The 72,089-nt window shown below is 39.9% G+C and overlaps 1 protein-coding gene across 1 annotated transcript; it reads left to right on the plus strand.

Moving 5' to 3' along the window:
* The first annotated feature begins 25,148 nt into the window (after positions 1-25,148).
* LOC131248994 (uncharacterized) lies at positions 25,149-56,169 on the plus strand. Its single transcript, XM_058249537.1, has 6 exons — positions 25,149-25,680; positions 32,546-32,711; positions 44,472-44,648; positions 44,758-44,841; positions 55,281-55,362; positions 55,464-56,169. Exons 1-6 carry the CDS (start codon positions 25,307-25,309, stop codon positions 55,892-55,894), a joined length of 1,314 nt encoding a protein of 437 aa, XP_058105520.1. The 5' UTR covers positions 25,149-25,306; the 3' UTR covers positions 55,895-56,169.
* The last annotated feature ends 15,920 nt before the right edge of the window (positions 56,170-72,089 follow it).

Here is a 72,089-nt window from a genome sequence, read left to right on the forward strand (position 1 = left end):
GCTTTCAATCAATTTATTAGAGGTTTCACACACATTATGCTTTTTCATTGCACAACGTCAGAACTTCCGGGAGATTCCTGTAACCCTGGTAGACAATTCATGTCCAATGAAAAATGGTGTTGAGAGATGATGATAGCCTGCAACTACCCCTCTAAAGCTATCAGGTGCCCATCAAACACAAAATTTTGAATAGGTCCAACCCAACCACAACCACAATCTTAAATGGTTCAAATTCCAAGCTTGACATAGACCCATTGACAACCCTATATATAAAAATAAATAAACAAATTAGGGGTTATTGGTGGTAGGGCTGAAAGTCAGGCGGGTTGGGTCGGGTTGGTGCTCAACCCTAGCCCAACCCAAGGTTCTTGTACCCTAACCCTAACCCAACCTCGGGTTGGGAATTTTCAACCCAAGCCCAACCCAAGCGGGTTCGGTCGGGTTGGCCGGGTTGGTCGAGCGAATATATGCTAATATTTTAATGATTGCATTAGTTTATTATATTTTAATACATGTCTTATTTTTTATATTTATAATTTTATTAATTATATATGTAGTTATTTATTATAAAGAACTTCATTTATTCTAAACAAACAAGCTAAAATATAGGATAACTACTCATTTAAAAGTTGTGTTGTGTAGCACGCAATCTACTTAGGAGAGAGAAATCCAACATTTCTTATTAGCTTGAGTCTTTAGAAATGATGTGGACCAATGAGACCCGACAACATCGGAATTTCCTATGTCTTTAACATATACTATCCACACTCAATTATAATATATAAGTAACTTATATATTGATCGGGTTTGGATTGGGTCGGGCAACCCAAGACCTCAACCCAAGCCCAACCCAAGATTTATCGGACTCGATACATCTTGCCCAAGCCATCACGGGTCGATTGGGTTCAATCCGCCCAGCTTTCAGTCCTAATTGGTGGTGACCATGGGTTAGGTCAATGTCAGCCCGAACCCCACACATTAATAAAAGGAAAAGGGCATCTTTGGTAGGGTAGATGCTGAAAATTGACATCATCACATTTTAGTTAATCAGAATTATATATTTGGTTGCAATTAACTAAAATAAGATGAAATCATGTTCAATGTCTACTAAAATGGCCCTAAACATTTTGGATCACAGCTAAGCCAATAAGGGTGTGTTGGGTGCCATTGGGAATGAATGAATTTGTCGGTGGTGGATTGCATGGTTTGCCACGAGCCATTGACCTCGGTGGTGTGTTGATGCCACCAAGTTTTGTGGGCCCCACCATGGTTTATGTGTTATATCCATACCGTTCATCCATTTTGTGAGTTTATTTTAGGACATGCGCCCAAAATCAAGGTAGATACAAAGCTCAAGTGGACCACACCACAGAAAGTAATCAAGATTGAACACCTACCATCGAAAAATCGAAACCTCTCGAGAGTTCACCATTATGTTTATTTGACATCTAACCTGTCCATAAGGCCACACAACCTGAATGAAGGGAAAACACAAATATTAGCTTGATCTAAAACTTTTATAGCCCCCATGAATTTTTTTAACAGTAGGTGTTCAATTTCCACTACTTTTTGTGGTGTGATACAATTGAGCTTTGGATTTGCCTCATTTTTTGGCCCATGCCCTAAAATGATCTCACAAAATGTACAGACAATGTGGATATAATACATACACCATGGTGGGGCCCATGGAACTTGGTGACATCAACACAATTGAAGTAGTGCGTGGCACACCATGCAATGGCCTCCATTTTCTAGGAAGCGGATTGCATGGTGTGGACACTATCAACCTCCATGGTGCATTGACATCACCAAGTTTTGTGAGTCCCATCATGATGTATCTATTATATCCACAACGTCCATCCATTTTGTAAGATCATTTGAGGGCGTGAGTCTAAAAATGAGGCATATCCATAACTCAAGTGGACCACGCATACCTTTAAAAGTTTTTTGGGGTGGAAGTTTTGGATCAATATGACATTTGTGTTTTCACTTCATAGAGGTCAGTGTGAACTTATGAACATGGTTGGATGGCAAATAAATATCATGGTGAGCCCTAAGAAGGTTTCTAGGGTGGGTGTCATTGTCCCCACTACTTTATGTGGTGTGGTCCACTTGAGTTGTAGATATGCCTCATTTTTTAGCCCATTCCCTAAAATGATCTCGCAAAATGGATGATACATAGATTTTGATGGAGCCCACCCAACTTGATAACATCAACACACAATCGAGGTAGGTGGTGTGCTGCACACCATGCAACCGCTTCCATTTTTCTCATGAATAAAGCTAAAACCTTAGTAGAATAGATTTTGTATGAAGTCAAGTTCGATAAACGGTTTGGATTAATCATATAGGCCTATTTGTAGGCCCAAGCCTAACCCATTTAAGAAGTTAGCATCAGTCGCCACGGGTCACACTGGTTGGCCCTTGGGCCAATCTGGTCCATTGCTAGTCCATGGTCAGAAATTCAGTGGTTTGACCGAAGTTGTTCAATCATGAGTCGAGTTATGACTCACCCAACTCAAGGGCGACTTGTGGTATCAAACCGTATTGGATCCAAGTCTCGGTGGACTCGGACGAGTCACATCAGACTCGATTGAGTCTTAAAGCCATGATTGTCATTCTTGACTGGGTGTGCAATTGGCACGTGCATAGGCTAGTGGACTTGCTTCCACACGTGTCAATGTGAGAAACCCATATCCCTCTGATTGGGTGGACATATCCTTGCCGATTGGCCTAGCTAATAATATCAGGCCGTTCTACTTGGTGGCCACGAAAGTATGTTGGACGGCTGTTATCCTTACATTCTAGCTGGGTTGGGCTCATCTGTAATGTGGAATCTAAACCATACATCTGGTGTGCCTCTTCATGATCATTGTGCATGGCAAGAATTATCATGATCTGAAACTCAGGTGGGACACGCCAAAGATCAATTTTCACTCACTGTTAAAAACTATATATATATATATATTCACATCGTGTGGCTCACATGAGCTTTTAAATTGTCTGAGTTTTGGTATGTCCCTCTATCCTAATGAGGCACACGTGATAGATGGGTTGGATGGCACATATACAATACTCTGGACCCCATATTCCATTTAGAAGTTTTTAAGGTAGGCATCATTTTCCTCACTGTCCCCTTTGGTGGGCCCACCAGAGTTATTGATCAGGCAGGATTTTGGGATCTACGCATAACATGAGGGGATGCATCTAATGTATGAGTCGGATGACACTCACATGGTAGAGCTATTGTATGTTCGTAAGTGATTATTCAACTATTTCTTCTTTTCTGCATGTGGGCCAACACATGATTTGACCGATATGATATTCGACTCAAATTTTCTTGATAGTGTGGCCACCTGATTGAGCCGTTGAGATGTCATCATTCACACAGGTGGTGCCTGGTCCTCAGGGGAGATGTACTGTGGAGCCTGTACTACTAGTAGAGCAAACTCTTCATGTCAAGGTAATGAATTAATTAGGTCCGTCCATCTAATTACCCTTACTTTGGATGGATAGTTTTTCCAAAATAACAAACATCATATGATTGTATCTATTTGAAAAGGTGGCATTCAACATCACGCTGTGAGATGAAATTTATTAATGGCCAAGAATTAATGGACAAGATCGACTAATTAATGCGATTCTACGAAACATGACTCATCCATGATGAGCTCACTAGATGGTTGGACCCGATGGATACATCTCCATGCCACATCTACATTGGAAAGATGGTTCTACCATATATTTTCTTGATGTGGCAAAATCATCTGCTTTTCTTTTTTGAATAATTGTAGAGTCTTACATTTGGTTGATGACAATTGAAAACACATCATCTATGGTTTGGATAATGTCAACTAGCTCCCCTCTCATGGATAAATGATTTAAGCAATATAATATTTTAGAAATAGACTCTTTTACCCCTAGTTCAAAGAAATCAGTAAAAGATGTGTGAGCCTATACAATGGTTGTATGTCAGTATGATTATTCAACCGTAAAAATGGAAAAACTTAATTATCATGCTAATCTAATCATCAAGTGGACCTACAACATAGATTTGTTTTTGGGTGGCTGTGACTCACTTCATGATGGTATTAGCTTATTTATTCTGTTGTCCGATGTTTATAGTGGTGGGATCCTAAAGGGTTGTTTGATAGCATGTATTTGATATGTGTTGGCACCATGAAATCCACGTGAATTGAAATTATTAGTTACGTTTGGCCACCTATAATTGGAATTCATTAGAATCAATGTGTGTTTGGCAACTTATATTTGGAATGCATTGGTGTGGAGAGAGAGACAGAGAGAGACAGAGAGAAAGAGAGAGAAGACGAACTTGTGAATTAGTAATAGATAATAACATGAATCCATGTGAAATTGAACTAATTTTTTTTTATAAATAAAGCTTCTTTTGTTTTTTTGTATTTGATGTTATTCCAATTCACATCAAATATACTCTCCTAAAAGTATCAATTATTACATATTTATACCAATTGCTATCGATTATAGGTTCCTGAACAACTTTGATAGATAATTGAGTAATCATTTATATATAGTGGCCCCATAATAAGCGAACAAAACTCTTCTAAAAATGATATATTTTTATCATTTCGTATAAAAATTTTAAATTTCGAAGTTCGTTTGGATCTTAAGTTACATTACATAAGTTACTTATACCTTAAGTAGCTTATCTTGATTTCTATTATTTAGCAAATAAGTATACTTAGTTAACAACATACTTATCATCCAAAAAGTAAAAAAATATGTTTGGTTTTCAACATCACATAAGAGGTTGTTTAGTAGTGTGGATTTGAGTGTATTCAAAGCCCAAAAGTCATTTGGCAATGTAAATTTGAGTACATTCAAAATTTAAAATATTGGAGATATTATAAGTATTTGAAATACATAATTTTATTATGTTTTGAAATCGTTCACATTTGCTATGATTTTGAATCAAATGTTGCTTTTAGATCTTTTAAAAATAGAATAATTATGAGTGTTACAAAAGTGTTGTCAATCTACTAATCTATTACGCACATGGCACGCTGATAATACCACAAAACAATTAAATTATAAATAGATCACTAAAATTACATTAATAAAATGATACGAAAATCTAAACATTGGCCATATAAACCAATGGTTAAAAAATATTGGTGAATCATTTGTTTGTAATCCTATGCTTGTGGCACACCCAATACTCGAAATTTCATCTATTTTAGACAAAATATATATCACAAACATTTTATGAAATATTATATTTGTACACTAAATATGGATATTAAAGTTGATTTAGTTATCAAGTTTAAATTTCTATAAATATACTAAAGAATTTCAATGCATTCTTATTTTTGGATATTAGGGGCATTCCAATTATATGTCGTCAAATATAATTTATAGTGTAGAATCACATTGATTTGTGATTTGGAATGTATTGTTTTCTAAATATAAGCTCACAAGTAGACCCTAGGTACTTGTTCCTCAATTTTGTTTGGCTTATCTTGGTCATATCTTTAAGGGTCCTTATCTAACTAATTTAATTTTAAAAAGTAATTTTTTTTATATCAAAAGTAAAATTAAAGTTACTTATATTCAAATAGAGAGAAAATATTTCATAATAAGAGTGTATTTGTTTTATAAAATTTCAGTGTGAACATAAGTAAATTGGTAATAATCATTTCATATAATCAATTGAGAATGCATATGTTTGAAATGTCATTCGAGTCGGCTTATAGAGAAAAACTTGTCAATAAAATTCCTCCATTTCTCAAACATTTTACTTGAGAGGATTTATGTCATTAAGAAGTCTGCTCCTACTTGTAGTATTCCACCAATGCATATGCTGCTTAATCTCATAATCATATATTATTCTATATCTCAGCATAGTTATTGCATATATCGATCATTGATAACTATTTTTCTTCTATATCCATCATAAATGATCATTTTTTCTATTAGAAACTTGAGCTCCTACCTCCTCTCAAGCAACCATTACCTTTCTTATCGGCTACTACGTACATCGTTAGAATCTTAACGATAAGTCCTTTTAAGTGTGATGTTACAAAATTATCGTCAACGAAATTGGTAAAAACTGTTAAAGGAACCTCACCACAATGAATGCAGTAAACTAAACGAGAACACTAAAAAAAATTATACCACAATGTGGGATATATTAAACGTGAGTTGTTTTGGTTGGCACGATGGCTTGCAGATTGTGACTACCACAAATGAAGTGTGAGAAGCATACATTCAAGTATATAATGTTAAATATATTTTCATGAATTATATATTTCTTATATATAAAAAAAAGTATATATGGACAACACTGAGTATATCTTCAGTGCCTAACACATTCATGAAGTCATATCCCTGTGGTGAGCATATTTATGAGAAGCAAAATAATTGATATAATGTCATGGTTTTATATTTAGCAACGAGTAGGCTATTGAACGCTATACTCAGATGAAAAATATGCATCATATAATTGGGGCCAGACAATGTAGGTATTTATATAACTCTCAGTTAGATTCGTTAAAACATATAGAGGAGACTGTCCAACTTTTATTAGAAAACTATCTGGACAACAGACCATAGTTTTACTAGTCATTTTATAGTCGTAATGGCTAAAATGAGTTGTGCAGGAGTGTAACACATGACATTAACAATTCTAAAAATACCTACAACACTATCAGCTTTTAAAATAAATCTAAAATAAGATGCCCATATAGTGTCATAAGTGATTCAATTAATAATATGACTAAAATAATAAAGAACTTGGGTTTTAATTTGATCAAAGAAAAAGAATACTTTAAAATGTCTAAAGTTATATTTATATTGGAGCGAGCCAATGGACTGAGTATATGGTTACAAATAGAATACAGCAATTCGAACATTAATAGTGTTTATTTTTCAAAAGAGACAATGTTTACAGTCCATCATCACTGTGCTCACTATATGTCATATTTTGTGTTTGTGGATGTTTTGCAATTAATTATAATAGATCGACATTGTTTAGTATTTTCGATATTGTAAGCTTGAATATTGAATTCAATTATAATGTGTGGCATATAATGATTTATATGTCATGGACTAATATATGATCGAAGATGGTGTCATATCTGTGCGCTTCACTTTTCAACAATGTTTATACCTTTGAACATTTTAAATTTGTGTTATATAAGTATACAGAAGATTATTTTTGTTGTAAATTTTACTATATATTTTATCTCTTGTTCCTTTTGAAATATATTATGTCTTTTGTATTTTTTCTATATATACGGTCAGTAGCATACCTATAGTTATCATATGCCTTTATGTATAACGAATCAAACATGTATGCTTTAAAGCATACATATTGAGGGCTTTTAGAGTATGTTGTAACATTAGATGTTACGCTGCACAATCTATGTTATATATAAATAACGTAATAATTTGTTTGTTTCATATCTTGTCTTCGATCATTTTCTCTGGAATAATATACTGTGAATCATCATTTTCAAGATGCTTTCTCATATATGAATGGATACATGGGTTAAGTGTATGTTATATTCATTAGTATAAATCTTGATACTTATGAAAATTAGGAGTTATGCCTTGCATAAGTTGAAAGATTTAGTAGTTGTTGCTTTCATTTGTACAGTGAGGCCATACTACTGTGGTCAGTTTTTAATGACTAGCATTTTATTACATAGGGAAATCTTGATCTATTAGACAAAGATGATAACATGATCGAAGAGATGAGAACGGGTAGTGTGATAAAAAATGCAGGTAGGCACTGAGGTCTACATGAGTGATATGCACACATTACTTTCATATTACTTGGGATAGTTGATCTTACATTCTCATGCTTTATTATTATATATGGGATGAAATAAATACTTTAAAATCTATCACCTCAACCAGGAAATTTTATGAATCACATGGATTTAGATTGACACATTTTGTAGCCATTCCAACTCAATAGGGTGTGTTTTTAAGTTTAATTTTTTATGTGGTTATGTCTATTTTATTTTGAAAAAAAATATATTAGTTTAAATACATCATTTTACAAGTACTTGGTATTCGATCAGACCAAAGATCGCTTTATTGTGTGATTGACGATTTATAATCCACATCTATAACAATGTTTATGTTTAGTTGGTATTGAATGTTGGATACATATAATATATATAAATATTTTTAATTACAATTGGGTCTAACATTATAAAGTTAGACATTAACAATTTCTAAAAGTAATTTAATTTATAAATATATAAATTACACTTATTAATTGTAATTTTGAGGTTTGGTGATGGTTATGATAACTTTCATGTAATTATAGGTAGTGTTCGAAATATCGGTATTGTGCTACGTATCGTATCCTTGGGATATAGATGTATAGCGGTTATTGCATATGATATATCATTTGTATCAGGTAATTTATCACACTTTTTGAGAAATATGAGGAAACATTGAAAAAGATGTTGAATTTTTCAATGAAACTTTAAGAATTGTTAAAAAAGCCATTAATATAAACTCTTAATTCCTAACATCTTAAAAAAGAAGTGTATATAATAGGTTTCCTTTGCATAGGATCTTAAGTTATTCACTATCTAATTGAATTAATGCAACTATATTTAAAATTGAATGCATAACATTTACAATGTATATAATGATTATTTCATCAAACACTCATGAATACTTCGAAATTAGTTTCAATTGACAGCTAGTTGAAGGTAAATTTCAAAAAATATATTTTTTAACATTTTTTAATTAAAAATAATATTTATTTATTTTTAAAATTGACAAGGACTTAATAAATCAGTAGATCAGCTCTCATACATGCTTGATTTTACGTTTAGAGTGTAACATTGCAAGTAATTTGGGAAAACTTGAGAAATTTTTGATTTTTTTTCAATTTTCTCCAAATCGGATCACCTACACTCAAATTTTGAAATTAGACTATTTGTGATGATCATTTCATTAAATACTCCTAAATACTTTGAAATTAGTTTCAATTGACATTTGGTTAAACAAAATTTTCTAAAAAACTGGACAACATGAAGAACGAATAGATATCGAAATCAAAGCTCTAACTTCATGATTTTTCATGCAAAATATTAAGAACCAATGGATTTATAACCATTTGGCACTGATTTACATATTTTCAACAAAAAAAGGGAATTAAAAATTGAAAATGTTCACCGGATTGAACATGTGAGAAATATAAACACTACTTGTGTGTTTCGTATCGTACTGGTGGTATACAAGATATATCGTGGGATATATTGGCCAACATCGTTGATATTTAAAATATTGGTTATAAGAGCACTGATAATACTCATTTGATATTTACAATCGAAGTTTGCTCCTATAGGTGACCATCAGGCACCTCTATCCAACTGCCATTAGACTTGATGTTATAATAAAACATGACGATAGAGAACTCTCATAATGACTCAAATATTTTGCTCCATTATGATGCATGGGGCACGCCACTTATAGATCACCATTATAGGTCCATAATATTGTAATTAAAATGAGGCCTTTCTTTGTATTGGCTCAGGTGGGCCACATTGTTCATCGGGCATGCAATATAGTTAATATGCCTTTCGAGGATGTTTATGCGTTTATGTTATGCACCATTGAAAAAGTACATCACTAAAGTTTTGGCATTATTTGGATGTCTAAATGGTGGTAGTATTTTATTGTAAGTAGGTTCATATACAAGTGTAATTAGAATTGATTTTTTTTTTTTTATAAGTAGATTGATATAAAAGTATTATTTGAATGTTAGATTTGTTTAGTTAACGCTGAAAAGCTACATTTTTCTTTATTAGTCAAATATTAAATTTGGAAGTTAATATATTTTGACAATAAAAGACAAAAATTATAAAATGCAACCATTATCTACTTATATTACGTTATGACTGGAATGATAAAACAAACGGCCTTCAGAAAATAACTTTGATACTTTAACAGAGTGTAATAGATAATACATAAACACTAAGAAATTAGTTAAAAATTGCATAATAGCATATGAGTAGTTAAATTAAATTGTCCAAATTATGGTATTAATTGCAAGTGTATTGAAAATTAAGCTTATTTGGTTATCTTACCATCAAATTGGTGTAAATTATTGAACAATTAAAAATAAAAAATAAATAATCCAACGAGCATATTTCCACAAACAAGTATGCAAGATTTAGAAATTAAAATTCTTCAACTAATCAGATATTGTAACTTGGAGATAATGTATTGCACAATCTAGACAATTTTATTTAACTGTATGTATCCATTATGTGTATAAATTTTAGGTGCCTGTGTATGAAGAATCATATGCAACTAGAGTATCATATTGTAATAATCCAAACCAGACGGAGCGTATTTACAAGAGAAATTTATGACTGTACGACCCCTTTATGGCCCATTTAGGAGGCTAAGCCCACTTCATTTTCCCTTGCAAGAATACAACCCAGCTGTACGGATGGCTTGCCAAAGGTCGCAAATGCCCCTGCTTGTTCCGTCAAGCAGATCGGTGGTGCTCGAAGACGAGCGCTGACACTCCTCGAACTCCGAGTTGTACGAATGGTTCAAAAGATATCAAAGTTACATGGGCCCCACAGTTATGTATTTATTATATCCACAACGTTCATCCATATTTCGAGATCATTTGGGAGCATTATCAAAAAAAAAATCATATCCAAAGATCAACTAGACCACACCACAACGAGCAACGGGAAAATTGATTTTCACCGTTAAAAATTTTGTAGGGCCCAACATAACATTTATTTTCCATCCAATCTATTCATCAAGTCACAAAAGCTGGATGAAGAGGGAAAAAAATTTCATAATGATCCAAAACTTCTGTGACCCCTAAAAGGTTTTCAATGGTAGACGTTCAATCCTCCATAGCCTTTTACAGTGTGGTCCACTTGATAGCTAGATCTATCTCATTTTTCGCCTCAAGCCTTAATACGAGTTCGTCCAATATATGGACGGTTTGGATATAACACATACCTCATCATAGGACCCACAAAAAGCGGTGGAGATTACAAAAGTAAAAAATAAAATAATAATAAATAAATAGGCCAGGAACTTATGGCTACGGTATTTTTTATAGCTACGGATTATAACCGTAGCCACAGCCGTAGCCCTTGCCGCTTCGATATGTCCTTTTATATGTATCGAAGGTCTTTCAATTAATTGAAAAAGGTCCGGAACTGTCCAGCGAGTTTGCCTTAAAAATCCTGCAATTTTCGATACATATCGAAGAGTATTCGATATGTATCGAAGATTATATGACCAATAGCTACGGATTATAACCGTAGCCATAACTGTAGTCTGTGCCGGTTTATGAATTTTTTTTATTTTTTTTATTTTTTATTTTTTATTTTTTATTTTTTATTTTTTTACATAGATAAATTTATTCAACTTACAATTTTCTCTAATACATATTTATATAAATATGTATATATAAGCATATATAAAAAAATTCTCTCTTTTTTTCATTTATTTCTTTATTCATTTAACAAGAATATCTCCTAAACCAAAATTAGTTACTTGACGTACCCTATATGATTTTGGGGTAGGAGAAGCTACTTTAGCCAACCAACCTGGTTATTTTTTAAGATCCCATTAGATCTATGGTCGAAAATCCATTTCATTCACTTCGCGGTCAATTTCAATCAGTTCGCGGTCAATTTCATTCATTTCATTTACTTCGCGATCAATTTCATGCATTTCACGGTCAATCCCAGCGATTCCGTTTTGATTCACGGTCATTTCCATGCATTTCACAGTCAATTCCCTTCACGGTCATTTGCATGCATTTCGCGGTCAAATCGCTTCAAAGCATGATCATTCCCATGCATTTCACTGTCATCCCAAACTATTCCGTGTTGATTCACGGTCGTTTCGAGGCATTTCGCGGTCAATTCCCTTCACTTCACGGTCAGTTACATGCATTTCGCGGTCAATTCGCTTCAAACCATGATCATTGCCATGCATTTCACGGTTATACCAAACAATTCCGTGTTGATTCACGGTCGTTTCGAGGCATTTCGCGGTCAATTCCCTTCACATCACGGTCATTTGCATGCATTTCGCGATCAAATCGCTTCAAACCATGATCATTCCTATGCATTTCGCGGTCATCCCAAACAATTCCGTGTTGATTCACGGTCGTTTCGAGGCATTTCGCGGTCAATTCCCTTCACTTCACGGTCATTTGCATGCATTTCGCGCTCAAATCGCTTTAAACCATGATCATTCCCATGCATTTTGCGGTCATCCAAAACAATTCCGTGTTGATTCACGGTCGTTTCGAGGCATTTTGCGGTCAACTTCCTTCACTTCACGGTCATTTGCATGCATTTCGCAGTCAAATCGCTTCAAACCATGATCATTCCCATGCATTTCATGGTCATCCCAAACAATTCCGTGTTGATTCACGGTCGTTTTGAGGCATTTCGCGGTCAATTCCCCTCACTTCACGGTCATTTGCATGCATTTCGCGGTCAAATCGCTTCAAACCATGATCATTCCCATACATTTTACGGTCATCCCAAACAATTCCATGTTTATGCACAGTCGTTTCGAGGCATTTTGCGGTCAATTCCCTTCACTTCACGATCATTTGCATGCATTTCGCGGTCAAATCGCTTCAAACCATGATCATTCCCATGCATTTTGCAGTCATCCCAAACAATTCCGTGTTGATTCATGGTCGTTTCGAGGTATTTCGCGGTCAATTCCCTTCACTTTACGGTCATTTGCATGCATTTCGCGCTCAAATCGCTTCAAACCATGATCATTCCCATGCATTTCACGGTCATCCCAAACAATTCCGTGTTGATTCACGGTCGTTTTGAGGCATTTCGTGGTCAATTCCCCTCACTTCACGGTCATTTGCATGCATTTCGCGGTCAAATCGCTTCAAACCATGATCATTCCCATGCATTTCGCGGTCATCCCAAACAATTTCGTGTTGATTCACGGTCGTTCAAGGCATTTCGCGGTCAATTCCCCTCACTTCACGGTCAGTTGCATGCATTTTGCGGTCAAATCGCTTCAAACCATGATCATTCCCATGCATTTCACGGTCGTCCCAAACAATTCCGTGTTGATTCATAGTCGTTTCGAGGCATTTCGCGGTCAATTCCCTTCACTTCACGGTCATTTGCATGCATTTCGCGGTCAAATCGCTTCAAACCATGATCATTCCCATGCATTTCACGGTCATCCCAAACAATTCCGTGTTGATTCACGGTCGTTTCGAGGCATTTCGCGGTCAATTCCCTTCACTTCACGGTCATTTGCATGCATTTCGCGGTTAAATCGCTTCAAACCATGATCATTCCCATGCATTTCACGGTCATCCCAAACAATTCCATGTTGATTCACGGTCGTTTCGAGGCATTTCGCGGTCAATTCCCTTCACTTCACGGTCATTTGCATGCATTTCGCGCTCAAATCGCTTCAAACCATGATCATTCCCATGCATTTCACGGTCATCCCAAACAATTCCGTGTTGATTCATGGTCGTTTTGAGGCATTTCGCGGTCAATTCCCCTCACTTCACGGTCATTTGCATGCATTTCGCGATCAATTCCCTTTAATTTTGGAGGACTGATTACTAGAGGTGGGCATCGGACCGAGTCGGATCGGATTAGGACTAACCCGATCCTATCCGAAATCTTACTAGGCTGACCCGAATCCGTTCCGATCTGGGACCGAGTCCAGAACATATGACTCAATCCGACCCAACACACGGTTGGTGTGACCCGAATCGCATCCAACTCGTTCTGAGAAACGGAGTCGAATCGGGTTGGGTGTGATTCTCGGTGTGGTCATTTTAGCTTTAGATATGTTTTATTTTTTTCATCAAATGATTTAAAATGACCATGCAATATGGATAAACGGTATAGATATAATTAATACATCATTGTGGGGCCCATATGAGATTGATATCATTTGACCCGTTCGTACATCTCGGAGCACGAGGCTCTGCAGTGGCGAACATACTTTGCACGACAGTTGCGGCAACTTGTTGCCCACGAAAACATTTCTTTAGTTATGTAGGTCTAGTCATGGAATATGTGTTATATCCAAACCGTCCATCCATTTGGCGAGCTAGTGTTAAGGCTTGAGACAAAAAATAAGATTGATCCGACTATCAAGTGGACCACACTGGAAAAAGTAGTGTGACCACACTGAAAATCATTATCTGTTTCTATTTGTGGTGTGGTCCAGATGATCTTTGGATATGATCCATTTTTTGTATAATGTTCTAAAATAATCTCTAAATATGTATCAACGGTATAGATATAATAAATACATCACTGTAGGGCCATATAACTTTGATCACCTTTGAACCGTTCGTACAACTCGCAGCTCGAGGAGCGCCAGCGCACTGAAGTGAAGACGGGACGGATTGGCTACTCCCCCTGACACCGGCCCCGTGGCCAGTGGTTGGTGATCTGTGGGCCCTATAATGATGTATGTATCTCATCCCTTCCGTTCATCCATTTTTAAAGATGATTTTAGGGCTTTAACTTAATTATCATAGGGAGATAAATCTCAGGTGGACCACACCACAGGAAAACAATAGTGATTGGATATCCATCATTTAAATCATACTAAGGCCCACTGTACTGTTTATTTGACATCCAATCTGTTGATTAGGTCATAAAGACCCAGTTGAAGGGAAAAACCAAAGATCAGCTTGATCCAATACTTTTATGGGCACCAAATTTTTTTTAATGGTTGACGTACAATCAACACTGTTTCCTATAATGTGGTCCACTTGAGATTGGGATATACCTCATTTTTTGTGTAATACCATATAATGATCTAGAAAAATAATTGAACGGCATTGATGAAACAAATACATCATAGTGGGGCCCACAGGGCATCGACCGCCAGCCATTGGCTGGTGGCAGGGGAGTAGCGAATTCGTTTCACTTTCCAACGAGTCGTCGCGTCAATAGCTAGCTGTACACGTGTGCGGTACACTAGCAAACACTTTCTTACTGTACACGGTAAGTATTGTTGGGGCCCACCTTGAATACATGTGGTTTATCCACGCCGTCCATTCGTTTTTGGAAATCATTTTAGTCGTTGAACCCAAAATCGATGCATATTCAAAGCTTAAGCGGACCATACCACAGGAAAAAGTAAAAGTATTAATAAGAGCTACTCCGGATCGGGTAGGTTCGGATCTGTCCGGATCCATTCGGATCGGGTTTTCGGGTCGGGTCGGGTCGGATCAGGGGCAATTCGAAGTCGACCCGAAAGATTTCGGATCTGAATGGAGCTACCCGATCAGCACCGATCCAGACCGTCGGTTCGGTTCTGATCGGGTCGAATCGGGTCTGATCGGGTCGGATCCACCGGATCGGGTCTCTTTTGCCCAGCTCTACTGATTACCTGCAACCGAGATACATATGCACATACAAATTTCTGAAGGCAGAAACTAGGCTGTGGCGTACCACTGGTTGTAGGTGGTGATCGTTCCCCCTATTCTCTTAAGATTATAGAATAATTGTACAGATATCGATATTGGTTTCAACGGCATCACTCTAGCAAACGCTTAGTCTGACCTGAGAGAATATACACTAGGCCCTTATCTTTCAAGTATTTCAATCAATTACTATATCATTTCACGCTCATTTCCATGTAATGTATGGTCAATTCTGACAATTCCACTTCACTTCACGGTCATTTCCATGCATTTCAAGGTCAATTCCCTTCACTTCACGGTCATTTCCATGCATTTCACCATCAATTCCCTTCACTTCACGGTCATTTCCATGCATTTCACCGTCAATTCCCTCCACTTCACGGACAATTCCATGCATTTCATGGTCAATTCCCTTCACTTCACGGACAATTCCACTGGACTAACGGTCCAGACCAAATTTCAAGAACGTCCAAAACTCACGTAGGCCCCACCAAGTGATTTTATATGTTTTGGCATGTTTTCTCATGATTTTAAATGGTATGGCCCACCTGAGTTCCGTATAAGATTGATTTTCGGGGTGGACGTGTGGACTGAGGGGACCCATCAAATGAACCACGGTGGGGCCACAATTGGGGCCGTGAGCCCAGCCCGACCGTCCGTCCGTCAGCGGCTGCTGCTGCTGGCTTTTTTTTTTTTTTTTTTTTTTATTTTTATAAAGTTTTTGATAGACGGGGCTCACGTCCGCAAGATCCACACCAGCCATGGGTCCCTGTAGCTTGATACAAGCCCATAGAGTCCAATATTGGGCTATTTCAAATATACAGGAGCATCAGGGAGTAAGTCAAAGGTAGGAAACTTGTTTCCTATGGTATGGCCCGCTAAGGAAGGGGATCAACTTCATTTTTCGGCTCAACGCCTAAAATGAGATGGGGAACAAAATGGACGGCTTGGATTTTACATATACATCAAGGTGGGGCTTGCATGAGTGGCCCACCACTCCCTCCTCTAGGCTAGCCCATACCAGCCAACGTCCAGCGTCCAGGGACGCTAGACGGCATTTATAAACATGATATTGTGGTGGGTCCCACGTAAATGTGGCCCACCAACATATATACATATAATATGTACATAATATATTATATTTATATATATATATATATATATATATATATATATATACACATAATACATATTATATTATATATTTTATATATATATATATATATTATAAAATATAACATGTATATAAACAAAAAAATGCATTGGGCCCATCCAAACAGTGGATGGTGTGGATCATCACCTGTAATAAGTGGGCCACACCGTCTGATGTAGATGGACGGGGTGGATGTAACACATATTAGTGGGATCCACACCATTACAAAGAAGGAGAGATAGAGAGAGATAGAGAGAGATATACGGTGAGATAGAGGAACCCCGCCACTATGGGCCCTCTTGATTAAATCACATACATCCAAATGGGTCCCACCAACAAGTGGGCCCTAAAGTTTAAAATAATAAAAAATCACCCACCTTATCTTCCTTTTCCTTGCTCCCTTGGACTCCTTAGCTCCTTACCTTCACTTTTAATGGAGGTTGATGAAAGATGAATGGTTGAGATTGGAGATGAGAGGGTGGGCCACACTTGAAGTTGAGAGAGTGTGTTGGATGTGTGAAATTTCTCATGGAATTTGGAAAAATTGCTAGAGAATGAGAGGGAGAGATAGAAATAATGGATGGAGGGATGGGTGGAGTGATGGTTGTAAGAAAGGAGTGATGAGGGGTATGGTTTAGTTTGAAATTGGTGGAGAAAAGAGATGGTTGTGGTTGAAAATGAGAAAAAGAGGAATGGTGAGGTGGAAAGATGGTGGACTTTTGGAAAAAGAGGGAATGGGTGAAGTACTTTGAGGTATGGTTGCATTTATGGTTAATTAGTGGGACTAATTGTGTAGAGATTCCCTCAAAATTCGCAACGCGCGGTGTTTCTTCGGAATAAACGCTGATCGGCATCTTCTTACCTGGGTATCGGTTCGGTGCGCAAGTCACGGCGTTGGAACCGCGGCGATGACGCGATCGCCAAGACATAAGTTTCGGATCGAGCCGACGTCGGTGTGCGGGACTTGGCTTAGGATCATGCGCAAACACCGGATATGGTGCGAAGGTTGCCGGGATTTGACCGGAAGGACCGCGGAAGCTAACGGAACAGTACGGACTAGGACACGGGTCTTACAATCCAAAACAATTCCGTGTTGATTCACGGTCGTTTCGAGGCATTTCGCGGTCAATTCCCTTCACTTCATGGTCATTTGCATGCATTTCGCGGTCAAATCGCTTCAAACCATGATCATTCCCATGCATTTCACGGTCATCCCAAACATTTCCGTGTTGATTCACGGTCGTTTCGAGGCATTTTGCGGTAAATTCCCCTCACTTCATGGTCAGTTGCATGCATTTCGCGGTCAAATCGCTTCAAACCATGATCATTCCCATGCATTTCACGGTCATCCCAAACAATTCCATGTTGATTCACAGTCGTTTCAAGGCATTTCGCGGTCAATTCCCTTCACTTCACGGTCATTTGCATGCATTTCACGGTCAAATCGCTTCAAACCATGATCATTCCCATGCATTTCGCGGTCATCCTAAACAATTCCGTGTTGATTCACGGTCGTTTCGAGGCATTTGCGGTCAATTCCCTTCACTTTACGGTCATTTGCATGCATTTCGCGCTCAAATCGCTTCAAACCATGATCATTCCCATGCATTTCACGGTCATCCCAAACAATTCCGTGTTGATTCACAGTCGTTTCGAGGCATTTCGCGGTCAATTCCCCTCACTTCACGGTCATTTGCATGCATTTCGCGGTCAAATCGCTTCAAACCATGATCATTCCCATGCATTTCATGGTCATCCCAAACAATTCCGTGTTGATTCACGGTCGTTTCGAGGCATTTCGCGGTCAATTCCCTTCACTTCACGGTCATTTGCATGCATTTCGCGGTCAAATCGCTTCAAACCATGATCATTCCCATGCATTTCACGGTCATCCGATACCAGTCGGGGTTTATTCACTGCCGTTTCGAGGCATTTCGCGGTCAATTCCCTTCACTTCACGGTCATTTGCATGCATTTCGCGGTCAAATCGCTTCAAACCATGATCATTCCCATGCATTTCACGGTCATCCCAAACAATTCCGTGTTGATTCACGGTCGTTTCGAGGCATTTCGCGGTCAATTCCCTTCACTTCACGGCCATTTGCATGCATTTCGCGGCCAAATTGCTTCAAACCATGATCATTCTCATGCATTTCACGGTCATCCCAAACAATTCCGTGTTGATTCATGGTCGTTTTGAGGCATTTCGCGGTCAATTCCCCTCACTTCACGGTCATTTGCATGCATTTCGCGATCAATTCCCCTTATTTTTGGAGGACTGATCACCTGCAACCGAGATGCATATGCACATACAAATTTCTGAAGGCAGAAAAAGGCTGTGGCGTACCACTGGTTGTAGGTGGTGATCGTTCCCCCTATTCTCTTAAGATTATAGAATAATTGTACAGATATCGATATTGGCTTTAACGGCATCACTCTAGCAAACGCTTAGTCTGACCTGAGAGAATATACACTGGGCACTTCTCTTTCAAGTATTTCAATCAATTACTATATCATTTCACGCTCATTTCCATGTAATGTATGGTCAATTCTGACGATTCCAATTCACTTCATGGTCATTTCCATGCATTTCATGGTCAATTCCCTTCACTTCACGGTCATTTTCATGCATTTCACCATCAATTCCCTTCACTTCACGGTCATTTCCATGCATTTCACCGTCAATTCCCTCCACTTCACAGACAATTCCATGCATTTCACGGTTAATTCCGACAATTCCGTGCATTCGAGTGTCCAACCTTCCCACACTTGAAAGAAATCGAAATTGTCTATGATCGACTACCTCCTGTCATTCAATGCCTTTGTTGGTCAGATTGGGAACATTTCATTAGCTGTGCTACCACACCGTTTGTGGTTGCTAAATGTGACTCAAGTTCTTCGATCTGCTGATGATGGCCCACCTTGTCAACTTTACTTCCTGTACTAGGCAACGGTTGGGATCCTTTCTCATTTGATGTATTGAATGATGCACTCTCTCGCCCATTGACATCTCTTGTACCCCCATCTGTATGTAAACCAGGTTCCTTGCTAGGCAGATGGTAGGGAATCTCCGCCACTTGGAATCCTTCACCAGAAGATGATGACGGCCCTTTATCTATGAATCCATGGAGTAACATACACTCCAGTGCATTACCATTTCCTTCTGCCCCTTCATGTAAATCAAGACCCTTGATTGGTGGATGGTGGCTTCCTTCCGCTTCAAATACTTTTTGAGATGATGATAGTGGTTCGTTCTCTATCGACCTATGGAATAACACACCCTCTAAATCACTACAATCTCCTTCTCCCCCTTCATGCAAATAGATATCCTCAATTTTAATATGGTAGCCCACCTCCTTCACTTCAGATCCTCCACCAGATGATGAAACTGGCCCTCTCTCTATTGACTCATTAAATGATATATCCTCGCGTTTGTCATCATCTCATACCCTTTATTCATGCAAATTAATCCTTTCGATCGGTGGATGGTGGTCCACTTCCACTTCAAATTCTTCACCTGATGATTTCTCTATTAACTGATACAATATCACATCCTCCAGTCCATTATCATATCCTTCTTTGAGCACTTCGATCAATAGAGATTCTTTACCAGATGATGATGGACAATCATTCTCAATTGACCCATACAACAACATACCCTCGATTCCATCACCATCTCCTCCCCCTTCTTCATTTAAATCGAGCTTCTCGATCAGCGAATGGTGGCCCACCTCCTCCACTTGAAACCCTTCCCCAGTCAATAAGATTCCGGTTGCTGGACCATTGAGGTACATTTTCGATATATCGATATTTACTTGATATATACTCGATATATACTTACTTCGATATATCGAAATATCGGAGATATAATCGATAATTGCACTAAAAAAGCAGTTTGACGCTGGACATTTTTTGACAATTTTCAATATATCGAAATCTAGTCGATATATCGATACCCCGATATATCGACATCTACTCGATTATATCGATAATACAATTTAAAAAGCATTTTGTCGCTGGACAGTGTGTGACCATTTTCGATCAATCGAATAATAGTCGATATATCGGTCGGTTGTAAGGATAACTTACTACTATTATATCGACTAGATTTCGATATAATCGACAACTTACTCTACCATTAATCGATTAGGTTTCGATTATATCGAAGAGTTTCGATATATCGTGTTCTATTCGATATATCGAAGTGTAATTTTTTCATTTTTTTTTCTAATGTGTTTTTATATATATATATATATATATATATATATATATATATATATATATATATATATATATATTTTTCTTTTTTAGGTTAGCTTGTTAGTACACACCCATGTCGGTACACACTCCATGTTATCCAAGTTGTGTTCATAGTGTGCTTCTTCTAGTTTCTTAAGTTGCATGGACATTTGTATGCATTTCGCGGTCAAATCGCTTCAAACCATGATCATTCCCATGCATTTCACGGTCATCCCAAACAATTTCGTGTTGATTCACGGTCGTTTTGAGGCATTTCGCGGTCAATTTCCTTCACTTCACGGTCATTTGCATGCATTTCGCGATCAAATCGCTTCAAACCATGATCATTCTCATGCATTTTGCGGTCATCCCAAACAATTCTGTGTTGATTCACGGTCGTTTCGAGGGATTTCGCGGTCAATTCCCTTCACTTCACGGTCATTTGCATGCATTTCGCGGTCAAATCGCTTCAAACCATGATCATTCCTATGCATTTTGCGGTCATCCCAAACAATTTCAGGTTGATTCATTGTCATTTCGAGGCATTTCGCGGTCAATTCCCTTCACTCACGGTCATTTGCATGCATTTCGCGGCCAAATCGCTTCAAACCATGATCATTCCCATGCATTTCGCGGTCATCTCAAACAATTCCTTGTTGATTCACGGTTGTTTCGAGGCATTTCGCGGTCAATTCCCTTCACTTCACGGTCATTTGCATGCATTTCGCGGTCAAATCGCTTCAAACCATGATCATTCCCATGCATTTCACGGTCATCCCAAATAATTCCGTGTTGATTCACGGTCGTTTCGAGGCATTTCGCGGTCAATTCCCTTCACTTCACGGTCAGTTGCATGCATTTCGCGGTCAAATTGCTTCAAATCATGATCATTCCCATGCATTTCACGGTCGTCCCAAACAATTCCGTGTTGATTCATGGTCGTTTCGAGGCATTTCGCGGTCAATTCCCTTCACTTCACGGTCAGTTGCATGCATTTCGCGGTCAATTCGTTTCAAACCATGATCATTCCCATGCACTTCACGGTCGTCCCAAACAATTCCGTGTTGATTCATGGTCGTTTCGAGGCATTTCGCGGTCAATTCCCTTCACTTCACGGTCATTTGCATGCATTTCGCGGTCAATTCGCTTCAAACCATGATCATTCCCATGCATTTCCCGGTCGTCCCAAACAATTTCGTGTTGATTCATAGTCGTTTCGAGGCATTTCGCGGTCAATTCCCTTCCCTTCACGGTCAGTTGCATGCATTTTGCGGTCAAATCGCTTCAAACCATGATCATTCCCATGCATTTCACGGTCGTCCCAAACAATTCCGTGTTGATTCATGGTCGTTTTCGAGGCATTTCGCAGTCAATTCCCTTCACTCCATGGTCATTTGCATGCATTTCATGGTCAAATTGCTTCAAACCATGATCATTCCCATGCATTTCACAGTCGTCCTAAACAATTCCGTGTTGATTCACGGTCGTTTCGAGGCATTTCGCGGTCAATTCCCTTCACTCCACGGTCATTTACATGCATTTTGCGGTCAAATTGCTTCAAACCATGATCATTTTCATGCATTTCACGATCGTTCCAAACAATTCCGTGTTGATTCACGGTCGTTTTGAGGCATTTCGCGGTCAATTCCCTTCACTCCACGATCATTTACATGCATTTCGCAGTCAAATTGCTTCAAACCATGATCATTCCCATGCATTTCACGGTCGTCCCAAACAATTCCGTGTTGATTCACGGTCGTTTCGAGGCATTTTGCGGTCAATTCCCTTCACTCCACAGTCATTTGCATGCATTTCGCGGTCAAATTGTTTCAAACCATGATCATTCCCATGCATTTCACGGTCGTCCCAAACAATTTCGTGTTGATTCACAGTCGTTTCGAGGCATTTCGCGGTCAATTCCCTTCACTTCACGGTCATTTGCATGCATTTCGCGGTCAATTCGCTTCAAACCATGATCATTCCCATGCATTTCCGCGTCCCAAACAATTTCGTGTTGATTCATGGTCTTTTCGAGGCATTTTTCGCTTCACTTCACGTTGCATGCATTTCGGTCAAATCGCGTCAACAATTTCATGCATTGGTCGAATTCCTGTCACTCGTTTCGAGGCATTTGCATGCAATTCCCTTCACTCAGGTCATTTTTCAAACCATGATCATTCCCATGCATTTCACGTCGTCCCCAAACAATTCCGTGTTGATTCACGGTCGTTTTGAGGCATTTCGCGGTCAATTCCCTTCACTTCACGGTCATTTGCATGCATTTCGCGGTCAATTCGCTTCAAACCATGATCATTCCCATGCACTTCACGGTCGTCCCAAACAATTCCGTGTTGATTCACGGTCATTTCGAGGCATTTCGCGGTCAATTCCCTTCACTTCACGGTCATTTGCATGCATTTCGCGGTCAAATCGCTTCAAACCATGATCATTCCCATGCATTTCACGGTCATCCCAAACAATTTCGTGTTGATTCACGGTCGTTTCGAGGCATTTCGCGGTCAATTCCCTTCACTTCACGGTCATTTGCATGCATTTCACGGTCAAATCGCTTCAAACCATGATCATTCCCATGCATTTCACGGTCGTCCCAAACAATTACGTGTTGATTCACGGTCGTTTCGAGGCATTTCGCGGTCAATTTCCCTCACTTCACGGTCATTTGCATGCATTTCGCGGTCAATTCGCTTCAAACCATGATCATTCCCATGCATTTCACGGTTGTCCCAAACAATTCCGTGTTGATTCACGGTCGTTTCGAGGCATTTCGCGGTCAATTCCCTTCACTTCACGGTCATTTGCATGCATTTCGCGGTCAATTCGCTTCAAACCATGATCATTCCCATGAATTGAAGCGAATTGACCGTGAAATGCATGCAAATGACCGTGAATCAACACGGAATAGTTTGGGATGACTGTGAAATGCATGAAATTGTCCATGAAGTGGAGGGAATTGACGGTGAAATGCATGGAAATGACCATGAACTGATTGAAATTGACCGCAAAGTGAATGAAATGGATTTTCGACCATCGACCTGATGGAATCTTGGAAAATAACTAGGTTAGTTGGCTGAAGTAGCTTCTCCTACCCCAAAATCATATAGGGTACATCAAGTAACTAATTTTGGTTTAGAAGATATTCTCGTTAAATGAATAGAGAAATAAATGAAAAAAAGAGAGAATTTTTTTTATATGCTTATACATACATATTTATATAAATATGTATTAGAGAAAATTGTAGGTATAATAAATTTCTCTATGTAAAAAATAAAAAATAAAAAATAAAAAAAATTTCATAGAGTGGCACAGATACAGTTATGTTTACGGTTATAATCCGTAGTTATTGGTCAAATCACCTTTGAAAATTGCAGGATTTTTTATGCAAAGTTGCTGGACAGTTTTGGACCTTTTTCGATTAATCGAAAGACATTCGATACATCGAAGTACATATCGGAAGACCTTCGGTGCATAGTAGAGGACGTATTGAAAAAGCATTGGCTGCGGTTATCGCTACGGTTATAATCCATAGCCATAGATACCAGGCTTTTCTTTTTTTCCCCTGTTGTAATCCCCATTGCCTTTGTGGGTTCTTTTATGAGGTATGTGTTATATCCAAACCGGCCATCTATTTGGTGAACTTGTAATAACGCTTGGGAAGAAAAATAAGGTAGATTTAACTATCAAGTGGACCACACTGTAAAAGGCAGTGGAAGATTGAACGTCTACCATTGAAACCCTTTTAGGGGTTCCAGAAGTTTCGGATCATTACGAAATTTGTTTTTCCTCCTCATCCAGGTCTTTGTGACACTATGAATAGATTGGATGGAAAATAAATGTTACGGTGGGCCCTACAAAAGTTTCTACGGTGAAAATCAATTTTCTGCTTCTCTTTGTGGTGTGGTCCAGTTGCTCTTTGGATATGATTTTTTTCGTTTGGATAATGCTCCGAAATGATCTCGAAATATGGATGAACGTTGTGGATATAATAAATACATAACTGTGGGGCCCATGTCACGTTGATATCTTTTGAACCGTTCGTGTAACCCGGAGTTGGAGCGTCAGCGCTCGTTTTCGGGCAGCGGCCGATCCGCTTGAAGGAACAAGCAGGGGCATTTTCGACCTTTGGCAAGCCATCCGTACAGCTGGGGCGTATTCTCGCTAGGGAAAATAAGGTGGGCTTCGTCTCCTAATTGGGCCATAAATGGGTCGTACAGTCGTCAGTTTCCCTATTTACAATTGTTAAAAGGCAGGAGCCATTTACAAATATCCCTCTCTTTTTCTGGAAAAGTCTACTCTTCCTCGCCGAGTCTCTGATTCAGGCGCCGAACCTCGTCGATCTCTCTCTCTCTCTCTCTCTCGCTCTCTCTCTCTCTCTCTCTTCTCGAGAGATCCATGTGGTTCGATTGCCAATTCCATTCATAGGATTTATATATATATATTGAAAAAGAGGAAAAAAAATGGAAGAAATTTATGGCGATCTCATGCAATTCATGAGAAAGCCGGCGATCTTTGAAGCATTTGTCGACATCTTGCTTTGTGCAGTTCCGATCTGGGTCGCCGTCATGATCGGTCTCGTCATCGGGTGGTCTTGGCGCCCTCGCTGGACCGGTCTCATCTTTTTGGGCCTCCGGAGCCGGTTCCGGTTCATCTGGACCGCCCCGCCTGGCCTCGGAGCCCGTCGTCTCTGGCTTGCATTCACTGCCCTTTCCGCATTCTCTGTCTGCCGGAAGCTCTGGTCGAATTTTAAAGAGAAGGGCGAGGAGGCATCGCCGGCTGCTGAGTCGGCAGCAACGGGGATTGTGCAGTCGGGAGAATTGTGTGCCGGTGTCAGGTATTGCCTTGTGAATTATAATTCTTTGTTTAGGTTTTGCTGGTTAGATTCTGCAGATTGTTATTTACGGTTTTAATTTATATGTTTGGTGATTGGAAGTTGGGATTTGTGAGGAGAAATGCGAAGGAGATTCGCTTGGACGGTGAATTGGGGGGAACATGCTGATGTTACACAAGGGTGCAAGATCCTGGCCAGTCATCAGGTGGGATGAACATGCCTTGGATTATAAACCTGTGGCTGTGGTCCACTCATTAGGTTGCATGCTGGTTTCTGAGTAAAATGGATGGTGGAAAGAAAGGGCAATGAATGGTCCATAGTTAATGTACACATATGGTCCGCCTGATGAGTAGACCAGTTTGGTTTTTTGCCCAGGGGATGTTCATGTTGGGCTCCGTCTGATGAATGGTCTGGACCTTTCAAACAGCCTTAGAGGAACGGATGGATGAGCAATTATTAGCAGTGTTGTCAAAATCCTACTATCTACAATTTATGATTTGAGTTGAATTTTAAGTAAAACGATTTGAATCTCACCTTGTATCCCATTTTATATAAATCCTACGATTCTCTGATTTGAATCCTATGATTTATGATTCAAATCCTGATTTACAATTCAAATTATGCTTGGTCTCTTCTATAAGCTTCCCTCGGCTTTCATATTATGTTTTTAAATTGGTGGGGGCTTTAAGAATCGTTTAGAAAAGGTAAATTATTTTATTGTGCTCTTTATGAGAGATTAAATGATATATATTTTCTTCAACATTAAATCATGGAGCTGTCTGTGTGTGTGTGTCTCTCTCTCTCTCTCTCTCTCTCTCACTCACTCACTCTTTTTAAGATCTCTTACTTCTTAACTAGTTGAAACACCAAATTAATGTATGACTTATCTGGAATGTTTTCATGGGTGCTTACGATCATGTGGACTTATCTGTATTGTGGAATAGTGGTTAGAAATCAAAATATCTTTTTTGGTTGGTCTACATAATCAAATGCCACTTTTCCAACGTGATTCTAATTCATGAAATGTCACAAGAACATAAATTATAAAAGGATCCTTGTATGTTTTTTAAATGAAATTTCTTGAAAGATAAATAATAATAAAAAAGGAAGATAAGAATCCTTTATCACTATCATAACATGGTATTACTTGGCGCATATTGATGGCAAAAGGATGATTGATAAGTTTTTAATTTTTTTTGCTTATTTATATTTTTCATTTTTGTAGAAAATCACAAAAATCTTACAATTTACAATATGATTTTCGATTCGATATGATTCAACCCCTATTATGATTTGCAATACAATAATGATTTTGAGAACATTGATTATTTGTTCCAAACTTCCAACGCAACATGGAATTAGCTCCCCCAATTTCCATCAGAAAGGCCTCCTTGAGATGCACCTCTTTTGGTGAACCCACAAGATTTCGAAAGTTCTCTACTTGAGTTTAGGCCATATCGACTAAAACCCTGCTAGCTAAGTTAGCCTTCAACAGACCATTCTTTCTAGGCCTTGGCACGTCCGTGCCATACTTGAAAGAAGGACCCAATCATCTGAGGCATCACCAAAATTTGCTTGAAAAATTGGAGAATCTCCACTATAGGGCCCTCACAAAGTCGTAGTGCATCAATACATGATCTACCTAGTGGAGATTATGAAGGCAAAGGATTCAAATCTTTGTCTTTCTTCTCTTTAGGTGATCTTGCTTGAACACCTTACTTCTCCCAACCAGCCATCGGAAAGCTTGACACACTCATATAAGATCATATCTTCTTTATTGGAGCTTCGTCCCTATGCTAGAAAGGCCAGAACTATAGTAGAAAGAATTCACAAAGAAGAGCCCCAATCTTTCCGGCTTTTAAATCCACTTGTCCCTCTCACCAATCAATGCTTTCCATTAATAGTGGCTCTAAGAACCCCACAAATTCTTCAATTTTCCCTATGTTGAATCCCTTCAAATTAGTGGAGACCATGCAATTTGATTTCCTTGAGGAATAAACACTTGGATACTGTGACTCCTTTTTCATGTGCACCAAATACAGACTTGGGAAGACAAGGCTGAGTGGTCTAGCAATGCACCAGACATCCTCCCAAAACTGTGCCTGCATTGCATCCCAATTACTGTGAACAATCTCCTTTCTAAAAAGGTTTTTCACTTTAAGTACCACTTTCCAAACGCCCCAATGCTTGTACTGGGATGAAGCTTCAGTAAACCATCCACTGGCACTTTCAATACATTTACATTTATTAGCTTACTTCCAGAGACATTCTTCCTCCACCCTGAACCTCTGTAACCATTTTCCCAAGAGCTCTTTGTTAAAAAATCTAGCAGTTAGGTCTCTTGGGGAGCTCCTGTTTCAAGTTGTGTATAGTTCTCGGTTTTGTTTCTTGAGTTGTTTAGTTGCTCTTCTTAGTTTTGTTTTTCGAGTTGTATGGCTGGTTCCTTGCTTTTGTTTTCTGTTTTGTTTGGCTTTTCTGTATTTGTTTTGTGCTTGTTCTTTTGGGTTACTTTAGAAAAGGGTGCATGCATTTGTTGGTGTAATGTTCTTTTTACCTGCTTGTTGCTTCATGTTATGTTGGGTTAGCTTGGAAAGTTACATGGTCAAGTTGTATATTTTAACAATTGTGGCCTGTTGGATGTCAGAAGTGATGTCTTGCATCATTTTGCATTGGATTGGATGCTTTGTATCCTAGAAATGAAGTGTCAAAGGGGTTGCGTGGGTGATGCCCGCTTCAATTGATGGTCTGCTATGTTCTTGGCATGAGGATCTTGGAGGAGTGATTGGGAGAAAGAAGTGGAGAATCCTTCTCCTGGCTGTTCTTTAGACTATGTAGGCAGAAATGAAAAATCATTTTCCAGAATCCGAGTGTCTCTTTAGCTGGGGTGTTTAACAGGGTTTTATTATTCTTTAGAGATTCAGTGCCTTTAGCTCTTAGGACCTTTTGGGTTTGGGTTTCCTCCGTCTTGGGACTGGTATTGTTGTATTTTATTTTATGTTTTTTTTTTTTTTTTTCCTTTTTGCTATTTCCTGCTTGCTGGTTTGCAGCTATGCCTATTGCTTCATCTTTCAAAAAAGAAAAAAGAAAAAAAAAATGAAGTGTCAAAGGTATGCAAACTTCACAATTTTTTCATTAAGCATTTTGTAAGAAAATCCTTTTGTTAACTAAGCAGTTGGTTGGAAGGAGGAAGAAAGGACATGGTCCAAAGAGGTACAAAACAGAAGATTTTTTCTCAAGGAGTAACATGATATTGTGAGACTAGAAGACATGTGTTGGAGGTGAAATTCCTGTGCTATGCAGCTCAAGGAGGGGTGACGAGGACACTAGCTTCCTGTCACCATGTTGTAAATGCTATTGAGGGTGAATTTAATAAAGAAGATAAAGAATGGGGGATGCGCTAAAGGAGTGCTTTCTTAGTGAGTGCTTTGAGTTCTTAGGGGTGTGTTGGTGTGGAATTAATTGTTTGGTAGTTCAAGGCATAACAAACAAAGATATGTGAAGTATTGTTGATGGTGTTGATTGATGTGTTTTTCTTTACGAGTATAGATGAGAAGAGGATCTGGAAGTGCATAATTCTCAGCTAGATCATTCTTCCATGCTTTGAAATCTAGGGCCTGTTTGGGTTGTGGGAAAAGAAAAGAAAACTCGAGGGTTTTCCATTATTTGGACCTTTTTTGTTGTTTGGATAGCAAATGAAATGGTGAGATTGGAAGCGATTGCTAGCCTTTCCATAGTCAAATTTTCATGCACAATATAGAAGGTGAAAATTGTGAGAGGAATGTGAGATTTCCACTTTCTATCCAAACAAGATCCTCAAAAAATAGAATCCATGGGAATCCATGTTTAAATAATGCTCATAGAGTCTATGATTGGATAATCACTGTACTTTTCTCATCTTTTCCCAGTCCAAACAGGCTCCTAGTGATGAATTTTCCGATTCGTATAAGGGAATTGAGTGTGCCTAGGTTGGAGGCACTTGCCCGGAAAGAAACAACCAATAAAATTCTCACCCTAAATCTCCTGTAACGTGGCATCATTTACTTGAAACTTGCATCATGTTCCAAGAAGCATTGATGGATCACTTATACATTCTTAGAAGGCAAGCAAGGTTCGAAGTTGTTTCTCCAGTTATTCAGGGTCCCGTGGTGTTCCTAGAGAGGCTAGCCAAGATAGTAAACTCCGTTAAAGATTCAGAACCATGCGATTTTCCTTTGTTTTTGACAATAGTCATGATCTAGCTTCTAGGGTAAACATCTCTTTTGCTTGTGTAGGTTGAGAGATTAACGAGTTCACCTATAGAAAGGGGTGGCAAGATTGAATCTTTGCATCAGGGATGTGTTTCTCCTTTTATAGCATATCTGTTATTTTTTTTACAATAAATCTTTGTTATCAAAATCAACAAAAGAAGAAAACATTTCATATTGGAACAACGCATGGTTGTTGATATTGATTTTGGAGGATAAAATGATATAAGGGCAGCAATGTTACTGTTCAAAAAACAAAGATTACCAATGTCATGATAATTTCATACAATCATCTTATGTGAAATTCGAAAATCCTTCAATAATTTTTGTAGAGATATCTATCTCCATTTGAGTTGGGATATAATTCCAGGGGTCCTGGATCATGTGCCTATTTGACTTTTCTATCTTTCATCATATTCAAAACAGCATGTTTGATTTCGTTCTTCATTGTCTACTATTTTATGGATTTGGAGTTTGTTGTTGAGTTTGCAATGGTTACAAGCAGCCTTCGCTTGCGTTCATCTCTAACTCTTCTTATTATAGTTCCATCACGAGATGAGAGGTTGGTGCACCAGCCGGATTGACAGTGCTTGTTAGTGGACTAGTGCCATGCTAAAGAAATGGCCGTTAGTGTGGGATATAGCTATCATTTCATGTTGTTTATAACTGCACAATAAAGTTTGATTCAGTTTCGTTGTTTCATCATCATCATCTAAGCCTTAACCCAATTAATTGGGGTTGGCTTCATGAATCTTGTTCCACCATATCACTCGATCGAGGGCTAGACCTTTAGTTAGACCATTGGTCATCAAGTCTTTTCTTACTACCTTCATTCACGTCCTTTTGGGCCTTCCCCCTGCCCTTTTAAAGCCTTCATCTTGTACCGATTCACTCCTAACTGGCGCATTCTTGGTCTCTGTTGCAAATGACCAAGCTGTCTAAGTCTACTTTTCTCATCTTGTTACCTATTGGTGCTACTCTAAGTTCCCTCGAATGCATTCATCCTATGAACATGTTGTTCTTCAACTGCCCAACATTTTGTCCCATAAAGCATGGTTGTTCTTATTGCTATCCTATAAAATTTCCTGTTTGGTTTGAGTGGTACGCAACGATCACATAAAACTCCAGGGGCACATCTCCATTTCTTCCACCCAGCTTGAATTCTATGGGCAACATCGATCTCTCCACTGTCATGAATTATGGACCCAAGGTATTGAAAGTGGTCATTTTGGGAAACTTCTTGGTCAACAATCTTAACTACTTTCTTGTTTTCACTCCTATTATTACTAACGTTGTGCTCCATGTACTCTGTTTTAGTCCGACTAATTTTAAATCCTTAGATTCTAAAGCATCCCTCCATAAATCTAGCTTTGTCTTTACGCCCCATGTCATCTTGTCAATCAAAACTATGTTATCTGCAAACAACATACATCATTGAATCTCCTCTTGCAAATGCTTTGCCAACTTGTCCATAACCAATGCAAAAAGGCATGGGCTCAATGCCGATCCTTGGTGCAAACCTATAGTTGTTGGGAACTCGCTTGTCTCTCCACTAGTGGTCCTCACATTTGTTACTGCTCCACGTAAATATCCTTGACAATGTCAATATATCTTCAGGAGATTCCTTCCTTTCCCAACACCCACCTGAGTAACTCTCCACGGATCCTATCACATGCTTTCTCAAAGTCAATAAAGACCAGGCGGAGATCCTTCCTTCGCTCCCTATATGTCTCCATCACTTGTCTAAGTAGGAAAATAGCTTTAGTGGTAGACCTCCCAGGCATGAAACCAAACTGATTTTCTGATACAGTTGTCCCGTGCCTTAGTCTTTGCTCAATCACTCTCTCCCAAAGTTTCATAGCATGGCGCATAAGTTTAATCCCACGATAGTTAGTGCAACTTTGTGTCTCCTTCGTTCTTATAAATAGTTACCATGGCACTTCATTTGTTTGGCATTTTCTTTGATCTTACAGTCTTGTTGAACAACTTTGCCAACCGAGATAATCTGGTGTCCTCCATAAACTACCAAGCATCTACTGGTGTACCATCTGGTTCAGGGGCCTTTCCTACTTTGTTCTTTCTCAAGCTTCTTTCACTCTAGATATCTCAATCCTATGAAAGTACCTATGGCATCCAATGTCGTTTGAGTTTATGGTTCCTTCTATCCCCATGCTCTCAGAGTGGTTGTCATTTAACATGTTCTGAAAATAGCTTCTTCACCTTTCTCATTATGAAAATAACTCTTTGTAATTGTGGCTTGATTGTAGATTTTGGGTAATGAAATTGTTTAGCGGACCATTTCTGCATCAGAGATGTTTAGACAAGCTTGTATTCTCCTGAACATCAAAGAAAAATATGCTATCTCATAGTTGGATGATCTTTATTACTCAAAAGCCTTTTTGAATTCAGCTAGTGCGTAAACGGTTGTGCCACCTTCACGTGATATTTGAAAACATTTGGATCTTCAATACTCTGCGATAAGTCTTTTCTCATTGATCCGAATTCCTGGAGACATCGATAACCTCTGATTGGAATCATATTACACTTTCTCGGTTCCAGTTTGTGAAGTTTTAGCAGCTGTGTGGCAGAGGAATAAGTTTCTGCTATCTGCATATTTTCTGCAGCACAACTAGTGAAGCTACAGCTAGCGAGCAAGATATGGTCACACAGAAAGACTTGGAGCATCTACTGCATCTCCTAGATGGTAAAGTTGGAGAATCGACATGGCAAAATTTGATGGAACGCTCCACCCCTAACATGTTATACCAAGCTTGGCGTCATGAACCTGAGGTACATGTGTTTTGTCTGGACTTGCATTTTTCTTTATTACAGTCAGTGAATTTGGGCACTTTTTTTTTTTTTTTTTTTTAAAACATCCAATTTGATGGCCACTGTTTCAAAGTTAGGATAATTTGTTCATTATAATTTCTTTAATGTGAGCCATCTATGATGGGAACCGCTATTTGAATGGTTCTGATTCAGGCACACGAATGCTGTGTTCGGCGGTCACCTGCATGCAATTGGAGTATTGGACAGTCATAGTCCGCCAAAGTATCAAATAACTCCTCATTTTGGAGAAGTGTTCTGGGATCTTCTATAATCAGGGTAATATGCTCTTGTTAGCAAGACATCCAGTCATCGCACAGGGTGGACCCCACCATGGCCATGACCTGACCCAGTCATCATAGAAAACTCTTGAATATTGTTTTCTTCTTCTTCTCCAATGTGCATCGCGTGTGCCACATCCTACTTTTGTAATGTTAAAACTGCACACAGTTATAGAGTTGTTATAGAATGTAAAAACATATCAGCATGTGGTTCCATACACACTCTCGAGGGCAACCTGGCTTAAGGAAGGGGATAGCAACACCAAATTCTTCCACTGGTTAGCTAGTGCAAGAGCCAGAGTTGATAGAATATAAAGTGTGGTGGTGGATGGGGGGAGGACAAAACTGAGGTTTGCGAAGCCATTATGGGATTCTATAGGGACTTACTCACAAGCAATGTTTTAAATATTGATGATAGTGGCCAATATATCCCACGATATATCTTGTATCCCACCTATGCCATACGAAATGCACAGGTAGTGCCGATATATCCCACATGTTTGATCCAGTGAGCATTTTCGATTTTTGATCCCTTTTTTTTTTTGTTGAAATTATGTTAAATCGGTGTCAAATGGTTATAAATCCATTGGTTCTTCATGTTTTGTATGAAAAATCATGGACTTGGAGTTTTGATTTCGATATCCATTGGTTCTTCATGTTCTCTATGTTTTTTTTTTCCAAAATTTTCCTTCAACCAGCTATTAGTTGAGACTAATTTCGAAGTATTTAGGAGAATTTGATGAAATGATCATCACATGCACTCTAAGTTCGAAACTTGATGTAGGTGGTCCGATTTGAGAAAAATTGGGGAAAATTTGAAAGTTCCCCAAAATTTCCCAAATTGCTTGCAATGTTGCACCCCAAACATGAAATCAAGCATGTACGAGGGTTGATCTATTGATTTGTTAAGTCCTTGTCAATATATATGTGTGTGTGTGTGTGTGTGTGTGTGTGAAAATTTCCTTCAACCAATTGTCAATTGAGTCTAATTTCAAAGTCTTTAGGAGTGTTTGATGAAATGATCTTTACATATACTCTGAATGTTATGCATTCAATTTGAATATAGTTGATTAGTTTAGTCAGACAACATGGCTTAGGGCCCTACACAAAGGAAACCTATTATGTTCACTTCTTTTTTGAGATGTTATGATTTAAAAGTATGTATTAAGGTCCTTTTTTTTTTTTAACAATCCCTGAAGTTTCATTGAATAATTCAACAATTTTCGCAAATTTCCCCATGTTTCCCAAAAAAGTGCGATAAATTATCCGATACAAATGATATATCCCATGTGATAACCGATACATATCTGTATACTAAGGATTGGATACCAATATTTTGAACACTGCTCACAGAACCAGGATTTACTAGACTAAGGTTAGAGGAGGCTGTTTCACTAGAAAGAGCAATTGCAGAGGAGGAGGTTAAGTCAGCAATCCAGGGATAAGGGAGGGACAAAGGAAAGAAAAGAATGGAGTGGTGAAAAAATAGGAATTTGAAAATGGAAATTGAGCATAGGAATCTTCGAGAGGAGATGTTCAGTTAGCAGCTACAGGGTTGCAACAGGTGGAGAAAGGAATTAAAGTAGTATCAGATTGTGAGATAGAAGTGGAAGCAAGGGAAGAAGGGGCTAAGGGGCTAGACAATAGGTCACACGAGAAAGATGATGCCAGGAAGAAGGTGGTGATGCCCACGAAGGAGCCACCAGAGTTTCCGACCTTGTTCGTGGTTGGTTTCCTTGAAGGGTGGCTTCTGATCAGCTTCAACAGAGTCTTCGGAAGAGCTGGCAAGGTGATGGAAGTTCTCATCCCTTGGGTTCAGAATTCCTCCGTCTACCGTGGTTTTGCTTTTATCCAGATGAGCCTGTAAAAGGAGGTGGAGAGGACGGTTGTAATCTTGCATGAAAAAAGTTTCGGGGGTAAGGAACTTAAAATTCAGCAAGCTTGTTTTGGTCCAGACATCAAAAATAGAAGAGGGGAAGAACGGAAGGAAAATATGAAGGAAGATAGCAAAGATAGAAGAATGGTGAAAAGGCAATTTCCGAGACAAGAAAAGAGAAGAGGGTTGTTGGAAAAGTTAGGGAGAGAGATCCAACTCCTTCATAGTCACGACTGAACAGGAGCCGTCGGTCAGGAGATCATTTAGAGAGGTGGCTGCAGATATTCCAAGCCATGGGATAAAAGGAGCTCCCTAAGAGTTTGCATAAGGGGATGGGTTTGTAGAAGAGGCAGGATGAATGGGTCTGGAAGGTGAATATTGAGAATGGGCCGGAGGTACAAATCCATTAAAAAATCCTGGAATGTCTTCAAACATAGTTGCATAGCTTCAGTCCGCCTTGGCATCATTGAGGACGAAGTGGGAGAGTGGCTATGTCACAATTGCAACCTCGAAGAAGATCGGGTGGTGAAATGTTCAAAGTTTGAATGATATGGTCGTGTGGATATCCCTCACTCAGACCAATCTGGATCAATTTCTAATAGCAGTTAACCTTTTTTGAGACGATAGGGTTAGGGGTAACCGGAGATGGAATAATGGTCAATGTTTGACTGGGAGGGAATATGTTTTCAAATCTGGGATCTCCCTTCGGAGTTTTGGATTAATGAGGTGTTTATGGAGATTGGGGCTTGTATTGGATCGGTGGTGATGATAGACTTGCTGTCGGAAGGTTATGAGTTTTTACGGTATGCCACAGTTTTGATTGAAAAGAAGAAACTCGATTTATCACTAGAGGAGATTGAAATGAAAGTGGGGGATTTTAATTTCTTGGTGAAGGTGGTTAGAGAAGAGCAGGAGTGAAGAAATGGTGATGCAAGAGCTCGCTCGAAGATCCTGTCAATGGCAGATGCGGCTCTTAGGGTTGAAGGTGTATCATTAGCTTGTTCTAGCAGAATACGAGATACAGAAGGGGAAGTGCGGATACCTCTCATTGGTCAGCAAGAGCTTGGTGGGGGTGGAAACGTCGTATGTGTGACACATGTTGAAGATGTTAGCGATATTAATATAAGGCTGGCAATGTCAGGTCATCAGGTGCTCGAGGAGGGGGTTGGTGGCGGGAGAACGAAGCATGGCTTGACACATGGACGTATGGAAGTTAGCAAAGTGATTGCTAAGGAGAGAGTTGCCTACGTGGATGCATGAGGTCAGCGAGACTTTTAGCTCCCGGCATGTGTTCAGTTACACTCTCGAAACGATCCATCTTCCTCAACATGCACTCAGGAGGGGGGAGCACATGCGAGCCTTAGCTTTTTTTGCTCACATGTGTAGGGTGTTGCTAAAGGAATCTCGTGTGTGGGTTTCTCTTATAAAGATTATGAAGGTTCCTTTTCCATTTTATTTTTTGAATCCCCATAGCAGGGAGTGGGAGATGGAGCTAGCGTCCTAGCGGGAGTTCTCGTTTTAGAAATTGACGAAGCACGAAGACACATAAAGATAGCAAGAGCAATGTTTAGGCAGGGTGTCCCAAAACGGTTATGTATCGGCCGTAACGGCCGATACGTAACGGTAACGGTGGTACCCGTTACGCGATACGGGGCCGTATCGGCGGCTGTTACGGGCCTTGGAAAAAAGAAGAAGAAGAAAATAAATAAAAAACCCTTACCTTTTTCCTTTCTTTTCCTCTTCTTCTCTCCCTCTTCTTCTTCTTCTTCTTCTTCTTCTTCTTCTTCTTCCTCTTCTCGGCCTGCTACGGCCCTGCTACCGCTGCGGCCCTGCTGCGGCTACGGCCTCCTCCTCCTCCTCCTCCTCCTCTCTCTCTCTCTGTTCTTTCCCTCTTTCCCTCTTTTTTCTTCTCTTCTTTCCCTCTTTTTTCTTTTCGGTTTCCCTCTCTCCTTCTTTTTTTTTTTTTTTTTTTTTACAGGCGTACCGCGCACCAACTAGCTGTAGGTACATGTCACGCTAAGACGAGCGCTGACGAGCTCCAAGTTGTACGAACGGTTCAAAGGAGATCAAAGTTTTATAGGCTCCACAGTGATGTATTTATTATATCCACACCGTTCATCTATTTTTAAATATAATTTTAGAGCATTACCTAAAAAATGAATCGTATCCAAAGATCGTCTGGACCACACCAAAAATAGCAGCGGAGATGATGATTTTCACCGTTAAATAATTCATAGGCCCACCGTAACATTTATTTTCCATCCAATCTGTTCATAAGGTCAAAAAGACCTGAATGAAGAGGAAAAACAAATTTCATATTGATCTAAAAGTTATGTGATCCCAAAAAAGTTTTCAATGGTAGACGTTCAATCCCCCACCGCTTTTTGCAATGTGGTCCACCTGATAACTTGATAATTAGATCTGTATTATTTTTCGTGTCAAGCCTTAAGACGATCTCGTCAAATGAATGGACGGTTTAGATATAACACATTCATCATGCGTGGGGCCCAAAAAACTTTGACATGTGTGCTACACTTCACAATCCGAGTCCCACTTAATTTGGGGCCTTAAAAAATTGTACCAAAGACATATTAACTTAAAATTTACCAATTAAATTATAAACTGCAATTGCTAACTCACAATGCGAAAATCAAATTATTTGAATAGTTTTAATTGTTATTTGGTGTACTCTTATTTTTTAAAATAGGGCCTTTTGATTTTTTTCATGATTCACTATCCAATAAATGTTCACTAATACATAAGTGGGATAATGACAATAAATTGCATGAATTTGAGGCTAATTTGGGGCATTGATTGGTCCTCCAAGTCAGCCCGAAATTGGCAACGCCATCTACCTGAATTTAATTTCATTTTTTTAAAGAACTACTGGGAGAAAGATATTAAATTGTTAAGTATATAAATTAGATATTTAGAAAATTAAATATATACATTTTGTAGTCAAATTCAGGTTACTTGGTTCAAAAATTAATCAAACAGTTCGATACAGCTTCTCACCAAAGAGTGGACAGTTACACCACCATAAACATGTTCCAATTTATAAATGAATGCATATTTGGAATGCTTAGAATATTCCGGATTTAATAAATATTTTTTTATATTTTTTTGGCAAAAAATTTTTTTTACTCCGTTACGGGCCGTTACGCCCCCGTATCGCCGTTATGACCCCGTATCCGTATTGGTTTTGGAGGTCACCGTTACGCCAACCGATACCGATACGGGACACCTTGTTTAGGTAAGAAACAATACAATCGAACTCACACAAGAAGTCTTATTATGCAGTGCGTTAGGGGAAAGGTAACACAACAAGAAGGGAATTTTGCAATTTCTATAGAGCTATCCTCAGAATTGATGGAAGTGCGTGAAATAGATTCTGTGTTGATGGAAAATCAGACCGATGCAATAGGAAATGGGGCGATAGCCTAGGCTCTCTCTTGGACAAATTTAAATTAGGATTCCAATCCATATGAAGTAAAGGTACATAGAGTATCTATGGCCCAAGTGATGAAGCAAATAAAGGAGATAATGGGCCAAATAACATGATTAGTGGGTGTATCCTTTAGAGATAGGCTAGATGACTATGTTCCCTTGTTTCATTTTGCGGAGCATTACAGAAGTAGACGACATGTTCAACTACAATTAAATAGTCAAAATTCCAGTGAGCCTAAAGATTGTACAGAGCTACCCAGACTGAAATATGGTGTCCCAATAAAGGGGAAACAGGTCAGTGCATTGTCCTAATAAAGACACTTAGTCGGAATGTGAGAGGCTTGGGTTGTTTGTAAAAGAGAGGACATGTAAGGGATATGTGCAAAAGATACAAAGCTCAACTGGTAACTTTTCAGGAAACAAAATTACAGGTAGTAGATAAGAGAATAGTCAACTCTTTTAGGAATGGGAAATCTAAAGAATGGGTTGTATTAGATGTGGCAGATTCGGCAGGGGAAATTTTAGTAATTTGGCATTCAGGAATCTGGGCTAAGGTGGACAAATGGACTGATCTGTTTTCAGTGCAACTAAGAGAAGTTTTGTTAGGATGTCGTTGGGTTTTCATTGCAGTATATGGATCATGTGGTCCAAGATGTAGATTACAATTCTGGCCGAGCTGGACGTATGTAGCAATAGGTGGAATTTGCCTTGGTGTGTGGGAGGGGATTCTAGTGCTGTGAGATTTTCGTTCGAAAAATCAAATGGTGTCACTTAACTCGAAGCATGAAAAACTTTTCAGAATGGATAGATTGGAACGAAATGGTTGATTTATTGGCGGGAGAAATGAGATTCAAGTGCTCCAACGAGCAAGCAGAGGCAATCATGCCAAAGATGGATAAATTTTTGGTTTCCTCAGATTGGATAGAGAAATATCCACAAGCTTTACTAAGAGGCTTGTTGAGGCCATTATTTGATCATTGTTCAATTATTTTAGAGGTGGAGGGATTTGTGGAGAAGGTGAAAGAGTGGTGGTCTTTCTTGGTTCATGGCCTTGCGGATTTTACTTTATTCCAAAAATTAGAACTCCAAGGGAAGATCAATGTGTGGAAAAGGAAATGTTTGGGAACCGTAGTGGAAATGTCAAAAATTCTGCAAGAAATACAGGCGTTAGTATCAAAGAAGAGGAAGGGGTGCTTTCAGAAGAAGAGAGAGCTTAGAGGGAAATTAATAGCACTAATCACAATGCTAGGTTGAGAGAGGAGGATATTAAATGGAGGCAGAGATCTAGGGTAATTTGGTTGAAAGGAGATAAGATCATGGATTTTTTTCATGCTATGGCAAGTACTCAACAAGAACAAATAAAATTCAAAGTATAATGGTAGAAGGGGATAGAGTTGAAGGTCAGTCTAAGGTGTGTGCTGCAATTGTTAATTTCTATATGGATCATTTAAAAAGAGAAGAATGGGGGAGGCCTAGATTAGATAATCTTCCTTTTGCTTCATTGTCAAATTGTGCGGCGGCCTCGTTAGAGAAAAAATTTTCAGAGGAAATTAAGACAAAAATTTCAGAATTTAGAAGTGATAAAGCTCCCAGTCCGGATGAATTCCCGATTACGTTCTATTAATTTTTTTGCAAGATAGTTAAATCAGATGTGGTAAAGTTTATGAATGAATTTTTCGGTAAGGGTTGTCCTGCATTAGAACTAGATGCAGCATTTATTTTTCTAATCCCTAAGAAAGATGTGGAAAGTTCGCGAGATTTTAGGCCAATCAGTTTATTGAGGGGTCCGTATAAGATCTTGCAAAAATTTTGGCATCTAGATTTCGAGTGGTTCTAAGCAAAGTGATATCATCATCTCAAGGGGCTTTTGTGGAAGGAAGGTAGATTGTGGATAATGCATTAATAGCTCACAAATGTATTGATTCTTACAATAGGAAAGCAAAGAGGGGCGTTATATGTAAACGTTGATATTGAAAAGGCCTACGATCACATGAATTGCGATTTTCTCAACTATATGTTGGGGCGGTTGGGGTGCATGGAAAAACGGCGGGCATAGATCTGAGTTTGCATCGGTTCGGCAAAATATTTAGTTTTAGTTAACGGTTCACCAAAGGGGTATTTTTTAGCTTTTAGAGGATTGAGGCAAGGGGATCCATTATCTCCATATCTGTTTGTAGCGGTGATGGAGGCCCTAGGCAGGATGGTAAATAGAAGAGTAGAGGTGGGTTTGGTGGAGGGATTTCAGCTTGATAATTCAGAGTTTCAAATCTCACATTTCCAGTATACGGATGACACATTGCTTCTATGTGAGGCAGATGAATCGAAAGTGGACAATCTGGGAAAGATAATAACATGTTTTGAGCTAGTTTCGGGGTTAAAGGTCAACTTAAGCAAGATTGAGTTATTGGGGGTGGTTCTTTTAAAGGAGGTAGTTGGTGATTTTGTGAGGCTATTCGGATGTAAGTTGGGCTATTTTCCTTCAATATACCTTTGCCTCCCCCTATGCACAAGTAAATTGGCTAAGGGTCAAGGTGGTGCCAATTTAAGAAGTTTAGAGTTAATGAATTCGACTTTGTTAGGAAAGTGGATTTTGAAGCGTGGAGTAGAAGAGGATAGTCTTTGGAGAGAAGTGATGGGTAGGAAGTATGTGGTAGAGGAAGGGGGTAGATGGACAAAATCTTCATCAATGTATAGGGCTTCTTCACTTTGGAAATTTGTGGCCTTGCTAAAAAGCAAGCTTTGGGAAGGAGTGGGTTTCTCTTTGGGAGATGAAAGGAACATCAGGTTTTGGGAGGATGTCTAGTTCTGTAATCAAAAGTTGAGTCATGTATTCCCCTGACTAGAAGGAATCTTCGTAGAGGCAAATATATCAATTGCCCAATGTTTCTCTTCACATGGGAGGAAACTATTTGGGTTCCTCCTTGCAAAAGAAATTTGAATGATGAAGAGGTGGAAGAATTGATTAGGCTATTAGATATGCCGAGTAAGGTGCATCCATTAAGTCTAGTATAAGATTCGTTGGTATGTTAAAAGAAAAGTTAGGCAAATTTTCGGTAAAATCAGTGGGGATTCTTTGGTGCATGGTGTGTGCCATACAGCTCACGTGTGGAGTGCTGGTGCTCCTACAAGGGTGGCAGCTTTTGCTTGGCTAGTGGGTAGGAACAAGATGGATAAATTGTGCAAGTGAAAAATGGTCATTCCAAATGTGTGTTTGATGTGCTATATGGATGAGGGATCTATTGACCATCTTTTTATTCATTTCCTTTTGCCAAAAATTGTGGGAGTGCTTCCTCAATTTGTTTGAAATAGTGGGTTTCCTCAGGTGCTATTGAGCAGTTTTTCTTTACTTGGCATGGCAGGGGCATTAGGAAAAGTGGGAAGAGAGTTTGGCGTCTTTGCCTATTAGCTTCGATTCGGTTCATTTGGTTAGAGGAACAATTGGTGTTTCAGGAATTGGAAGTGTCAAATATTGGAGGTCTTCAATCTGGTGAAACTGAATGTTATGGAGTGTTCTAGAATACCTTCCAAAGATAGTCCTTTTCCCTAAATATGGTTTATTTGTAAACGGTTTTCGTTTTTTTTTTTTTTTCCTTTCTGTTTTTGTTTCTAATTTTTTGGCTTTGGCATGCATTCAACAAAGGTATCATCGTTTAAAAAAGGGGGGCGGTTTTCCCTTTGCATTTTTTTTTTCCATATATATATATATATATATATATTGTAATTTGGTGAAAGATGTGATGGGCTTCATTCGAGAATTTTGTAAAAATAGTATGCTCTTAGTAGAGTTAGGAGCATCCTTCATTGCGTTAATCCTAAAGAAGGGGTATTGTCTAAAAGATTATTGGTCGGTAAGCTTGATATGTGCTCCTCACAAAATACTTGTTAAGGTCCTAGCATCCAAGTTTCCGGTTATTCTTAGGCATAACATATCCATTGTGCAGGGTGCATTTGTGGAAGGAAGGCAAATTTTGGATAGCCCTTTGGTGCCCCACAAACTTATAAACTCGTAACACAAGGAAGGCAAAAGTGGCATTGGGTGCAAATTAGATATGGAAAAAGTATATGATCATGTAGATTGGCCATTTATGGATTATATTTTGAGTTGGATAGGATGTGGGGAGAACTGGAGAAAATGGATACAAGAATGCATCAACTCGGTCAAGTTCTCAGTCCTAGTTAATGGATCATGCAAGGGGTTCTTCATGTCATTTAGGGGACTCAGGCAAGGGGACCTGCTATCTCCTTTTGTTTTTGTGGTGGTGGTAGAAACCCTGAGTAGGATGTTAGATAAGGGGGTTGTGGAAGATCTACTTGGTAGCTTTAAGGTGGACAAAGGGGATTTTAAAGTGTCCAGACATCACAGTAGCTCGGTGCTTCTCATCCCAAGGGGCCAAGGGGGATTGGACACCTCCATGTTGAAGAAACCTACAAGATGACGAATTTGAGGAACTCGTGGCCCTATTGAAGCAATTATCATGGCTGATCCTATCAGCAAAGGCCAACACCTTGCATTGGAGGAAGAACAAATCAGGTAAATTCTTGGTGAAATCTTTGTACAAAATGCTAAGCAGTGCTTCTCATGATACCGACAAGGTGTATACCTCATTTCCTTGATCCTACGGTGCTCCTTCAAAGGTGGTTGGCTGCCTTCGCTTGGCTAGTGGGCTGGAATAGGGTGCTAACGGTTGACACTGTGAAGAAGAGGAGTTTTATACATCATCAATGCTTGCATTATGTTGGCGTAGGAAGGAGACGGCCAAATATCTCATCATGCACTATACATTTGCAAGGGAGGTATGGGAAAACTTCTTCAGGATTTTTGGAGTGTCACGGGTGTTGCCAAGGACACTCGAGGGGTTTTTTAGGCAATGGCATGGAGGGGGTAATGGTAAGAAGGGTAGAGGAGCGTGGAATATGGTATTGCTAGCTGGGCTATGGGCAAGGGGGGTATTTTAGGGCTTGTCCGGAAAGCCAAGGGGGGTATTTTATAGGGCAAAATTCAATAAATTTGAATTGACATCAGCATCCGCCAGTGTTTTCAGTAGCGAAAACGCTACGTAGCGTACACATGTAGCATAATTCCCTGGTAGCGTAAGCTACAAGGTATGTAGCGTAAGTTATGCTGCATGTAGCGTAGCGTAGTGTGTAGTGTGCATAGTGTAAGCTACTTGAAATCTCATTTTTTTCAAGTGTTTTTCTGTGTTATTTAAACACCTATTTTAAAATGGTGATGACTTGTACCTATGACACATGGCACTTCATTAAACTAATGGTCCATATCGTAGATAGAGCACATAGATCAATCCGGACTATCCAAATTGTGGTCTATATAATGAATTTGTGATGTTTCAATAAATAAAAAAGAAGTCATACTTAGAGATGTCTAAAGGCAAAGAGAGAGGGATTTTGCATGGAAACAAGTGGTTGATGATCCAGATTCATAGTTAAGAACTCATAGAAATTATGCATTTTGTAATTCTTATCATATGTTCTATTATTTTAATTAAAAGTATTAAGGATTGTGTAGCTTACGCTGCACGCTATAAAGGGCCAAACACCACGCTATACGCTACGCTATTTAAAACACTGGTGTCCGCATAAACTATGCAGATATATCTTAGCTGGACAGGATTGGGGAGCATTGTATTTTTTTGTAATTCTTTGCGTTGTGCAAAAAAAAAAAAAAAAAAGAAGAAAAAAGAAAAGAAAAGAGTCAGTGAACACGAGCAATTGCTTTCTTATCTATATGAAACAGTGAGGCACATGTATCCAGTAGGGGCTTAATCTCTATCGTAGGTTTGAAATACATTTTGGAACCACAATCTGTGTGTTTGTTTTTCAACTTAAAAGTATTTTCTTCACAATTTGATATGCACTTAATGCAAAACCAACAGGTGTGCTAGCAAGATCATAATCTTTCCTGGGTTCTTCTATCTAATTTTTACTCATTCTCATCGGAAGTTATATTACTGTGATGTCTGAATATCGATTGGAGCATCCTCTTCATTTCATTCTCAAGGATCTGTCGAGTATCATATTCATTCAAACTCTGAATCTGTTTCTTTGAAGTTTTTTGTTGATAATCTGCTTAGTGTTCTCAGGATGCTTCTTATTTTTCAGGTGGGCCCCACAATATACCGCAGCAGAACCATTTTTGAGGATGCAACTCCAGAGTTGGTTAGAGATTTCTTCTGGGATGATGATTTTCGAGCCAAATGGGATCACATGCTTGCGTACTTTAAACTTTTGGAGGAATGCCCTCTTATAGGGATGACAATTGTTCACTGGATAAAGAAGGTGAGTCTAAATTATCATCTATATCATTAGACTTCTGCATTCTTATTCATGTTTTGGGTCTCTGGAGTTTTCTGTTTTGGTCCTTGATTTATGTGTCTGCCATTTCCAGTTCCCTTTTTTCTGCAGTGATCGAGAATATATCATTGGTCGACGAATATGGGAATCTGGGAAGACATTTTACTGTGTGACAAAGGTATGGGTTGTGACATAATATTCCTCTAAACAAATCTTTCTTCAAGTTGTTCATCAATTGTACTCCAGATTTATGGATTACGCCCTTTGTATTGGTTATTTTAACCCCTTCTATAAATACACACCTGGACCATGTTCCCTTTTCTTGTTGATGGTACTTTTTTGCTTATGGACTGAAAGAATATCAGTTTGATCAGTGACATGGGAGATGTGCTTTATTAGAAATGAGAAATGCATTTAAAGGAAATCAAAGGGGGCAAAGACCCCACAGCCCCCTTTTCTAATTCTATCAAGAAAGGTGGTCAGTCAACTTCTGGATCATAATGAACAAGGTGTAAGGCCTTGGGTACCAGTGGAGTTAGGCATTTATGGAGCCTGTCTCAAATATCCAAGTACCTAAGTGCCGATATCTACATTATAAGGGTACAGCGATTCTGCCCACTGAGAATAGTTAAGGGTGGTTTAATGACTTGGCAATGGTGGCAAACAGCTACATTCGATCTGATATGACATTCTAAGTTCTTCTAGGTCCTTTCTATTTAAGAATTACAAAAAAATCATGTAAACAGAGAAAATATGAAAATGAGAACTAAATAGTAAAAGAGAATGTTACCACCTCTTCATGTACTTCCAATAAATTCACCCAAAATGCCATTGATTTCTGTGAATGTGCTTTGTTTTCCAATCTTTCCACTCATGAGTTTTTTCTTTTGAAGAGCTTTGTGTGTGTGTGTGCGTCCGACTACTTGGCATGTGGGGCCCACCATGGTGTTCCCACCGTGAAAACCGTGAAAATGGGATGCTCCAAAAATAAGGTCAATCCAACTATTAGGTGGGGCACATCATTGAAAACTATGAACAACCACCCAAAATAACTTACATTCATGTTAGACCGGCAAGATGTCATACAAACACCATCTCTCAGGGATGTCCAACGAGTAACGTGCAAGCATCTCTGTGTGTGTGTGTGTGTACAAAGGAAGAAAGAGAGCCAAGGCAACCCAAAACAAAACAGCCACAGACCTCTCCACTCATGAGTTATCGACCCAAAATATCGAAAGTGGTCATTTTGGGAAACTTCTTGGTCAGCAATCTTAACTAATTCCTTGTTTCCACTCCTTTTGTTACTAAAATTCTACTCCATATTCCATATACTTTGTTCTAATCTAACTAAATTTAAATCTTTTAGATTCTAAAGCGCCCCTCCAGAAATCTATCTGTGTTTATGCCCTCCCTCGTCTTGTCAATCAAAACTATCTCGTCTGTGAACGACATATACAATGGGATCTCTTCTTGCAAATGCCTCTTTATTCGTCCATAACCAATGGGAAAAGGTATGGGCTCAATGCCGACCCCTAGTGTAAGCCTATAGTAATTGGGAACTCACTTGTCTCTCCACCAGTGGTCCTCACATTTGTTACACTCCCTCATACATATCCTTAGTCATGTCAATGTTATCCTCTTGAAACTCCTTTCTTTCCAAACACTCACTGGATTAACTCTCTAAGGACCCTATCGTAAACTTTCTCTAAGTCAATAAAGACCATATGGAGATCCTTCCTCCTCTCCCTATATTTCTCTGTCAATTTTCTAGGTAGAAAATAGCTTCAATGCTACACCCTCTCTAGCATGAAACCGAACTGATTTTCTGATACTTTTGTCTGATGCCTAGGTCTTTGCTCAATCACTCCTGAATGTTTCATAGTATGGTTTATAAGTTTAATCCCATGACAGTTAGTGCTGAAACCCAAGAAGGCTACATACCTTACTCTAAACACTACGTACCTTACTCTAAACTGAGGAAGAAAATTGGTAATGTAATAGAATACGCTTAACAGATTCTTCAGCTCTCAACCGCGAGTAACAACCATTCATCAATATTCTGTTACGGTGCCAGAGATGATCGATAGTTAGGATCTTGTCCTTGCCCTCAACCCAGCAAAAAGCCACAACAGCATACAGGCATTTAGCTTTCCCATTAACTGAAACAGAAGAATTATTTGGATCCCAACCACACATCACATCATAAAATCGTTTCACCATAAATCTTCCCAGATCCGATGATTGCGAACCCAGATTGCTTTTTCCAAACCTGATCTTGGAATGAACATCTCTTCAAACCAAGCTAGCAGATCAGTGTAGTGATGATTTCTTCATCCCTGAGATGCCTTCTGAGCTTGATATTCCACACAAAATGTCCACTAGATCTTAACAAGCAGCTTGCCATGGAGGCACAGCCAATTCGTATAAAGCCTAAAACTGGGCCAAGAGAAGCCTGTCCCAACACCAAACGTCAGACCAGAAAGAAACTCTGTTCCCACTGCCCAATTGATTCCTGATTCCAGCGCCAAGTACATGCTTCATCTGATGGATAGACCTCCACACAGCTGATACATGATTATGTGGCCTATCGGGAATGTCCCAACCATTTGTCTCATCCATACTTCTCCACAAGGAGTTGATTCTGCAGATTATTACCCTCTGTGGACACTTTCGAAGCCATTTTCCTAGGAGAGCATTGTTTAATTTTTGAGGCTTCTGATGTCTGGGCCCTCTAAGCATTCCATCTGATGCCGTCCTCTCAACACATGGTGCAAAAAATCCCAATCAACTCTATCATATGCTTTCTCCAAATCAAGCTTGATTGCACACCTTCTCTTCCTGATTTATACTTAGAATCCAGACACCTGTGGGTTGCTAAAGCTCCATTCAGAATCTGACAGCCAGACAAAAAAATCTCCTTGAGATTCTGAAATCACCTTTAGGAGAACATGGGCCATTCTCGAAGCTAGAATGGTAGCTAGAATTTTATATGGACCTCTGCCCGTCTTACCTCCTCTTCCGAAATGGTTGATTCCAGCAATTCTGTTTTCTTCCGAGTTCATATCAAGTTGTAGATTATATTGTTTAGGTCTATTGCCCACATCAATAATATATAAAGACAAAAACAAATCAACCAACTGACCGCAAATTTCCTGGCGGTTTCTCCACCTTTCTTCCCTCGACCACAACAGACTGGATGAAGTTGTTTCTTCTACAGGCAGAAGCAATCCTATGGTGGGGGGGACTTATGTTTTCTATCCCCCACATCAATAGCCTGAGCCCACTGTCTCCATTTTATCTCTTCTTCAGTCACCTTCCTTTCAAAGTCATCTTTCAGAGAGCGATGAAGAGCAGACTCTTCCTCCAGAAGGTTTTCTACTTATCGTACCGATCTCTTTTGTCATGCTTCTTGTAATCTGGCTGCCTCTTCTTCTCCCCTAATGCACAGTGGCAAATTCAACCTACGACCCTCTGCATCCAACTGCCTCTTCTCCCCCAATGCACAGTGGAAAATTCAACCTACGACCCTCTGCATCCAACTCCTTCCAGAAGCACGATCTCAGAGTGGACGCATTCGACCAATAAACTGAGCAAAGGATCCACCTGAAACCATCCTGCTGCGAGATGAATTGAATGGAGACTGAGAATTCTCCAATCCAACTGTCGACTTTATGGAATCTAGAGCTGTCAATACTTCCATAGGCTCCCCGAGAATCTGAACTCACCCATTCATGTCATGAACCACTAACCATACCGTCACACTGATCTGATAATGGAATCAGATAAATCTGCCATCCTTGTCTCCTGAATCATTGCTAATTGGACTTTAAGATTCTGGATTGTCTGCTTTATTAGAGCTCTTTTCATGGTGAAGCTCATGCCCCTCACATTCCAAGAAACAATCTTCATGGAGCACTCCGATTCCCCCTTTCCTGTCCCCTTTCTGTCTTGGACCACCCGCTCTTACCTCTTTGCTAAGCAGCCCCTTATCGTAATTGATAAATGACGAAAGATTTTGGATTTCTTTTTTACCCCTCAATGTCTTCTTTGCAGATGTTGCAAGGTTTGCCTCTGATTCACGATTTTGTACCTCCAGATTGCGAAGGATATTTTGTAGATTACCTTCAACAGAGAACACAACCACCCCTACTGTGTGACCTATGTTGATGACCATTTGATTGATCCATGGTGTGTCTCCCTCCCAAGAACTTTTACGAGACCAAGGATCCAATTCATCCGTCTCCTCTGACTCATCAATCCATCTGATCCTTCTAGATGTTTTGTCCTCCTCTCCTTGCATCACAGCTTCCTCCAGTGGCTTGGCTTCTTTCCTGAGGCAAGAGAGGCTTCTGATTGGTTCTCTGCAGCTGCACCAGTCTCAGGAACAAGTGAGGGGGAGAGTTCAACCCTCTAGAAATGAGAACAGGCTACCTTGGTTATGCTGATGGATTAAAGACAATGGAGATGGAGAGCTATTTGAATTTATAAAATTACTCTCCCCACCTACCTCAGGAGACACAAGGGCTGAGCTCCACACAAACTTCCGCCAGCTTCCATTCCTAGAGAGTATGTGGTTGACTTGCCCTCCACATTAATAATCCTGACGCCATCAGATGGTGTGTCTTCTGACAGGTAAACACACCTATCGATCTCAACATGAATCTCTGGGGATGAACTGCCATCCCATGACGGTTCACCTCTGCCTCATTATATGCCTTTGGTTTGAACCTGACCCAGGCTTAGATCTACACCCAAGGCTATCCTTAGCATCTCTCCCTTGCCATCCTTTCTTCCACATCACCAATCGCTAGGGCTGATCCATCCCCTTGCCTCCTCTCCTCCGAGTGACTTGAGGCAAGTTGGCTCCTCTGCACCAAGGAGTTCCTCTTCCCCTTCCAGGGCCTACTGGCAAGGACTTCCGCCAGTGATCACTGTGCTGATCTGAGAGGTTTGGTTTAGCAGCAACCTCCACATCAAAGAAATTGTCCGAAGCCAGATTTGTATAGATTTCACATCTTCCAATTCACTAGCATCTCGAACCTGAACCCTTGCAAATTCCAGATGGTTTGAATCAAGGGATGCCTTATCCACTTCTAATACCTGCCAAAGCACTAGCCCAGCACTTTAATTGTATCCTCTGTACAGTTAGTAAGAGGGATGTGGAAGATGGGGAACCACTCAGATCTATCTTTGAGATTTTCTTCTGAACACCATGGATCAGTCAAATGGATCGGATTCTTTCCCCTTCTTCTGACCACCCTCCATTCTCCCATGTTTAAACCATAGTTTAGATTGTGTAGGGAAAATATCAGCAGCACAATGCCTAGATAGCAAGTTGGAAGAAGTTGATTGGTGCAACGAGCAAAAAACCATGGGGTTGATGATCTCCGGAGATGTTGTATATATGGCTACTTCATTGGTGGCTGTGTTAGCCGAGTCAAATGGAGTGCAAATTTTATAAAACAATTCATCTTTTGCTATTTTCTTCTCTCTCCCTACTTGATATGTTTATCAGATGGTTTACGATTTAGTGCGCATCTATTACCATTTAATAAATGGCATCACTTAGGCCCTATTCGGATAATGGGAAAAGAAAAAGAAAAAAAAATGTAATTATTGTCCAATGATGATTTCCCAAGATTTTTATAAGTGAGTCTTGTTTGGATAGCAATTGGAAATCTCATAAAGCTCTCACAATGGTTACCTTGTATGTTGTGCGTGAGATTTAACCATGGTGTTTAGATAATGTTCTAAACATTTGATTTTTGAAATCCAATATTTTCTTTTCTATCCTCTAATGTAGTGAAATGTCCCATCGTGGGAAAAATTATCCATTTTCATTTCATTTCATTTCTTTTTCCAATATCCAAATAGGGCCCCATAGATAATAATAATAATAATAAAGAAAGGAAAGTCGTGTTATCCAATTAGTCAATAATTCAGGTGGCTGAACCAAAAAGGCCCATTTCAGTACTTTCTTGGAGGGTGTAGTCTTTCCCCTCTGTCTTTAGCTTCATCACTTGGGAGGTCCCAGAATTTCACAATACATTCTCAAAACCCATCATATGTATTTACACTTCGAGGTAGCAGTGAAAACCTTTGAGAAGTAATATTTTCAAATTGCTATGCTCGTTTGTAGTCTGTCGTTCTGAAATGGTAGCCTTGAATAGTGCTCCTTTTCAATCTATACTTGCTCTATGCAGAAACAAATTATTTTTTCTACCATTGAGTTGGCTGGGAGTTGGTTCAGGAGCTGAAATACATCTGTGCATCTGAGTTTAGAAGATATTCTATGCTGTGTAGCTTGCACACAGACACTTGTGTCAGTGTTGGACATGGATATGTGGTATTAGACATTGTGCTTCTAGAAGATAGATTCCTCCATGGATATGGGTTTTTAGAAGACACTATGTAACTTGGACATGGACATGTGTCAACGTCATATGTTGGTTACAGGGTGTCAAACACATCCTACATGGCTTTTAAAAGTCAGTTTTGTTGACATGTGTGTACATATGTTTAAAACATAAACTATTATATTTAATAGTGTATTGTAATTATTTATAGAGGTTTTCATTATACAATGTTTGGGCCAAGAGTTTGTACAGTATTATTTGGGTTTTCAGTTCGTGTAAATTGGACCAGACCTGTGGTGCAGAAATCCAAACTGTTGATATTGTGTGCCATGCTACGAATGGTCTGTGCCGTGCACCAAAAACCTTCCAGATGGAAAAGCACTTAACCCTTAAGTAGGTGGCTAGCAAATAGATGATTAAGAAAGAAAATTCATACAACCAAAACAAATGAAGGAGAATAAGAAGTCAAATAATATTCTGTAGTTTGGATCATTGAACCATGGGCTGTGACATACCCCACAAACCCTTGATCCAAGCATTGTATAATGCCTTAGGGGGCGTTTGGCACAGGGTATTAGATGGGATTAGGTGGGATAGAATTGCATTTGGTCCCATGCAACTCCATCTAGCATTTGGAGAGGATGGGAAAGGTTGGGATTAGGTGGGATGGAATTGCATTTGGTCCATGTAGGATTTCTGTGGATTTTGAAATCCACTACACATGTGGGCCCCACATTGATGCATGCGTTTATCCATGCCGTCCATTCATATACATTGTTTACACGTGACATTCTAGTTATATATGTGTACTAGTAAATGACATCTATTTTGAATTTGGTCCGTTGCTTACAATTCCATGGTCCACCAAACATGATTTTGCTTAACCCGGTGTTTTCGCGCAGCAAAAGTTTTATCCCAAACATGAGATTGGATTACTACAATACCATGGTATTTCCAGACATGCAATCATTGTGCTATAAGGATGTTAATCCCATCTAATACAATTCAATACCATTCAATTCCATGGACCAAACACATCCATGCTACCAAACAACTATGGGATTTGAAACCCCCTCGAATCCTCCCATATCCATGGTGCCAAACGACCCCTTATTGATTATGGTAAAGACGGCCAGTTAGTTGCTATGGCCATTATTTCTATGTTACCACTTGTTGATTTGTAAGAGTATCTCAAATAATAATAATAATAATAATAATAATAATAATGGCAGAAAAAGGTGGAGAAGGATTCATATAACTGACCCCAAGTAGTTGGGATAAGGCTTAGGTGATGATGAGGAAACATAAAATAACGATGCCACTTATTTGTAAGTGTTATGTGTAAGAGAGATGAGAAATTAGTCAATCATCTCCTTAGTAGGTTGTTAGATCCATTTGGAATCATTCTCTGAAGCACTTTGGTACTTCAAAGTCAAATGGGTGTTGGAGAGTGCCTCTTTGATGTTATTGCAGGATCGACTGCAGGCCCTTTTTTTGTTGTGGGGTAGGTACGTGGGGGAATTGTTCCCATTTGCCATTCTCTAGGGGATTTGGAGAGAGAGAGGAATGCAAGATTATTTGAAGAAAAGGCTTCATTTATGGTATCAGTGGCTTTCTCAATTGTTTCCATGGTGCTGGGCTGGGCTCTTATGCCTTGTGAATTCTTAGGGACCTCTTTTGTGTCTTTTATGGATGCAGTTGTTTTTTGGGTAATCTGGCCAATGGGTGGGGCTTGATACTTTCTTGCTTTTTCTCCTTTTGTTCTTCTGTTTGGTTGCTTGTGTTTTTTTCCTGCCTTGGTCCTGTGGAGATGGGTCACCTTCCATTGCTGCTTGTTTTGCTCTGGTATTTTATTTCAATTAAATCATCGCCTTCCAAAAAACTAATGATAAACCTAAAAATTAATTGCTTATATATGTACGTATGTAACAGAATCCAAAAATAAAAGATAACAATTAAAAAAAAAAAATGTTTTTCTGTATGAACCATATCTAAGGAATCTTTGACATGGACGTGTTGACACAGAATTTTCAAAAAGTTCCTTGCCTATGTTACATTTATTTAGCCATCAACTGGCATAACCTTCGTCACTCTCTGCCAAGGTGTCCCGTATCCGTTACGATATGGCCGTATCGGCCGATACGTAACGGTAACGGCCGACCCCGTTATGCGATACGGGGTCGACCCTGCTGCGGGCCTTCTTCTTGTTCTTCTCTCTCTCTCTTCTCTCTCCCCCCCCTCTTCTTTCCCTCTTTTTCTTTTCAGTTTCGCTCTCTCTTCCTTCCTTTTCATTTCGTATCTGAAAACACCAACTATATAGCTGCTGTAGATACGTGTCATGCTAAGCTGAGCGCTGACACTCCTCGAGCTCCGAGTTGTACGAACGGTTCAAAGGAGATCAAAGTTACATGGGCTCCACAGTGATGTATTTATTATATCTACACCGTTCATCTATTTTTAGAGATCATTTTAGAGCATTACCCAAAAAATGAATAATATCCTAAGATCTTTTGGACCACACCAAAAATGGCAGCGGAGATAATGATTTTCACCGTTAAACAATTCGTAAGCCCCACCATAATGTTTATTTTCCATCCAATCTATTCATAAGGTCAAAAAGACCTGAATGAAGAGGAAAAACAAATTTCATATTGATCCAAAACTTCTGTGATCCTAAAAAGGGTTTCAATGGTAGACGTTCAATCCACCACTGCTTTTTGCACTGTGGTCCACTTGATAATTAGATCTGTATTATTTTTCATGTCAAGCCTTAAGACGAGCTCGTCAAATGAATGGACGGTTTAGATATAACACATACCTCATGATCAGACCCACAGGACTTGCTGACATCAAATGAATGGACTGCCTATGAGTTACACAGCACGTCGCATGAGTTGATAAAAGGTACACGTGCCACGTGGGCCCCACCATGATGTATGTATTTTATCCATGCCGTCCATCCATTTTGCCACATCATTTTAGGTCATGCTCTAAAAAATTAGTAAGATCCAAATCTCAGGTGGACCACATCATAGGAAACAGTGGTTATAGAATGCTCACCATTGAAAATTTCTTGGGGTCCACTGTAATGTTTATTTTCCATCTAACCTGTTAATAGGGTCACACTGGCGTGGATGAAGGGAAAACACGCATGTCAGCTTGATCTAAAACTTTTGTAGCCCCAATAAATTTTTAATGGTGGTCATTTAATTATTGTTGTTTCTTATGGTGCGGTCCACCTGAGCTTTGGATCTACCTCATTTTTGGGCTCATGCTCTAAAATTATTTGGCAAAATGGATGGACGGTATGGATATAACACATTCATCACGAGTGGGGTCCAAAAAACTTTGACACTTGTGTGCTAGACTTCACAATCCGAGTCCTACCTAATTCGGGCCCTTAAAAAATTGTACACGAGACATGTATTAACTTAAAATTTACCAATTAAATTATGGATTGTAATTGCCAACTCAAAATGCCAAAATCAAATTGTTTGAATAGTTTTAATTGTTAATTTGTGGATGCTTATTTTTTAAAATAAGGCCTTTTGATTTATTTTTTTCATGATTCACTATCCAATAAATGTCCATCAATTCACAAGTGGGATAATGCCAATAAATTGCATGAATTTGAGGCTGATTTGGGGCATGGATTGGTCCTCCAAGTTAGGCCCAAATTGGCAAGGCCATCTACCTAAATTTAATTTCATTTTTTAAAAGAACTATTGGGAGAAATGATATCAAATTGTTAAGTATATAAATTAGATATTTAGAAAATTAAATATATGAAATTTGTAGTCAAATTCAGGTTATCTGGTTCATAAATTCATCAGACAGTCTGATATAACTTCTTACCAAAGAGTGGACCGTTACACCACTATAAACATGTTCCAATTTATAAATGAATGCATATTTGGAATGCTTAGAATATTCCGGATTTAATCCATATTTTTTCATATTCTTTTGGCAAAAAAAATAAAATTGCATCGTTACGGGCCATTACACCCCCGTATCCGTATCGGTATCGGAGGGCACCGTTATGCCAACCAATTCCGATACGGGATACCTTGCTCTCCGCGGAGGGTGAGCATCATATAAATTAGATGAGTTAATCATGATCCCATGGATGAAATTAGCCCAGGATATCACAAAAATCAGTTTACACTACCACTTCTGACACCCCCTTCTCTCTGTCATGAAATTGTTCTCTGGTATTTAAACTGACCCAACATTCACTTTTTACAATTTCAAACTTTTTCAGGGGGTTCCATATCCAGCACTACAAAAGCATGACAAGCCAAGGCGTGTGGAACTTTATTTCTCGAGCTGGCGCATCAGGGCCAGTATGAATTTTCTCTTGCCTATCAATTGTGATAATTTTATGGACCGTTGTTAGGTGAACATTTGCATTTTCTTATTTAGTTTGTATTTGAACATATGTCAGTGGAATCTCGTAAAGGGGACAGACAGTTATCTGCATGTGAGGTGTCCCTCGTCCATTATGAAGACATGGGAATCCCTAAAGATGTAGCAAATGTTGGCGTCCGTCATGGGATGTGGGGGGCCGTTAAGAAATTACAGTCTGGCATGAGAGCTTACCAACTTGCGAGAAAGTCAGAAGCCTCACTATCTCCAAGCGCGCTGTCGGCAAGGATAACCACTAAGATTTCTGTTGATGATGGCATCGATTCTCCAGACCCAGCATCCGGGATGGAAGGAAAAGGTCAAGCATTGGATTTGCACAGGGAAGATCAAGGTGTCCAGTGGAAATGGGTGGTTATAGGTGGGACGGTTGCTCTCGTCTGTGGACTTCAAACAGGTATCATCGGTAGAGCCTTGTTGCTTGGTGCAGCACAGAGGATCGCACGAAGGTAGGCAAGTTTTTGTTATCTTTCAGTCCATGGGAGTCATGGATCTCTGATCATAACATCTTCAATGCATGGATTGTTGTGAATGGGAGATGAGCCTGCATACATAAATCTATATTTACATATAATTCTTTTCAAGTGAGATTTGGATCACTAAGTCATGGCCCTCTGTTTGTAAACCAACCGAACTTGTTTGTCATGTTTAGCATCCTACCTTATTAACATGGTGTGTATGCACATGCCCACCATCCATTTTCATAGAAGTGGTGGGAAGTTCCATAATGTTTTCTATGAGCATTTTCCAGATGAGCAGGTATGGATTAGACACTAAAGGGTCTGATAGGTGCATATTCTAGATGCTAACTTCTCTTCTTTTTATATGATTTCCTTCTCGGTTCCCATTTCCCTTGGGCTTATTTGGCCTTGGGGAATTGAGAATATGAATTTGGTAAATCCATGAACTTGTCAAATTCGTTGATTTGGATTTAATTGGATTTGGCAAATCCCAAAGTCCATTTTTTGGTGATCAAAGCCAGAAATTGATGGGGTTGGGAAGCATTCATAGTAGCAGGAGCATTATTTCAAGGAAACAAGCTTTATAGCTTCTGAGCAAGTTTCTCATTTTGAGCACATCGCTTTTGTTTCTAGCCAAGAAAGTCTTAACACTGAAGCTATTTTCCTACTTAGACAACTGATAGAGAAATCTAAGGGGAGGAGGATCTCCGCATGGTCTTTATTAACTCAGAGAAGGCTTATGATAAGGTCCCAAGAGAGTTAATCCCGTTTGAGAAAGGAATTTTCAGGAGATTTATTGACATGATCAAGGGATCAAGCATGCCTAGTAATAAAAAATGTGAAGACTACTAATGGAGAAAGGAGCTCAATCACTCTAGGCTTGAACTAGGAGCTGGCAGTGAGTCCGTGTCTTTTTACATCTTTTTACATTGGTTATAAACAAGTTGCCGAGGAATTTGCATGAAGAGATCCCATAATGTGTGTGTGTGTGTGTGTGCGTGCGCACGCGCGCGTGTGCTTTTGCAGATGATATAGTTTTAATTGACAAGGGAGGGAATAAACATGAAGCTAAATTTATGGACTGGTACTTTAGAATTTAAAGCATTTCAAATTAGTCAAACTAGAGTATATGGAGTGAAATTTTAATTTTAGTAACAATAGGAGTTGAAACAAGGAATTTGGTTAGGATTGCTGACCAAGAAGTTTCCCAAAATAACTGATTTCAATATCTTTCGTCAATAATTCATGATAGTGTAGAGATTGAGAAGGATGTTGCCTATAGAATTGAAGTGCGGTAGAAGAAATGGAGAGGTACCTTTGGAATTTTATATGATCATTGTATACCACTCAAATTGAAAGGCAAAGGTTATAGGATAGCTATAAGACTTAAAATGCTTTATTGGTCAAAATGTATAGTAGTTAAGGAACAACTTGTTCAGAGGAAGAGTATAGCTTAAATGAGGATGTTGAGATGAATGAATGATAAGATAGATAAAATGGAAGGAATTGTGTAGCACAAATAGGTAATAAGATTATGAGAAGTAGACTTAGATGGTTTAGTCATGTGCAAATAGAAGACTCGATGACCTATGGTCGGTCTAACTAATGTTATGATCCTTGATAGAGTGAAATGGTGGAAAAGGATTCATGTAACCAACCCAATGACGTTATGATCCTAGATAGAGTGAAATGGTGGAAAAGGATTCATGTAGCCAACCCAATTAGTTGAGATAAGGCTTAGATGATGACAATGACAACAAATTTGGCAAATCGCCACCAAAAAACAAACATAAAATTTGAATTTCCCAAATCCCTCACTCATATAGCTTGTTAGAGAAGTAATTACTTTTTTTTAGGGCTAGACACTAAGGGATTAATTGGCAATTTCAAAATGGGCACACTCATCCACTATAGATGGCCATACATGCATGGCTTCATTAGTTCTTGACTGTTGGATTTGGGCCTCTGAGAGCTTACTACTAATTAGATGGTTAGGTCCATTTGATGAATTTGATTTTCTTTTTCAGCCTAATTCTCCATCTACAATGTGGACAGTTTTTATTTATTTTGTACGTTTATGCCATATATATGATGTGCCTCACCACCATCAATAAAATGAACTATCACCTTAATCTTGCCCATGTCTCAAGCAGGATAGGCACCGTTATAATCTTACTATTTTAACGATTTGGTGATACATCAGCCATACACATGTCGTACATGTCCAGCAACATCGACTGTCCAAATAGTGGGCCACCCGTTAGGAATAGAGTAGGTTGAAAGACTCAGTGATAACCCATTTGGTTTCACCTGTTGGTTCTGGTCCATTGGCTACAATCAGGCCGGTTACATAATGGTATCGATTAGTTTTTGAAAGCTTGTAGGATTGACAATTCTTCTATAATTGATGATTTGTCTTTAAACTTTTAAAAATTTATACTGAGGCCAGTTATGTGGATCTTGGGCACTTGATGCTCTTAATATGCCTGGTGTTTACAAGGGCCCGTTGCAGCTAGATTCGATGAATAGAATGTCGCCATGTGTTGGCATGCTACGGAAGACAAACGAAAGGTACTCATAGAGCGTGAAGAGAGATCATGAGGATCCCAAACATTTATATCTAGAAGTCGTGTGTCATGCTTAGAAAGGCTAGGATATTCAGAGATATAGGCAGTACCGAAACCTTAGATGTTGTCATCCTCTCTACGACACGTGGCAAGTAAGTATAATCTACACATGCAAAACACTGGGTGCATGTAAGACTAAGGTGGTGATATACAGTGATATATGGCCGGATCTAATTGGCCATACACAACTCTAGATTCATAAGTGGTGCACTAAAAGGGAAAAATAGTCTGAAAATAGAAATACGACCATACCCGTCATCGTAATGGTTAGCTAGTTGTCTCGTAATAGAAAAGTTAAGGAACCATGTGCAAGGTCGCTACTTCACTCAAGTTTATAAAACAACACGGAACAAAGAGCTTCGAGCCCTCGGCTAATTCAATCAAACACAACTAAGTTTAACTCAACGCTGCCTATCAATCTTTCATCCCTCACGAATAGTTAGCCTAGCCTAGCTTAGCTTAATTTTAACGTCTCCACTTGTCTAGCACTATCCTGCAACAAGTCTAAATCGATTAATGTAGCTTAGTTTAACTCTCTACTTGTATCCAGCGCATTGCTACAGCAAGTCAAATTTAGTTTAGTTAAATGTTTACGATCCCATTGTCGGATTCCTCAAATCCCTAAGTCCTTAGTGATTCCTAAGGCATATCTTATTGACCAAACTACGACCGTCTCACAGTTATCCAGGTTTTCATGACAGTCTCATGACTATCTAGGTCTAAAAGATCGTTTAGTTCACAATCATTTCACCAGCTTAAATTGCCATCGACAATTTATTCTGTTTACTTTTACTTTTGTCTGCCTATTGTACTGCATTTACATTCAGATTAATAAAATCAGCATTCGGTCTTTATTCCCTATTTTTTCTTTATGTTATTTTTGTCAACGAATGCGACCAAACTATCGCCATGTGATAATAGTCATCATCTTTTAGGCAAAAGGAATCCATCCAAAGGACTAACCCTCCCCTTTATAAAGTTTCTAATATCCTTATCAATCGATGGCTAAGTAGTCAGGTCAATATTCACAGATTTGGTCCTAATTCGGCTATTTTAGCGACTGGGGTCATAAGGCATTCGGTTCGATTCAAGTTGAATACGACTTTGGCATACCCGACACATGCATACTCTCACATGGATAATCCAAATTGTGTTGTTTACTGTACATGTGGCCATATGTCCGAATTGAATACCAACACTGTTTTTTGGCTTGCGCGATGAGACTCGGTGTACTAGTTGCAATTTATATTCAAAAGCAATATGGGTAAGAAACAACGAGCTAGGCTCAATAATCCTCCTGTCGTTACTAAAGACCCACAAGATAAGTGACGCAGGGATGAACGTGATGAGGATAACTACTCCGAATCCACGGAGCTTCTCTGGACTCCTCACAGAGACCTCTTGAATCCACGAGGAAAGAATGCAAAAAATAGAAATAAATTCTAATAAATTCGAAATTAATTAATTGATGAATAAAAACAAGTTCACAACCGTTTAAATAGGGGTACCAAGCAATGGGAAAGCAATCAGAATCAAACTACAACTCAAACTCCTAGAAGCCGCGACTTACTATAAATAGTAAACTTACTATTTATAGACGGTCGTGATGTCTACTAGTGCGCAAGGTTTTCAGCCAAAAATAGTAAATGTCCTATTGGGCTTCACCAAACCGTTCTCCTAATTATTCTAAGCTCTTTTCACGTTGGGCGCAACTGCTAAAGCCCGACGGATGAAGAGTTATAATCAAACTAAAACTTACTATTTATAGTAAAAACGAAATTAAAACAGGGAAACGACTGTCGATTCAGGGGTTTTTCGCAATTTTGGGCTGTGCAACCTGGCATAACCGGGTTGGTTGGCTAAAGTAGCTCGTTCTACCCTAAAATCATATATTTTACGTCAGATAACTTATTCCGGATTGCGAGATACGCCCAATCTAAGGTCCGACGGTTCGGATCACTTCTGTCGTCAACCGGGCCTTTTCTGATCCATCTTAGCCATGAAACTGTCCGCGACCCACTCTACATCAGTCCCCTCCACTTCAAAAGAACTCGTCCTCGAGTTCTCATCCTGCTCTAGTTCATGATACTCGGTCAGGTCCGCGATGTTGAAAGTTCGTGAGATCGTCATGTCATCTGAAATATCAACAACATAAGCGTTGTCATTGATTTTTCAAATGATTGGGACAGGTCCAATCTTCTTATTTTTTAACTTATTGTACGTCCCGGTCGAAAATATCTCTTTGCGCAGATGGACCATAACGCGGTCGCCCACCTCGAACACTTTTTATCGCCGATGCTTGTCCGCTTGCTCCTTATACTTTTCATTTGAGGCATGTAGCTTGGTTTGCACTTCTGCATGGATGCCCATGATCTTGTCTGCCATATATTCTACTGCAATGCTCGTGCCTGGATGCTTGGGCAGAGGGACCAAGTCAAGTGTGTGGCGAGGCACTTGTCCGGAGATAATTTGGAACGGTGATATCCCTGTTGAGCGGTTCACCATGTTGTTGAATGCAAACTCTGCTTGAGACAAGGCCAAATCCCACTGCTTCGATTTTTCTCCTGAAATACAGCGAAGGAGGTTTCCCAACGTGCGATTCACAACTTTTGCTGATATGCACCATCTGGTGGTAAGCACTGCTGAATTGAAGTCGTGCATCGAATCGATTCCATAAAGTCTGCCAAAAGTGGCTAATGAACTTCGTGTCACGATTGGAAGTAATGGTCTTGGGGACCCCGTGTAGCCGTACGACCTCCCAGAAAAATATATTCGCCACGTGTGTTGCATTAAAGGTCTTCTTGCATGAGATAAAGTGCACCATCTTGGAGAAACGATCTACCACCACGAACACTGAATCTATGTCGCGTTGTATTCGTGGAAAACCAAGCACGAAGTCCATTGATAAATCCTCCCAAGGATCGTCAGGCACAGGTAACGGGGTGTAGAGGCCTGTATTCTGAGATTGCCCCTTGGAGGTTTGACAAACATGACAATGTTGTACGACTTTTCCCACATCACGTACTAATTGCGACCAGTAATACCGTTCTTCCACAAGAGCTCGCATCTTGTCTCGCCCCAGGTGTCCACCGATGTCACCTCCATGTAACTTCTGAATAATATGCTCCTTCAGAGAACTTTGAGAGATGTATAATCGATTCCCTTTAAAGAGAAAATCGTCCCGTATATGAAGGTCACTGGGGTGACCTTCTTGGCACTTCACCTAAGAATCTTTGAAGTCCTCATCCTCGACATACAGCTCCTTGAGACAGTCGAAGCCGACTATCTTGTTGCTCATTGTAACAAGTAGTGATGCACGACGGCTAAGTGCATCAGCCACCTTGTTCTGTTGCCCTGACTTGTGCTTCAGAACGAACGTGAATTCCTGTAAAAACGTGACCCATCTAGCATGCACACGATTCACGTTAGTTTGACTATTAATAAACTTTAATGCTTGATGGTCAGTGTACAAAACAAACTCTCTTTGAATCAGATAATACCGCTAATGTCGCAATGCCTAAACAACTATGTACAACTCAAGCTCATAAGTCGACCACTTCTTTCGGGCTTCGCTGAGCTTCTCGTTGTAGAAGGCTACCGTTTTGCCTTCCTGTGATAATACTCCTCCAATTTTGACGTATGAAGCGTCACACTCAACTTCAAACAATTTATCGAAATTAGGAAGCACCAAGACCGGTGTTGTAGACAAATGATGCTTGATCTCATGAAAGCTCTTGTCAACTTTATCGGTCTACTGGAACGGTCCTTTTTTCAAGCAATCTATTATAAGCGCGACTATGGTGCTAAAAGCTCGCACAAATCGACGATAGAAAGTTACCAACCCGTGAAAACTCCTCAACTCATGAATGTTTGTCGGGATCAGTCATTCTCTAATAGCTCATACCTTTTCATCATCCACATGAATGCCTGTGGATGTTACAACAAATCTTAGAAACAACAGGTTGTCAGTTAAAAAACTACACTTCTTCAAGTTAAGGTACAACTTATTAATTTGTAGGACCTACAACACCTGCCTGAGATGTTTTCTGTGCTCCGCCTCATCCTGGCTATATATCAATATGTCATCAAAATATACTACCACAAATCGGCCAGTGAACGGTTTTAGAACTTGATTCATTAGTCGTATAAAAGTACTTGGTGCGTTCGATAGGTCGAAGGGCATGACCAGCCACTCATATAACCCTTCATTGGTCTTGAATGTCATTTTCTACTCTTCACCGGGTCGGATACGAATCTGATGGTACCCGCTCCTTAGATCTAGTTTAGAGAACACCTTGGCCCCTTCTAGCATATCGAGCATGTCGTCCAATCTTGATATTAGGAACCGATACTTGATGGTAATTTTATTGATCGCTCGACTGTCGACACACATGCGCCACCTTCTATCTTTTTTTGGCGTTAATAATGTTGGTACAGTACATGAGCTTATGCTCTCTCTCAAGAGACCCTTACGGATTACTTCCTCCACTTGCCCCTGAAGTATCTCACACTCCTTCGGACTCATCCGATAATGAGAGCGGTTGGGTAGGCTAGCTCCAGGGACGAGGTCTTTGTGATGTTGGATGTCCCTCATGGTGGGCAATCCATCAGGTAGATCCTCAGGCCAGACTTCTTTGAATTCGTTTAGCAATAGTCTTAAACTTGGAGGGATGTTTGAGGGTTCCTCTTCCTCGCCCTTCACCACTACGGTGTATACCTCGCCGGTTTTCTTGGATTCCTCCATGAAATCCCGAATGGTCAAGAGGAAACTCCTCTCCACTTTAAAAGCTTCAGGGTGGTTCTCTGGTGCCATAGGGGCAAGGATTATTTTTTGACTATCCTTGACAAATATGTAGACATTATCTCGTCCCCGATGGGTCGCATCACGATCCGACTACCAGGTTCAACCGAGTAGCATATGACAAGCTTTCATGTCGACCACGTCATAAAGTATTTGATCCTTATAATTTTTACCAATTGAAAACGAGATAGTGCATTGTTTGGTTACCTTGGTCTCATTCACCTTTTTTATCCAGCCAATTGAGTACGGGAAAGGATGCTTCGTCGTTAGTAGCTGCAAATTGTCCACCATCACTCTTGAGACGATGTTCTCGCTACTACTGCTGTCTATGATCACATCACAGACCTTTCCGTTGACAGTACACCGAGTACGAAATATATTGTGTCGCTGTGAATGTAATTCCTTTCGTGGGGCATACAGTAATCGTCTCGCAACTAGAAATTCGCCACGATCCTCGCCCGTCACTTCATCACCACTTGTTATTTCTTCAGTAGTTTGTTCATGTTTATTAAAGCCATGGTCTTCTTCTGTGGCTTCATCTTCAGTGCCCTCTTCGTTTATAGTCAAGTGTGCTACGGGACGTTGAAGACAAGTGTTTGATAAGTGGCCTAGTTGGCAACAGCGGTAACAATTGTTCGACCTTGGCCGAGCATAAGGATTTGAAATCCTACTCGGACTAGCTGTTGTGGGTGCTGCACGTTGAGGTCTGAATGAGCCACTCCCCGTATCATGGTTTGCGGTTATAGGAGGTTGATGACGTTCTCCTACTGGATCTTTTCCTCGTGCCAGCATTGGATCCTGCGTGGGACCCGTCATGGGGGGTCGAGTTGAAGGATATGGATGAGCAGGAGCTCTTGCAAGTTGTGTTTCTGCCCTACTCGACAATTGAACTGCTTCATCCACGGTCCCGACTGGGGACATCTGAACTCGGTCATGAATTGTCGGTCGCAACCCACCTATAAATCGTGCCACCTTCTGTGACTCAGATTCTGACAGATCATTTCGTGTAGCCAACTGTTGGAATTCTTCAGTGTAATCTGTGATGGTTCAATTTTCTTGTCGGTAATTTTGATATTGCTGGAATAATATTTGCTCATAATCACTGGGGAGAAATTGTGATTGAAGAAGACGTCTCATCCGTAGCCATGATGAGATGGGCGCCTTGTTCTGACGGGCTCATGAGAGTTGTAATTGTTCTCACTATGCAGAAGCACCAGATTTTAATTTAAACGCTACCAATTTTACCCTGTTATGATCTAGCACGTCCATATAATCAAAATATCTCTCTACTTCGACTAGCCAATCGAGAAAATCTTCTATACGTAATAAACCGTTAAAACTAGAAAGTTCAGCCTTACCTCAATAGTCTCTTTCAGCACGATCTAGATGATCACTTCCATGGATTGGTCGTCGAGCAAAACCCTTATTAAGGTTCTCGTCGCTAGAACTTGAATCACCTGGTGAAGCCCTACGGTTTGCCACTGGTAGTGCTCTACGAAAATCGGGGTTGCGTCGTACAACAACCAAGGATGGTGGAGCCACCATGAGTGGTGGAGCACCGCCTAGGGCTCGGGGCGGAAGTAGCGCATCCGCAAGACGATCGAGAGTTGCCTACAGGCCTTGCATGGTCAACTGACTCTCCCGGTGGAAAGCTTCCATTCTTTCCGAAAGATAATGAATCCCTTGATCACCGTCTAAAGGATTTTGATTCATACCTTCGTTGTTTGCCATCGGCTCGAGAGGAATCCTCGCTTTGATACCAATTGACGCAGGGATGAACGTGATGAGGATAACTACTCCGAATCCACGGAGCTTCTCTGGACTCCTCACAGAGACCTCTTGAATCCACGAGGAACGAAAGTAGAAAATAAAAATAAATTCTAATAAATTTGAAATTCATTAATTGATGAATAAAAACGAGTTCACAACCGTTTAAATAGGGGTACCAAGCAATGGAAAAGAAATCAGAATCAAACTACAACTCAAACTCCTAGAATCCGCAACTTACTATAAATAGTAAACTTACTATTTATAGACGGTCGTGATGTCTACTAGTGTGCAAGGTTTTCGGCCAAAAATAGTAAGTGTCCTATTTGGCTTCACCAAACCGTTCTCCTAATTATTCTAAGCTCTTTTCACGTTGGGCGCAACTCCTAAAGCCCGACGGATGAAGAGTTATAATCAAACTAAACTTACTATTTATAGTAAAAACGAAATTAAAAGAGGGAAACAACCGTCGATCCAAGGGTTTTTCGCAATTCTGGGCTACGCAACCCGGCATAGCCGGTTTGGTTGGCTAAAGTAGCTCGTTCTACCCTATGTTACGTCAGATAACTCATTCCAGATTGTGAGATACGCCCAATCTAAGGTCCGACTGTCCGGATCACTTCTGTCGTCGACCGGGCCTTTTCTGATCCATCTTGGCCATGAAACTGTCCGCGACCCGCTCTACATCAATAAGCAGGCTCAGTCTAAGCCCGTTGACATGGATGTAGGATCTTCTTCCCAAAGAAGCACCACTTTAGGTGAATCACGGAAACCTTGTATGACATGCAAGCTACTTTGCAACAAATTTTTTTAAAATGGAAGGGCACAAGCAGAAGCCTTCAACCAGTTTATGGAAATGTTCTTTGAAAAATTCTTAGCACTTAGAATTGCCAACCTAGTCGAGCGAAACTTAAAGGTCGCCTCATGCCACCTTATTTCAAGGAGGAACGTCCGAAACAACCAACCATATGACCCCCACAATGCATATCCTGAGGGACAATCTATGTCGGTGTCGACCAGCTCAGGGGGCGACCTCCTCTGCCATCAGTGTGACAACCATACTATAAAAGTGTCAAGCGACCCGAAGGATAACCTTATGTGCCGCTGGCGCCTCCTTAAAATTATGCAAGGGTTGATCCGCTTAGGGGGCAACCTCCAATCTTTTAGGTCCACAAGTCGTTAATATCATGGTATAAATATAACATCCAATCCCACCACCATGACCTTTAGGCCATGAGAATGTCATAAACATCATCAAAGAAGTAGGTGGCTACCCTTACATCCGCAAGGTCGTCAAACCCGTATATTGTAAACCTTATCATTGAATTTACCATTTTCTCAAGAGAAGAGGACTCATCAACAACAGAGCATGCCAATCGCTTCACCATGCAATGTGGCCAAGTATCAGCTGATGATTGTTTGAAACTCAAGTTATTCGGTAATTCCCTAATAGGGGCAGGCTTCACATGGTATATAAACCTACCCCCAACTCGATACACTCTTGGCTCAAGATGGAGGAAATGTTTCATATCTAGTTTCATTGAATTGAACCTGAGGTTTCTATAACTGACCTCTCCCATCTAAGATACTTGTTAGGGCTAAGAGATACATTGCCCGCTTCAAGAAAGCGAGGAATCATTGTTCGGGAGGCCGAGTTCATAAAATTGGGCCCGGATGATATGGACATCAAGCTCTAAAAGAAGTTTGAAGTCATGGTCTTTAAAGATCTTTTTGAGCTCTCTGCCCATGCTAACAAATATGAGTGGATTCTCTATGAGGAGAATCAAAGAAGGAATGCATTGTAAGAGGCATATTATCAGGACCCCAATTACAAATTGGACGTTGCTGAGGTGGTAGCCAAGAGGCCGCTTGTTTATCCGACCTTAACAAGAAAAGACGTTTAAACCCTATAGGAATGAATCCTATGAAGAATACCTCTAAGTTTAACAAGCAGTGTTCTTTTGATATTACTGACGTTAACAAAAGTTTTGACCATATTCTAAAAGCTAAATTTATTAAGCTCCTAAATTTTTTAAAAATTCCATCAGCCAAATATTTAAAGTGTCGTGCGGATGCCTTGGATTTTGCACAGTTTGGGAGATGAAGCAGGGCTCTATCGACTAGACCGAACTAGGTGTCGGTCTGACCTACAGAATTTGGGAATTATCAGGAGTAGAACAGGAGCAGAGCAGGACTCTATCGGTCCGACTGAAGGTGAGTTCAGTCTGATTGATAGATACCGACTCTATTACGTGTTTTTGTGTAAGTTGGTGCGTTTTAGTCCAGTTTTGATTATGACTTTTAATATACGATTGTTTTCTCTAATAAGGCAATGGTTTTGCGGGGTGAAAGGGTTTTCTACACTTGTAAAGGCTTGAGAATGAATTTTTCTCAAGGTCTAGGGTTTTTCATAGGGTGTGCATTGCAAGGGGAGATTGTGTTGCTTCTATAATTTGAGAAGGTAAGTGGTGTAACTTAAGGTTTCAATTATAGTGGAGAGCTTTGTCACTTTGTGCCATGGTTTTTTCCTTGCAAGGGTTTTCCATGTAAATTGGTGTTTGTGATTGTTTATTGGTTGTTTTCTATTTTTATTGTTCTATCTTCATTGGACGTGCTTATGCAAAGCACGGGATTAACAGTGGTATTAAATTTGAATTTTTAATATCTATGGTTGATATGGGTTTATTGTGGGTTGGGAATTACAATAAAGGGGTATCAAAGCGTCAGGTTAAGGACGTTTGGAAATTCAAGGAAGATGTCAAGGTCGAAGTTTGATATACAAAAATTTGATGAGAATAATAATTTCCATTTGTCGCAGCAAAAGGTTAAGGATATTTTTTATGGGGATTTTCTCCTCATTATTGGGTTCGCTGAAATCGAACCAGTTTCGATATCATCGATAATTGCTGGATTTTTCACCGCTGGTCGTTGGACAGTTTTTTAGTCCTGTCGATATCATTGATGGACTTTAGATGATATCGAAGGCTGACATCGATAATTGTTGAATTTTTCACCCTTGATCGCTGGATAGTTTTTTATCTTGTTTCCATATCATCAAAGGACCGTCGATGATATCGAAGGCTGTCATCGAAAGACCATCGATATCATCGAAGAGTTCTGCAGATGCGATTGTGAAAACGCAGATTTTACGGATTTTGTTTCCTATTTTGATTCTACCTCTTTTTATTCTAATATAAAGGGGTGTATGCGGGATTTGGGTGTATTACAGGGTATTCTAGGGTTTCCTAAAGCTTTGCAAGGGTTTGCAAAAGGGCTTAGGGTATCAAAGGTGTGAGAGAGAGAGTGTGAGAAAGAGAGAGAGGAAGCTTGTGGAAGGGAAGTTATGCTCATGGAGGTGATCTACCATATCTCAGCACTTCCACGTTCTCGTAATCGGTGAGATCTCTTCGTCTTCTTTTTTTCTCTTATTGTTTATCCATTCCTGCGTGAGTGAAGAAGGTTTGATCCAAGCAGTGTGTGCTTGTGATCGGTTATAACGTTCTGCTTTATAGTGGATTGTTGATCTGGACGAGGTCCCGTGGTTTTTACCTCTTTGAGGGTTTTTCATGTAAAAATTCCTGGTGTGGTGTGGTTTATGTTTTGATTTAGTTCATTGTATTATTATTCCATAATTCTGGTTTGACTCGGGAGGCTAGATCTTAAGGTTTTGTGCAAGGCCCCCAACAAAGTGGTATCAGAGCTAAGTTCATCGAACGGGTAGGATCAGTTTTGAATTATGGAAGGTGGCTCATCAAGGATGATCAGCTTCAATGGTTCTAACTGGACCATATGGAAGGCTAAGATGGAGGACTTGCTTTATTGTAAGGACCTATATTCTCCAATTTTAGGCATATCAGCAAAATCCAAGGATACGTCAGATGATGATTGGAAGAAGATGGACCGAAAGTCGGTGAGGTTTATTAGACAATGGTTGGACGATTTTGTATTTCACCATGTATCTATGGAAACCTCAGCCGCTAGCCTATGGTTGAAATTGGAAGGGTTGTATGAGAGGAAGACAGCCGATAATAAAATCTTTCTGATAAGATGACTTGTGAATCTCAAGTTCAAAGATGGTGGTTCTGTGGCTGAGGACATGAATGAGATCAACAATATAGTGAACCAACTCTCCTCTATGAAGATGGTCCTGGATGATGAATTGCAGGCTTTGCTAGCTACGCCAAAACTGCGAAAAAAGGACGGTCCAAAACCGTCTCAAATGACCAAAAAGGACGGTCATGGACCATCGTAAGGGCCGTCAAATTTTGACGTGTCGTATTAGCGCTATTGCTTAGTTCATTGCCTGACAGTTGGGAGACATTGGTGGTGTCTCTAAGTAACTCCGCGCCAGACGGAAAGATATCCATGGAACAGGTTACTAGCTGTCTCTTCAATGAGGAGACAAGGAGGAAGTCTTAGGGATCTACTCATCAAGAGGCCCTTGTGACACAAGAATGGGGGAGAGGAAAGAACAAGAAGGGCGGGAAGGCCCGAGATAAATCAAGAGGCAAGTCGAGTAACAGAAAGGATGTTGAATGCTGGAACTATGGCAAGAAGGGCCACTACAAGCATGAGTGTCGTGGTAAGAAGAATGATAATAAAGGAAAAGGAAAGGAGAAGGAAGATAAATCAGATTCCACTATGGTCGCTTCAGATGGCGACGTTGTAGTTATTATTTCAGCAGATCACGATATGTCTCACGGTTACGAGTTAGGACACCGACTGGGTAGTTGACTCAGGAGCTTCTTTTCATGCAACTCCACGCAGAGACTTCTTCACAAGCTACAAGTCAGGTGACTATGGGACCGTGAAGATAAAAAATTCTGGCATATCGAAGATCGTAGGGGTCGGTGATATTTGTGTGAAGACTGATGTGGGCTACACATTGGTTCTCAGGGATGTGAGGCATATCCTAAACCTTTGCCTCAACTTGATGTCGACAGGAAGGTTGAATGATGATGGCTATGAAAGCCGGTTTGCCGGTGGGTACTAGAAGTTCATCAAGGGCTCATTGATCATGGCCAGAGGAAAGAAGTGTTGCACCTTTTACAAGGCAAGTGTCAGTATGTGCAAGGGTGGGTTGAACGCAGCGGAAGATTCAGCCATTGACATGTGGCACAGGCATCTAGGCCACATGAGTGAAAAAGGGCTTCAAGTACTAGCGAGGAAGCGGCTCCTTCCAGACGTGACAGGTACACCTCTCAAAACCTGTCTTAATTGTTTATCAGGGAAACAGCATAGATTTTCATTTATTAAATCTGCTTCTCATGTTAATAAAGTGCATGCATTAGATTTTGTTTATTCTGATGTTTGTGGTCTATGAGGACAAAAACCTTGAGTGGGACATTGTATTTTGTCACTTTTATAGATGATGCATCCAGGAGGGTTTGAGTTTATGCTTTGAAATCCAAGGACGAGGTCTTTGGTGTGTTTAAATTTTTCATGCTATGGTCGAGAGAGAGACAGGTAAATCATTGAAGTGCATCCGCACTGACAATGGTTGTGAATACATTGGCGACTTTCATGAGTATTGCAAGTCCCTAGGTATACGGCATGAACAGAAGGTTCCCAAGACCCCCCAGCATAATGGTGTGGCTGAGCGAATGAATCGCACCATTGTAGAGAGAATTAGATGCATGTTATCCCATGCGAAGTTGTCCAAGACGTTCTGGGGAGAAGCAATGCATATGGTGGTGTATTTGATAAACAGGTCTTCATCAGCCCCGTTGAATGGAGAAGTACCTGAGAAGGTGTGGACTAGACAAGATCCATCGTACAGTCATCTTAGGGTGTTTGGATGCAGGGCATCCGTTCACGTACCAAAGGACGAGAGGTCCAAGCTCGATATAAAGATTAGGCAGTGTGTTCTTGGCGTACGGTGATGAAAGGTTCGGTTACAGATTGTGGGATCCGACTGAGAAGAAACTCGTTAGGACCAGAGATGTGGTTTTCTTTGAAGATCAGTGTATAGAAGACATTGGTAAGCCAGATAAAAACCAGCTTAGTTCAGGTGAGCTAGATGACATGGATCCAGTTATTCCTCCCGTGGTGCCTGATAACGGGGGAGTACAACAAGGTGTAGAGGACGAGGGAGTTCCTTCAGAAGATGGACCAAGGGAGCAGCCCCCACTTAATCCACCTGTTGAGCCACAGGTGAGGAGGTCATATAGGGACAGACAGTCGTCCAAGAGGTACTCGCCGCATGAGTACATTATGCTGACTGATGGGGGAGAGCCAGAAGACTATTCTGAGGCCCTAGCCGACGAGCATAAGGGGGAGTGGTTGAAAGCTATGTAAGAGGAGATGGAATCCTTGTATAAGAACCACACCTATGATATGGTGAAATTGCCTAAGGGTAAGAAAGCTTTGAGTAACAAGTGAGTGTTCAGAAAGAAAGTTGTGTTGAAGAATTCACAGACGAGGTTCAAGGACAGACTTGTGGTAAAAGGGTTTGTTCAAAGGAGAGGTATAGACTTTGAGGAAATATTCTCACCAGTGGTAAAGATGACATCCATATGGGTGTTGCTTGGGTTGGCGGCTAGCATGGATCTTGAGATAGAGCAGTTAGATGTTAAAACTGCCTTCCTCCATGGTGACCTGGAAGAAGAGATCTACATGCACCAACCAGAGGGGTTCGAAGTCGAGGGCAAGGAGCATATGGTATGTAGGCTGAGGAAGAGTTTGTATGGGCTGAAACAAGCTCTACGACAATGGTACAAGAAGTTCGACTCATTCATGTTACAACATGGGTATGACAGAACAGAGTCAGACCACTGTGTATTCACGCGCAAGTTCTCAAATGGTGATTTCTTAGTTCTGTTGTTATACGTTGATGACATGCTCATCATGGGAAAAGACATCAAGAAGATCGACAGGCTGAAACAGAAGTTGGGTAAGTCATTTGTGATGAAAGACTTGGGCCCGGCTAAACAAATCATAGGAATGGAGACAACCCATGACAGAAGCAACAGGAAGCTTTGGCTGTCACAAGA

Source organism: Magnolia sinica, chromosome 6, assembly GCF_029962835.1.
Source record: "Magnolia sinica isolate HGM2019 chromosome 6, MsV1, whole genome shotgun sequence".
Taxonomy (NCBI): domain Eukaryota; kingdom Viridiplantae; phylum Streptophyta; class Magnoliopsida; order Magnoliales; family Magnoliaceae; genus Magnolia; species Magnolia sinica.

Bases quoted from the DNA above. Each gene is read 5' to 3' on its own strand.
- LOC131248994 (XM_058249537.1), top strand. From the start codon at position 25,307: ATGGAAGAAATTTATGGCGATCTCATGCAATTCATGAGAAAGCCGGCG. The intron at 32,712-44,471 runs GTACATGTGTTT...CTTATTTTTCAG, and splicing joins CTTGGCGTCATGAACCTGAG to GTGGGCCCCACAATATACCG. The intron at 55,363-55,463 runs GTATGAATTTTC...AACATATGTCAG, and splicing joins GAGCTGGCGCATCAGGGCCA to TGGAATCTCGTAAAGGGGAC.